The 63,382-nt window shown below is 41.7% G+C and overlaps 4 protein-coding genes and 1 long non-coding RNA gene across 7 annotated transcripts in view; 2 read left to right on the plus strand and 3 right to left on the minus strand.

Moving 5' to 3' along the window:
* LOC309704007 (uncharacterized protein) overlaps positions 1–3,166 on the minus strand; it is a 14,222-nt gene extending 11,056 nt beyond the window's left edge. Inside the window, exons 1-2 of one of the 2 annotated variants that reach the window (XM_082528956.1) lie at positions 2,862–3,166; positions 1–1,813 (exon numbers count right to left, since the gene is read on the minus strand). The exon at positions 1–1,813 is cut by the window's left edge and continues 673 nt beyond it. In XM_082528956.1, the coding sequence (XP_082385082.1) occupies positions 1–1,813; positions 2,862–2,951 (1,903 nt within the window). In that variant the 5' untranslated portion in view covers positions 2,952–3,166. The other variant, XM_082528957.1, reaches the window with a different exon arrangement.
* Positions 3,167–4,528: 1,362 nt separating this feature from the next.
* On the plus strand, positions 4,529–7,600 carry LOC309704008. Of its 2 annotated transcripts, none has more exons than XR_014276112.1 (3): positions 4,529–4,682; positions 5,230–5,362; positions 5,968–7,600. It is a non-coding gene; the product is annotated as an uncharacterized lncRNA (long non-coding RNA). The 2 variants fall into 2 exon arrangements; XR_014276113.1 differs by having other exon boundaries at positions 4,530–4,682; positions 6,002–7,600.
* A 6,342-nt stretch (positions 7,601–13,942) lies between these two features.
* LOC309701997 (atrial natriuretic peptide receptor 1) lies at positions 13,943–25,057 on the minus strand. The gene is made up of 24 exons (XM_082526368.1): positions 25,042–25,057; positions 23,896–24,082; positions 23,597–23,708; positions 23,284–23,416; positions 23,061–23,193; positions 22,424–22,528; positions 21,128–21,230; positions 20,733–20,878; positions 20,579–20,651; positions 20,147–20,291; positions 18,821–18,907; positions 18,591–18,734; positions 18,290–18,411; positions 17,828–17,966; positions 17,604–17,652; positions 17,410–17,511; positions 16,371–16,490; positions 16,109–16,202; positions 15,838–15,925; positions 15,531–15,670; positions 14,994–15,146; positions 14,814–14,912; positions 14,599–14,690; positions 13,943–14,512 (listed from the first exon to the last, which is right to left on the minus strand). The coding sequence occupies exons 2-24, from the start codon at positions 23,929–23,931 to the stop codon at positions 14,321–14,323; spliced, it is 2,607 nt and encodes an 868-aa protein (XP_082382494.1). The 5' UTR covers positions 23,932–24,082; positions 25,042–25,057; the 3' UTR covers positions 13,943–14,320.
* A 1,016-nt stretch (positions 25,058–26,073) lies between these two features.
* LOC309693701 (nephronectin-like) lies at positions 26,074–38,639 on the plus strand. The gene is made up of 13 exons (XM_082513166.1): positions 26,074–26,728; positions 27,622–27,722; positions 28,382–28,474; positions 30,133–30,252; positions 30,492–30,611; positions 30,694–30,828; positions 31,727–31,801; positions 33,801–34,316; positions 37,167–37,250; positions 37,415–37,513; positions 37,682–37,868; positions 37,941–38,025; positions 38,106–38,639. The coding sequence occupies exons 1-13, from the start codon at positions 26,661–26,663 to the stop codon at positions 38,190–38,192; spliced, it is 1,770 nt and encodes a 589-aa protein (XP_082369292.1). The 5' UTR covers positions 26,074–26,660; the 3' UTR covers positions 38,193–38,639.
* Positions 38,640–39,937: 1,298 nt separating this feature from the next.
* LOC309703170 (scavenger receptor cysteine-rich domain-containing protein DMBT1-like) lies at positions 39,938–58,102 on the minus strand (the record flags this gene model as incomplete). The annotated part of the gene is made up of 18 exons (XM_082527879.1): positions 39,938–40,734; positions 41,179–41,265; positions 42,331–42,493; positions 42,576–42,821; positions 42,907–43,058; positions 45,704–45,891; positions 45,985–46,116; positions 46,225–46,424; positions 48,803–48,865; positions 48,975–49,062; positions 49,189–49,345; positions 49,567–49,823; positions 50,883–51,314; positions 51,458–51,844; positions 54,770–55,201; positions 55,345–55,731; positions 57,612–57,987; positions 58,061–58,102. 17 exons carry the CDS (start codon positions 58,100–58,102, stop codon positions 41,179–41,181), a joined length of 3,789 nt encoding a protein of 1,262 aa, XP_082384005.1. The 3' UTR covers positions 39,938–40,734.
* Positions 58,103–63,382: the final 5,280 nt, after the last annotated feature.

A 63,382-nucleotide genomic window follows, 5' to 3' on the forward strand; every position in this document is an offset into this window, starting at 1 on the left:
CCACCTCGCCAATTTTCTGCCCCTTGTCCTGCTCCTCTCTGTAAGTACCTGATGTGGAGGGAGGGATCGCTGGTAGGTAAGAGAGGGGAGGTGTTGCAGAGGGGGGAGGAGGAGCCTCCTCCTCTTTCTTCTTCTCTACCTCCTCTTCTTCTGTGTCAGAGGAGAGCTGCACCAACTCTGGCGTCCGTTCTGCAATCGGCTTCTTGTACCCAACGATGAGACACTCATCCTCTTCTCCCTGCCTTTCTCCTCCATCCTGATTGGCTGCCTCCGGCAGGGCAGGACTGAACGAAGATGAAGGCTCGGCGGTGGAGTAGGAGGGGCCTGGGGTTTCATCGTCCCAACCCGAAAGGCTAAGGACACTCGCTGTTTGGATGGGGTCATCTTGAGCTCCCACCTCCCTCCCCAGCCTCTCCTCGGACCCTCCCCCTGCCCCCCTCTCTTCATCCTCCCCCTCGGAGATGGCAATGACAGAGCTGCCATCGGACGAGCTGCTCATCCCATCCAGTTCCACTGCAGCGTCCGGTGGCTCGTACACCGCCTGCAGGTCATAGTTCTCCAGGCTGAGCGACGAGCGGGCGAAGCTGATGAGCTCATGCAGGAAGTGCTCAGTGCGTGCCAGCAAGAATGGCCGCAACTCTTCTTCTATGTTGGGTGTATTCTCCAGGCCGTGGCGGGCGAGCCTTGCCATGATGATGCGCTGAACGATGTCAACCAACGAGGTGTGCGAGCCATACAGCACCGTGAGCTCCCTCCGCAGCCAGGGGCGGAGCCTGTTCAAGTGGGCAGGGTTCCGACGGAAGCTATCTGCCGTGATGTCACGCTGTCCCTCGTTGCCGTGTACTCCGGCAACCCCACGGACCCGAATGCCACAGCGATAGAGGCCACGGCGAAAAGCCACCGTCTCTCTCTCCCTAAGTCGACGCACGGTTCCACCTTCACGCTGCAAACGCTGCCTTGCCGCTAAGCGAGTCATCAGTCGCCGTGATGCCCGGTCATTGGGGGCAATGGGTGCCACTGCCCCTCCAAGGCCTGTTAGTCCTTCAAATATCACACCGCGCTCCACCAAATCAGCACCTCCTCTTATCCTCTGTTCCTCCCCATCCTCACTGTCCTCAGCAACGACTGGAGGGTGAGGAAGAGGAGGGAGTGGAAGGGGAGGGGAATCGAGGTACCACTCCCAACTCCCTGCCCTCTCCTCCGCCCTTCTGGCCCCTCTCTCCCTCCGCCGCCTCCTTGTTGTTGTCTCGCCAGCCTCTGACACCCGGTGCCGCCTCAGCATTAGCCTCATTTGATGGCTGCTTCTTGCAGCTGACGCCATCGCTGCCACCATTGCCACAGTAGCGGCCACGCTGCTGCTGGGGGGCGCTGAGCGTAGCGTATATTCCTTGAAGTCATCCTCAGCTTGGTTCCGGTAAAAGATTGAAGCAAAGGGCTGCTTGCAAAGCGGACACTCTGGCTTTTTGTGAGACCACTCCTGGATGCACGGGAAGCAGAAGCGGTGCTTGCAGCGGTCCAGGAATGCCAAGTTGTTGAAACGGTCCAGGCAGATGGGGCACTTGGAGTCAGGCGACGCCTCCTCTGCTGCCATCAGATGGGGGCGTGCTGACGTTGAGGCGGAGGACGCGGGTGGAGACAAGGACGAGGAGGATGTGGCCGCAGTAGAAGATCTGCTAGCGTTTTTCCTCCTGCTGCCACTCTCTCGACTCTTCTGCTCTTCATCTTCCTCCAGCGCAGCACCACGTCCTGCAGCACCTGCGGCTGCATTGTCACGGCGGCGAACGCGCAGCTTCATTCGCGTCGGTGCCATCACCTGAAAACAAACAACGCAGGAAGAAATGTGTCCTTATTCAGCTTTCAGGATTCAGAACTGTTGAGTACAGGTGAAATGACACCTGCTGAGAACAAAAACAAAGTCCTGGATTACAAATTAATCAGGTCACATGGCTCCCCAGTGCTTCACTTTGATCTAAAAACACAGGAAAGCTGTGGCACCAACACAGCTAGCAGCTACTGCTTCTTTGTCACTCTTTAAATTTCGCTACCCATTTGACTTTCTGCTTTTATATTTGACTTTTTATTGAAAAATAACTTAACTGTAAATCAAAGCCCCTCTTGTGGTGCTGTTCTTTATAGATTTATACTTCACTGATGCTCCTTGTAGCCACTATGTTAGCGTGCTAACACTGACTAACTGAAGCTCACAGTCAGGATTGAACACTGCGGTAAACACTTTGCACCTGTCAGAGCCTCTGTTTGTTTAAATCATCCGTCTGTTTAACCCTCCGTCTGTGGAAACCCTTCACACAGTTGTGTTAATATTAACACTGATTATTATTCTAATTATTCACCCAATTACCGACACGGAAGGACTCCCCTGAGTTTGTTAGCCTGCTAACACACCAGCTAGCTGTTACCTAAGCCTTCCATTTTGTTTAATTCTATCAATTCTATAAAGACCTTTAATTTTGCAAAGATTATTCGCGAAAAATCTAATTGTTTAAATTAAATATGTTTTTTTGTTTAAAGATTTTCAAGCTAGGGATGCTCATCGTTGCTTAAAAACCCTACATGCTATCTCTGGCTAACAGAAGCTCCCTGCCTGTTAGCATTTAGCCCACATTTGTTATTTTCTACGGTCATTATAAAAATCTGCGTTTAATTACTTGGCTTTACTCTTTAATTCTTTCTCCATAACAACAATGATGTTTTAAAACATTATATTGTTTATTTTATTACTTACAACATATTCTAGCAGGACCGATGCCGAGGTTGCTACCAGACCAACATGCTAACCAAAGCTAGCCGGGTTCAAACAAACGGCTTCCCCCAGCCTGTTAGCATGCCTGTTAGCTTCGTACCTGAGCTGAGGAAGCAGCAGGCTCCGCGGGTTGCTCCTCATCCGGATTCTTTCTCCTCCTCCGGGTCGAGCTCCGCGCTTTCAGCGGCATCCGCCGTCACCGAGCTCAGCGATGGCCCCGGACACACACTGTATCGATCCGTTTAGAAACCGACTGCTGTGAGAAACACACACATCTGCCTGTCACTGTCCTCAGAAGCGACGCTCCTCACAGCTGGAACGAGAAAAACGCCGCGATGGATGATGGGAAATACAATGACAGTCGAGTTTTCTTCGTCTTCTTCTGTGGTCAGCCCCCACAATCAGTTTATCACTGCCACCTAGTTGGGTGGGGTGATGGTACGAGGATTCTGAATGCAATCTGCAGCACAGGGTGTGAGGGACAGCACGGGGGGATCTATGGGCTCAAATATTTTGCACTTGTAAATAAGGATTTGTATGTGTGTAAAAAAAGATTTGTATGTGTAAAAAGAATTTGTGTGTGCTTAAAAAAGATTTGTGTGTGGACTTAGCCAAAAAATACGTGAGATAGTCTGCACTCAAGTTTCAAGTTACAAGTACGAATTGTGACCCTATTTTTCTTCCTTTCATCTGATTGGCCAATGTCATGTCAATCAGAGAACACATGGGTTTGGCTTTTTTACACACACACAAATTCTTTTTACACATACAAATCTTTTTTACACACACACACAAATTCTTTTTTACACATACAAATCCTGATTTACAAGTACAAAATATTTATGACCACAATTTGAGCCCATAGGGGATCGCAAGATCGTTTCCATGATTAGAAAAAATACTTCAGAGCAAGAGAAGAAGACTCTCCGGGGAGTAGGCATATTATCCCACTTGGGTTAGAGAGGATCAAGGCTGAGATTGTGCATGTGTGCAGGAAGGATAGTGGATGTATTGGAAAAAAGAATGTTGATAAGTGCAATCTAGATGACTTGTATACCCCCAGTCTATATTTGAAATCAACTGTAGAACTACTGTAGTGCTGATCTTTAGCCTAAATTTAAGATGTTTAACAACAACTATTCATGAGTTTCAGTCATTTCTTACACAGCCCCTGAATTCTCAGTAAAGTAGTTTGCACACTAACAAGCATTTCCCTGAATCTGATCTCTGTTCATGGGGACAGAGGCCAATATTAGGCTGCAAAAAGAAAGAAAAAGAAGGTCCTTTACATCTCTATCTACCATTGCAGAGTCCACAGGATACCTGGCTCCTCCCTTAAAGACCCTACTCACTACCAACAAACTGTGTTCACACTCCCAGCCTCTTGCTGGAGGTGTAGAAGTGTGTGACTGAAGAACTCTTTCTTCCTGCCATCAGACTCCTAAACACCTGACAGGAGTTTGTAAACTTGTTTTACCTCCATCTATATTCCTCTGTTTGCACACATGCAATTGCACACTCACTGCTGTCTACTGCACGTGCAGCTGAGGTAGCATTCTAGATTGATATTTACATAGTATTTGATTTGATTTGTATATATTTATATAAAAATAGCATATATTTTTTTAAAATGTTATATTCCTATTATTTTATAACCTATTATAACCATCCGTTATTCTATTTATCTAATTTATTTGATTTTCTTTATTTGACATCTCCTGCTGATTGATTGAAGGACCTGAAGGGGCAGCAATACGCCTTTTGTTGAGTCTGCCGGAAATCCAAGAAGAAGAAGCAGCGGCAGTCGAAGAAGAAGAACTGTAAACAAACTAAAGTGAGGCGGCGTTTGTGTTTAGTTTTTAGGTTTTAACAGAAGATGGAGGCACTCAGCAGGCGGGCTCTGGACCGGATTTACTCCGCGGTAAATTTTCTTTATTTATTCTATTGACTTCTCAGTCACCGGGACTAGACGCGGTAACCGTTAGCAACAAGCTACAGCCTGGAAACAGTAAAGCTAGCGAGGAAGACACTAACAAGCTGATATTTAACATCATAAAGACCAAAAATAAATGCATAAAAATTTTCACTCACATCAAAAATAGAACACGTAGAACATTGAAATGCCTGTTTGATTGTGAAAACACAAAATTACCGACATGTAACAAATTGCTTTATCGTGTGCGTTTATTGTGGTTCAGTTTTTGTTTATTACGTACGACAGGAAAACAGTCATAGTCTGAATGTCAGCATCATGTGAGTTTGTCACAGAAAAGTTGTGTGTGATCTTATACACTCATCAGCCTCAACTCATATTAGGTACAACTTGCTGGTTGGACATGAGCTGCTTTAACTCTTCGTGGCACAGATTCAATTGTCCAAAACGTGTTTAAAAATGCTGCTTAGAGCACGTTTAACCATCTTTCCAAGGTTTGAAGTCCTTCTGAATCAAGTCTCTCTCCGGCCTTCAGGTATTGCTGGCAGTTGTGGTTTTGTCCTGGTCTTATGTGATCTACGCCAGCAGGATCGCCTCCGTTTGGCTGCTGGAACAGAGGACGCGTCGTTGAGGCAAGACTGACCGTGCGTCAGAGTGCAAGCGTACAGGTCTGTGTTCTGGTCATGATGACATGTGGTATCATAAATAAAGTCATCTCCACGGACACCTGCACAGTGTAAAGGGTGTAAACTGTGGTATTGTTCAAAGCACAAAGTGAGCGTCATGCATAAAAGACAAAGCATGTTAGGAAGAGCTCTTTTAGCTGCTGGTACAAATGGGAGAAACAGACCCTGTTTCCTTGCTCATATGAACACCTCACTGCTCTTTTCACATCCCTTTAAACCCAGCCAGGTTGAAGTCACTGCAGCACCACCAGGGGTCAGTATATGAACTGTGATCTGCTGCAGATCTCAGGCTTCAGTCAGATTTTTGCTTAACTTTTTAAATTTGCTAATTAAAGTTCCTAACTGAATGACATGACCCTAAATATGAGCCTGGTTGTGGGTTAGATTCTCTAGGTACATAACAAAAGACCCTTTAGTGCTTGCCTCCTTTAGTGGAGTTGAAGCTTGAAGATCAGGCTGGTCATTTATCCCCGCACGATAGGATGTTGTAGGATTTTTTTTCCTAAAGTCTACAGTCGTTTGTTTAGTTGTGGATGTATTAGTGTGTCTGGAAGGACTTTCTTTGAAGTGAAGTTCTTTGGTTTCAGAAGGTTAAACCTGTTCCTCCTGCTCTGGTCTCAGGCTGATGGACCCCTTTGAGCCCTCGTTCCAGAGGTTCAGACCTGAACATATGGTGACTGTTCAGGTAGGAGAGGACAGAAGCGGCTGAAAGCACCAGAGGTTTCCAGGAGGTCAGATCTGAAAGGAGATGACACAACAACCAAAAACTGGTTTAAAAGTGGGAAAAGACGGCGTAATGAGAGAAACAATGAAGACGAGCTCCGAACTTGAGCGGGTTCTATGGGGACTGCGTTTAGCCCACAACACAGTAAAACCCACAACATCCACTCTGATACTTTATGTTGTAATTACTGCTGAGTAACTTAGAGTAATTGAAGTTGGATTAATGACTTCTTGGGCAGTCAGACCAGATCTCTCTCTTTAATTGAGACTTTTATACATTGTCCCACATCTGTCTCACATTTTGACTTCTTCTGCACTTTTTCTAAAGTGTGGCTTTTACCCAGTGCATATCAAGGGAAGGCTTTTTTATATGTGTCAAATAAAGATTAGCCTGTTTAATGTTGCGAATGTTACAAATTACCAGAAAGTCATAAGATTTTCACATTTTAGTGATTATGATTGGAACCACCACAAATGAAATGGAGTGTCAGTATTTTAGAATCAAAATAGTGTTTTTGTTGTAGTTGTTTTGTTTTGCACGGAAGCAAGTCTGGTGTGAGGTGACACAGTATGCTGTGCCACAACTGACTAAAGATAGCTAAACTCTGGTGTACTTTTTATTGACATAATCTATGGATACATCACTACTGACACCCACAGACAGTTTCAGTTGGAACAGCAGGAGTATGTAAAGACTATCACATGAGCGCCCTTTAAATCTTATTATATTTACTTAAAAAAAGAATTGGGAAAATTGCATTCACATATATTGGATTACCTCCCAGCATTTTTAACACTTTGTCCCACACTTACACATATCATTTATTGGGATCTGGTCAGCCAATCAGGAATCTGTACTTTTTTTGTCTTATAATCACAATAAAAATGCTCCAACAACATAAACAGGGTCCAGGGGTCCAATTCAGGAACTCCAATTAGCTGAGGTGAAGCTTAGCCGCCTGTGTCATCATCCACCTGTCAGTCAAAGAGGCCACGCCCCAATAATGCAAATTTTAAACCTTAATATAATTTAAACAGATGACGTATAAAAAATTCACCCTCCCTTAGAGTTGTTAAGAAGAGGGGAGTTAGCTATAGGGTTCAAAACCTTTATTGTAGCAGGGTGTAAATATGTTTGTTTGTCTTGTAAAGTCAGATGTTTTAACACAGTCACTCTAGTGGACATTAGAGGAACTGCAGGCTTCACATTCACAAAGTTATTTATTCAGTACATGTAATTCTATAACTAGACACTACGGCTGAATCACCAAAAAGTTTTCTGCAGTTTTTTTTAATGTTTGTTTTTTAAAATTCAATTTAAACTCCCAAGTGTGAACTTCCCTAAGGTCTAAATGTGTCTTTAACATTGGGAAACCTGATGGTCTGATGCTTTGTTTGTAGTTTAATATTACCTGATCTACCTCTAAATTAATGTAAAAGCAATAAAAAACGAGTATCTGGTCATTTTTCTGTATATTTCAACATTAAAGATTAGTTTCTTCAGCTCATGTGTGTTGAGATGTTTCATTTTCATGCCACCAGGGTTGAACAGATTTATGTTAAACAGAAGCAGGGATAATAATGGAGACGTGTGTCCTCTGATGTATTCAGTAAATAAACCTCAGACACACACACAGGAGGTTGATTTGGAAGGAAGAGGTTTGCTCTTTGATGTGTGCCCTCAGATATGTAAATGCTCTTAACAGAATGGGTGAGTGAGGGCAAGTGAGGTAAGGAGAGAATGAGAAGCAGAGAGAGGGGGTTCTCTTTATGTAAATACTCATTCTGTTATCAAAAACCACTTCAAGCACACACACACCTTCTGTCATCTGTAATTAAAATCCTGCTCATCGTGTCTCCATCTGCTCTCGTGTTTGGGGCCCCGAGACCTTTTCATGGAAAATTAAAAACATTGATGGGAATGTGGGCACGATCCCACCTGCCAGAAAGATCCAGAGCCCTCTGGAAACCACTGGAAATATGTGATAAATGTGAGGGGGGTGCATAAGGGTCTCCTAGGAACTACAAGTGGCGTCTGGAGTCTAAACAGAGTCTTTCTCAGTTAGGTAAAACACTTGTTGACCTACTTATTAATTAACCAAGGTGGTATAGTTCCAAACGTATTTGGACAGAGGCAAATGTTTTGCTTCTTTTTCCTTCTAACATCACCAAAAATCTATTTGAAATCAAGAAAAGAAGTACTGAAGTGTTGGTGTGTTCACATGTGTTTGCAGCCCTTCGTGCTTTTTAGTTTTCGTGTTCAGCAGTGAAATACAGCATGTTGAGATCAGTTGGTGTACTCAGCTGCTTTCCAATAGTCTTCACTTTCAGAGTGCTGATTCAGGGGATTTTTGTCCGTCTAACCCAGCCTGTATGATTTGCATCTCAACTGTCTCTTATGAAGTCTTCATGATACATTACTGACATGTCAAGTCTTCTTTTAGCTGGATGTTATAAAAGGCTTTTATTTTATTACAATGGAAAAGATTCTGTGATCGTCCACCACTTTTGTATTCCCTTCTTCTTGGTGCTCTTGCAGCCTGTTGATTTCATCTTTCACCTGTAATGACGCCTCTTTGAACTCCATACAGCATTACTGTGAATGCAAAACTAGCCACCCATTCGATTATGGATTTAAATCAAAGTGTTGAATTTTTAAATTGAACACATAGAATTAAATCCAGTTTATCTCCTTAACCTGTTTGGAATTAATCAGAAATGAAACGACACCTTGTAAGGACATGTTATGTTTTTGAGGTTTGGTTACTGTTTTGATCTTTTCCTGATTTTTGTAGTCAGTTCATGTGCATCTCCAAAAAATCTTTTTTTGAAATACAGCATTTTTACATTTTATATTTTGATATTGATGGCCATTAACGTGCACTGTTTCTATTTAATTAAAAAAATAAATAAATACATGGTTGCACTGAGTCCATTGGATGATGAATACCTGTTAAATTAGCACGATGTCCTCTGAAGTGAGACGTCACTGCTCTGCATGCTGGAAAGAAAAAGCGAGCTGCCTTCTGCAGCTGTGCTTGTATTCAAACCTCTCATGCAGATGAGCCATAAAACACACAAGCACTCGTGTGAGGCTGCAGGACTCTGTTTATTCACTCGCTATCAGGCACTTTGTATACACACACAGCATGTAGAAGTAAATCATGAAATATATATTCCTTTTTGATAAGACACACGGGAGTAGGATGTCTTCACAAGTTGTAGGTCAAAATTATTTGAAGCATTTCAGTCAGGTTTCAGGACTAATCCCAGTCAAGAAACAGCGTTAGTGAAGGTTACAGAGAGAGAGCATATATCTCCAATATTGGCTTGTCTTTATTGGCTCCCTGTTAAATCCAGAATCAAATTAAAATTCATCTCAGGAGATAGAAGCTAAAAATCTGTAAGTAACACTTTTTAATCAGTTATATCATCAAGTCAGTGAAATATCTGGGATATTGATCTGGTCTGGCAAGTTTCAGCTGCTTTGGTGCACTAGAGGGGCAACAATGAGGCATCCCTCAAAACAGGAATGCTTTTACAGGTGGAGGCAACTGGCAATTTCTCCATCCTCATTTTTTCTGACTGTTTTTTCACTAGTTTTCTATTTGGGTAGGCTCAGTGTCACTATTGATAGCATGAGTTGATACCTGAACCCTGCAGAGTTTGCACTGGTAGTCCAAGTCCTCCAGGGCAGAACATCAATTTGTCCAACTGACAGAAGGTTTGCTGTCTCCCAGCACAGTCTCAAGAGCATGGAGGAGATTCCAGGAGACAGGCTCTTTCCACACTAGGAGAGCTGGACAGAGCCATAGATTGCCCTAAACCCTTTAGCAGGAAGGGTTTCTTCACCTTTCTATACAGTGGCTTGCAAAAGTATTTGGCCCCCTTGAACTTTTCCACATTTTTTCACATTACAGCCACAAACATGAATCAATTTTATTGGAATTCCACGTGAAAGACCAACACAAAGTGGTGTCTAATATTCTCTTAGACAACCTCTGAGGCTGTCACAGAGCAGCTGTATCTGTACTGACATTAGATTACACACAGGTGCACTCTATTTAGTCATTAGCACTCATCAGGCAGTGTCTATGGGCAACTGACTGCACTCAGACCAAAGGGGGCTGAATAATTATGCACACCCCACGTTTCAGTCATTTATTTGTAAAAAATGTTTGGAATCATGTATGATTTTCGTTCCACTTCTCACGTGTACACCACTTTGTGTTGGTCTTTCACGTGGAATTCCAATAAAATTGATTCATGTTTGTGGTTGTAATGTGACAAAATGTGGAAAAGTTCAAGGGGGCCGAATACTTTTGTAAGCCGCTATAAGTAGCAGGATGAACACTGCCAGCAGGCTGCTAGTGTGAATGTCTCTGATCAAACAATCACAAACAGACTTCATGAGTGTTGCCTGAGAGCACAACATCCTCTAGTGGTTCCTGGACTCCCTGCCTGACACCCTGGAACCCGATTGGCATTTTCCACAGAATACCAGAATCGGCACGTCCACCACTGGTGCACTGTGATTTTCACAGAGAGGAGGTTCATCCTGAACACATGTGACAGATGTGAAAGTGTCTGGAGAGGCCGTGGAGAATGTTATGGTGTGCGTGAAATTGATCACCATGACTGTTTTGGTGGTGGGTCAGTGATGGTCTGGTGAGGCATATCCATGGAGGAACGCACTGTCCTCTACAGCAGGGCTGCCCAATCCCAGTCCTCGAGATCTACTATCCTGCAGCTTTTAGATGCATCCCTACTCCAACACAGCTGAATCAAATGGTGTGATTACCTCTTCAGCATGCCATCAAGTTTGGCAAAGGCCTGATAACAAGCCATTCAGTTGATTCAGGTGTGTCAGAAGAAGGGTGCGTCTAAAAGCTGCAGGACGGTAGCTCTCGAGGACTGGGATTGGGCACCCCTGCTCTACAGGCTAGGTGACGAATTTTAATTCCCAGCAAACAATGTGGCATCCTTGTGTTCCTAACATGTTACCCTTATCAGTATGGAGATGCAGAAAGATTTTTTCCCCATTGAGATGTGACATGTTTTCAAAGTGTTCATATATTTTTTTGGAACAGTATAGTTAAGGTTGGATCAGGTGACCCTGAATCCTCCCTTTTTTATGCTGCATAGGCTTAGGCTGCTTTCACTCTGTTTATGCACCTCTCTGCATTAAATCATCAGTAATTATTAATCTGGCTCTCTTACACAGTGTAATTATTGTCCTGTCTTCCTCCCCTCAACCCTAACAAGTTAAGGCAGATGGCCTCCCTGAGCCTGGTTCTGCTGGAGGTTTCTTCCTGTCAAAAAGAGAGTTTTTCCTTCCCAAGTGCTTGATCATTGGAGGTTGTTTTATTGCTGGAGTTTTCTCTCATATTGTAGGGTCCTTACCTTAGAATACAGGATGGTTTGAGATGACTCTTGTTGTGATTTGGTGCTATATAATGAAACAGAGTGTAATTAAGTACAATCATTGACCAGGTTTAATGAAGTAATTAATTTGGTAATCTTGGGAGGGTCAAATGCACTTACTAACAGTGTTGGTCAAGTTACTTGAAAAAAGTAATCAGTAACTAATTTCTGATTACCTCCCCCAAAAAGTAATCCCGTTACTTTACTGATTACTTATTTTCAAAAGTAATTAATTACTTAGTTACTTTTTAAAAACACGATTTACAACCTGAAGAGGTGATAAAGCGATAGATCTTTCAGCCCAATTCTACTGTTTCTGCATAATCCATCATACAAAATGTAATCAAATGGAAAAGTCTCTTTTTAAAACTTGTTTTATTAGTTTTAATCTTTTAACTTTATGCATCAAGCAAAAATTTAATTATATGCAACGTTGAAATTTGTTTAACATTTAAACCTATTTTCTACACATTCCAGCACATAAAATAAAATATTTTTTGTGTTTACACTCAGTCTTTCAAATAGATGCAAGTAAAACACAGCAGACAATAAATAAAGTCAAAGACTCAGCGGTCCTGTTGCTCTATTTTCACCTGTAAAGCAGGAGTAGGGTAGGCGGAGGTTTACCCTGGTGCAGGTGAGCCGCAGGGTAATGTTTCCCATTACATGGTAGCGCACTCGGTGCTTGCTTGGAAGTTTAGGGGTTTTTTTCACTGTAAAAAGAAGTTTTTCTTCCCACGCACAACGGACGCTAATGTTTTTGTCACTTTTTATGGAATCAAACTTAAAGTAATTTCAGTACTTCCACACTTTAAACGCTGCACGCTCATACTCTCTCCGCACTCGATATATTATCCATTGTTGATCTGCACACAGCTGTTGCCATAAACGTCGCACTCGCTTACATCACTGTCATGAGACATTCTCGCAAAAAAATCACGGTTTTAGTAACGCAGTAACGCAGCGTTCCTACGGGAAAGTAACGGTAATCTAATTACCGTTTTTGCAATAGTAATCCCTTACTTTACTCATTACTTGAAAAAAGTAATCGGATTACAGTAACGCATTACTGCCCATCTCTGCTTACTAAATATTAAAAATCTACTTTTCTTAACTCTCCACCTATATTTTTGGCCAAAATAAAAATTATTTCTGAACAAAGCCACAAAACCCAACAGCTGTGAGTAAAATGCAGTTTGTCACTTTATGTCTGTAGACAGGAGAGTCTGGAACTGGGAACTCATCTATTCTCCCTCAGAGCCTCTTCTTCTTCATGTCCGCCAGTTGTCATGTCAGCCATCTTTGACACAAAAAAGTAAACAGACCACATCGCCTCCATCTCTTTAAGTCTTCCATCTGCTCAACAACGTGACATGAATATTCACACAGAACATTCGTGACAAAAGGTGCTGATTAACCAGCCGGTGTGAAGTGTCTGAGTATGAAACTAACTGGGAGGAGAAAGAAATGGATGGAATAATATAATTGGTTTGATTTTATTAATGCCTTTAGAGAAAAACCTCTGTGTTGGTTTATTGTTGAGTATTTCATGGATATCACCATTTTAACTGTTGACCTATTTTATTTTGAAATATTACACAAATGCTATAAAAACTAAAAACTAAACTATAATTATGTTCACTCCAGTATGTTTGTAGGCTGACTTTTGTGTCTCGTTTCTAATAATATTTCTATTATTCCAAGTGTTTTACAGAAAAAAATAGGAGAAAAAAAATCTAAGATTTGATTAAAAACATAAAAATAAAACTGAAACAGGCAAACGGGACAAAACATAAAACCAACATGGCCACATGTTAAATGTTCATGAACCACAGGCGCTAAAGAAAACACTGGCAAGTACCACCAAAAGTCTTTGAAGTCAAAATGTCTGCTTTTCAGGTTTGAAATCACAGAGTCCCTGTTTTTCATGAAGCATATGCAGTGTTTGAGATCATGAATGGAACTTTACAAAAAGGGCTGGTTTTGCAAAACCTTGTGCCATGATTGCGAAAGCCCCAGCGAGTCGATTGCAGATTGTCTTTGATTGTGTTTGAATCTGTGTGACTGTGATTTGAAGCTAAACAGTGACCTAGAAAGGTCCATAAAACGAGTAACTGCAGTCTAGACACAAAAGAGTTCAAGAACTTCCTCCAGCAGTTCTTTAAATTATGACAGGGTTGCTCTAGTCTCACAAGAGGGACTGAATGTATTAAAAGAATATGCAGAAACTTCAGCAAAACTTCCCGTGAACACAGGATGTATTTATTCAGCATTAATGTCAGTTTGAGTTTTTGTGCACAGTCCAACAAACAACACAAACTAATAGCAGTAAAATATACCTGCAGTATTCTGAACTGCAGTATTCTGCCTTTCACTTGTAAACAAATTTAAGACAAAACATCGAAGAAGAAACAAAGTAACTCATTGGTTCAGACCAGGTGCTGTCTTCATCTAAAAGCATCCCTGGTGTCACATTAAAATTCTATACATAAACTTTTCATCCTCATAGTCGACTAATGGGAAAGTGCTTCTTCACAAAAACATAATAACAGCATAGAATATAGTAAAACATAAACTATCAGGCGAAGATTTGACTGGAGTGAAAAACATAGCAAATGGCAAAATTTAGACTAAGATTATTCTGTTTTTCAGTTTCGTTGAACATTCCTCGGTGGATTAATGAGATCCACCGGGTGACCATACATGTGAAATGTAGCACACAACACAGTAATGTATTCTTCTTAGGCTAACAGTGAGGACATCACAACAAAAGATAGATCCACAGTTTGCGGTTCAGGCTGGGTCCAGGAGAAGATCGTCATTCAGATACCCCGGTATTGATGAATACAGCTCTTGCTTCTTCTCTGCTTCCTCTTCTGTCTCCGTGGTGATGAGTTTGGCTGTCTTTGGGTCTGCAATGATGTCCTTGGAGACCAGAGAAGTCTTCTTCCCTTCCAACCAGTAAGTAACCATGTCACCTTTACCCTGAAGAAATTAATCAGGTCCAGAGTGTTAACTGGGCAGCTCCCAGTTTTACCTTAACTGGACTCCAATGGGAGTGTACAGCTCACCTTGACCTGAAGTGTTCCTCTGCACTCCAACACGTAGCCACCAATCTCTTCCAGTAGGTAAAAGACACTGGAGCTGCACTGGATCTTCAGGGCTGCAAAAATGGAACATACCAGCTTGTTTCACCCCAAGAAGAAGAAAGTTAAGTCTGTGTCCAGTAACCAGCATTTGTTCCAGTAATAATTAGTCATACTCTTATTAGGTCCTGCAGTCTTACCAACGCTTGTTGACTCCATCCTCGATGCTGTGTTCACTGTATCTCCAAACAGGCAGTAACGAGGCATCTTTGTCCCAACCACCCCTGCCACCACTGGACCTAAAAGGACTCAGAAGAGTCACGGGTGGAAAAATGATTTAACAAAATTTTTTTATTACAGTGGCTTAGTAGCTTGTATACCGGAGTGTATCCCAGCTCGTATCTGCAGCTGAGTGTTGGGTTTATGGGGGATCCTGAAGGTGCGACAGACGCCCACCAGATCCAGAGCCATGCTGGCGATCTCTGAGGCGTGGAGTATCCCGTTCTCCTGTGGAACACCAGAGACCACCATATCTACACAAAAACAAACAAACAAAAAACAACAATCAAGTAAAAAGATTTCACAGGACACTATAGAGTCTTGTGAAAAACCAAGTACACCTTTATTGCTTCCATTTATGAGCAAGTGGGTAAGACGGAGCCAGATGCTGCTAACATAAGAGAGCAACATCCCAGAAAATTAACCACGAGGTCGGACCAAGGTCAGTTTTGAGAGAAATTAACAAAACCGAAAGAGTTACATCTTTGACTCTACCGGCTTCAGTTAGCATTTTAAATCTTTTAGTTCATGGCAGTACAATTAGAAAAAAGACCAAACAAGTGTGGCTTGTTTGGAAAGGCTGCCCGGAGATGAGCTATATATTTATATAGCTATATATTACCATGTGTGTCACTCACATGCGTCTCCGATGGTTTCTACCTTGTAGACATCGTAATTGTCAATGATGTCATCGAAAGTTGTGTAGAGCTTGTTAAGGAAGTCCACGACCTGGTAAGGAGTGCTGCTGCTGGACAGCTGGGTGAAGCCCACTATATCACTACACAAACACACACATACCATCCTTTATTATGGTGGCTGTAAAAATATAGAAAAGTAGAATAGAATCCATAGAAATTTATTTAGCTCATGTGGTTGCTACAAACCAGCATTATTAGCCTCATCTGACTAAAGACCCCAAGGTTTTCAACTCTAGTCTATCTTTACCTGAAGAAGACGGTAGCACTGACATAGCTCTGAGCTTGGGAAGGTTTTCCCTGACGGAGGTCATCAGCAACCTGTTTGGGAAGCATACCTGAACCACAAACATACAAATGTCAGTAAAAGGCGAGTTTTAACTGGTCAGAGATATAGAGAATTGTATAATCTGCATACAAATAAATGTTTTCTGGATGAAAATGTGTGTAATAAATGTGAAACAGAATCATCCTACTAACCTAGTAACACATTAGTATGTGTGTGTGTTTGTGGGTCATACTGTATAGCAGCCTATCAGTTTTCTGTTTCTCATGCATCAGATCCTGAGTCCGCTCAGCCACCAACACCTCCAGATGTTTGCTGTATTTCTCCATCTGAAACAGAGACAAAAGAAAAAAGCTTTACATATACAGTATATAGCATTGATGTAATTTAACATATGATATTACATGAGAACATGGTACAGTGCACAGTTTGTTACTATAGTAATAACATATAATGATTATTGGACTGTCCACTGTATTGACAGAGTTTGTTTTTACCAGGTTCATCATCATGTCCACTGGGCTGGTTTTGATGGGGTTAATTCGATGCACAAACTTCTTGATCTGTTCAAAGGTAGGTCTGTGGGTAGGGTTATGAGAGCGACATCGCCGAATCAGCTACGGAAACACAGGTGGGTCAAAAGAGCAGAACAGCTGAGATGGAATATTCAGTCATCGAGGATCATTCAAAGAAGAAAACATAATTTAAACAAAACATCAACTAGTTCAAGTATACACGACCACAAATGCAAGGAACACCTGACAGCTGTCAGCTACAGACATCCTTCACCCAGTCAAAACATTACCTTGACTGTTCTTCAGAAGTCCAAATCACTCGTTTCAGGTGAAAGTAAATTTAGTGTTTAACTTGGAAAGCAAGGTTTTAGAGTATAAAGGAGTAGTGTAGAGGCACAGAATCCATGATGTTTTAAGTCTGATGTGACGTTTCTGCATTCTGTGATAATTTGGGGTACTTTATCATCTCCTGGTCTTGGTGGTGGTTCATCCACGTGTTTTATCAAAGTCAGCACAGCCCTCTACCAGGAGATTTTAGAACTCTTCATGCTTCAGTTTGGTGACGATATTTATGTACATGCAGATTCCCTCTTCCGAGAGGACTTAACACTTCCACTACTAAGTAGTTAATAAATTGTTTGGTGGTGCCAGAACTACTACCAAACAGTTTGCTAACCATTTTATGACTATGCTTATTTGGGGAGCTAACTCACCTAACCTCAACCTGACAGATTCTACAGCTCGCTGAGAGAAGGAAGATGAGGAAGTTGAAGCTGAGGTGCCACAAGCTGATCACCTTCATGGTACGAATACTGTAATTATTGATGCAGTAATTTGTGTTAAAAGAACTATAACTAAGTTCTGAGTATATAAATGAACACATTTTTTCCTACAAAAGTATGCTTATAACAACCTAGCATACGAACACTATAAATTTTTATTTATTTTATTAATGATAGCACATTTCATACAGCCTGCTTTCAACCATTTCATAACAGTCAGTTTAAAGGGAATGACATACCTCTACATAGTCAGCGGGACAGGGGCAGGTGTTGTCAGCTTTACTGGAGATCAATTCAGGAAGAGGAGGACACCAGGAACACTCGAGGTTTGACTCCTCTGCCTGTAAACCAAAGCATTTTACGAATTTTACTGAGGGAGACCATGAAAGCAGCACAGTTACAGTGAAGGGAAAGGACACTCAGACTGACTTACAGGGACCGGATCACTGCGAGTTGCAATCTCCAGCAGGATGATGGAATAACTGGGAAATTTACATACAGAGAGTATCAACTGATCTATATTTATTTATCACATTGTGGAGACTGAGCTAAAACTACAGTTTTGCTTTGGTTTAGGGTAAAGGTGAGGGAGGCAGATGGAAGTCTTCGGGGAACTGAGGTGAGTAAGTGAAGGAAATTTAAAGTTAACTCTGTGACCTGAACACATCTCCTGCCAGCGTTGGCTCCGTGTTAGAGTCCTGAAACTCAGGCGGCAAGTACACTTCCAAGAGCCTCTGCTGATAGGTGGAAAGAGGCTCCGCCCCATCGCCCGTGCGGTAGGTTCCCAGACCGTAATCTAATTGGAGATTATATGTAAATAAAAACAATTGTAGATATATAATCAAAAATTTTGCTGCATTCTAGATTATTTTTCAGATCTATTTTAGGATGACAAAAATTTGGTTTAATTAAAATGACAATAAAAAACGGAGATTAGAACAATTCAGAAAGAGATTTCAGTTATAGAAAATGATCTTCACTAAATTAGGAATAAAGCAAACGTTCACTTTCAAAGCTAGTTTATATCTGGTAAGTTTAACAAGTATTTACTGGGTTTTTTTTATTTACACGTATAGTTTTAATACTTTTAGGAACATTCTTTCTGCACGCTCAGATCACCTGTTATTTTGCAGACCCAGCGGTCGTCTAAGACACAGTTTAGAGAATTCAGTCGGCCGTGACAGATCTTATGTTGGTGCAGGTACGACATCCCTCTGGCGATGTCTGTGGCGAAGGAAAACCTGGCAGGCACAAACAGTCATGCATCTAAACAGACCTTATGAGAACCCCAAATGAATTGGAAATGTGTGTGACCAATTAACTTACAAAGACAAACACTTTATGTGTAGTCGCATTATGCCTTAATTACCTCAAGATGTCATTGTACCATAAGCAAGAGTCTGTGTGATTATCTGAGTACCTGAATCCCCAGTTAAGTGGGATCTCCTCGTTAAGAAGGACATCGTTAAGGCTTCCTTTTGGGCAGTACTCTGTCACTATGGCAACATTTGGCACCTCAACACAGCCACCGATAAACTTACACAGGTTGGGGTGATCAAGCTCCCTGGAGACAAACATAAAGACAGAAAGTCAGACTAACATGCTGTGTATTTGCAGTATGAAGGGGATAGGTTTGTATTTGCATCTTACCTGACTTGCTTGACTTCCTGTCTGATGGTTTTGGACAGAGAGAACGTCTTTGTGTGAATCCTTTTGATAGCCACGGTGCGCCCATCACTGGAAAACAAAGTGGCTTTTAACATACATTTCCAAATAATATACCAGGAAGCTGGAGACATTTCTATTGGCGATAGGTATGGATGGTGCTATAACCAGTGTGTGACACAGAAGTGGCAAAGGACAACTTGTGGCTTTGACAAACAAAAATCTTGACCTCTGGGAATCAGGAAAAGATACTTGAAACTGGCCCTGGTGGCCTATCAAAGTATCCGAAATAGCACAGTACAGTTTTATATAAAGACAGACAGGCGGTTATCAGGGGTGCAACAATACTTGTATCGGTATTGAACCGTTCGATACAGTGCTTTCGGTTCGGTACGCATATGTATCGAACAATACAAAAGTTTTAATTTGTTTTATCAAATTTAATCGAGCGCAGATCCACTGAGCGGAGCGCAAGCTAGTGAGACAGAAGCTAACCTCGTTGCAACATAGCAACTGCCTCAACGCTACCCGAAATTGAGCCTCCCCCACCTTCATTCGGATCTGGCGTTTGGAACTATTTTGGTTTTCATGTGAAGCATGACCCTGATGGACAAAAGTAAAACAGTATGTCGGATGTGCCACGCAATGCTCAATTGGTGGGAGCTAGTGTGTTAGCGCACTTAGCTTGTTAACGTGTTGACGCCGTCCAGCCCCACACACGGGGCGATCCGTGGTAACTTGTTAACGGAGATTTGCCGTGTTGTGGCGTTAATGTCATTTTAACGAGTTTAAAGCTGACAGCACTGGTGGGAACACAACGAATATGACTGCACATTTACGCCGACATCATCCTAGTGCAAAGACAAGTGGAAGCAGACAAAAAAAACAACAAGCACGCATGCTACAAACTTTACCCGAGTCATTTAGACAGCCGTTAGCACATGATTCTCCTTATGGGGACCTGATATGTTTAATATGCTGCTGAGAATATAGCCCAGAAGAAGCGTATAGTATAGCTTTTATTTTGGAAAGAGCCATTTCTCTGTAATAAACTCTCTTTTCCAAAGATGAGTGATTTCTTGATCAGACAGATTTATTTATTTTTATTATTTTGTTGTTTCAGCAACATTAAATTTAAAAACGGTACTTTTGAGGTAAAATATATATTTATAATTTTATTAAATGACAAATTAAAAAGGCATGAACATTTTTTTGTATCGAAAAAATATCGAACCGTGACACCAAAGTATCAAACCGAACCGTGAATTTTGTGTATCGTTGTACCCCTAGTGGTTACATAGGTAGGCGTACTATATGCCAGTGCAGGTGAACATTGTTTTTCGGGTTCCCAGTTGTCCTGTACAGGTGCTTAGCGCTGATACACAGCTAGTATGACTGTCATTGTTCCCCACTGGTACACTCATTATGCTGCCCATGGTCATGTGCCCCTCTTGATCTGCAGAGAAAAACAGAGTTAAGTTTTAGATTTCTTTCATGTACATAAAATGTATACAAATTTACAGATGTGGGTCCATTTCAAATCATTCTAAATCAGTGCTGTTAATTAAGTTTTTTTGTGGTGCTTTGTGTCCTGCTCTGCACTGTAATGTTTTAGATCTGGTTCATACTCTTTTTGCAGTAATATCTCTCTTGTGCAGCTTTTAGGCAATTCCAGCATACACTCAGAGCCTTTCAGTACTTACTAAGCTACTCTCAGAGTTTTATGTAGACTGTTAAAAGGACCTTGTTTTATTGTAGAGAAGTCGATGATCCAGCTTTCGTCCCACAACATTTTCTGTTTCTGGTACCTTAGCCACTACAAGAGACAGATTTATTTATTTATTTTTAACTGGCAGACTTTTTTTGAGCATATGTGTGTTGTTGTGTGAGTCCTTACCACAGCAGTCATTATGAAGGAGAGGCAGAGCAGACTGAGTGGCAGACCGATGGCAATCTTCGTGGAAGGGGACATAGGGCATTCACCACAGTCAGCTGGACAGGTGGAACAAAACTCCGCCTCCTCACAGACACCATCACCACAGACTTCAAGGGTGAAATTTAAAGATGAAATTGTGACTTATTTACTTTTTTATGGCAACACTATGTTTGGGGTTGACTGACTGCTGGAACCTTATGACATCTTTGCTGCTGGGTTATCAGTATAATCTCTGTCATCAGTGGCCAGAAAATGTTCACATAACAATGACAATATGATCTAATACAGAAGCTTTTGTGCACTCCTTGTTGCACTTCTTATAGTCAAGTCAGGATTTTGAGAGGGGAAAAACATACCCACAGCAGGCAACACGGTGGTTTTGGCCTCCAGGGCAACCTGCATGGTACCGACCCGAATGTGAGCGATGAGTGAGTTTAAGCCAGGATGAAACAGAACCACCTACAAATCAACATGTTAGATTAACTGGCTGTAGACAAAACATCAGCAAAGAATCAGAATGTGAGTATTTAATAGTAACTGAGTGTAGCATCTGCATGCAATTATATTATTTTGTCATTGGGACAGATTATAATATTGTAGTATTGCCCTACTTTGAATGAAATAGGTTTATCTGTACAGAAGCATATGTTACATCTCTGCTTAATGTTCTGTATTTAAAGAAACTTGGTAACCAGTAACCAGTACAAAAGGCTTCATTTCTGAAGAGACTAGGTCCTAGACTTGAAATAACAGTCAAACCAGAAATTTTGAAAACTGTAAAAGATGCTTTTTGGACAGCTTCCTCTTTTGCAGAAACAATGTAGGGTGTAAATACTAGAATTAAGGAAGAAGAACACTGTCTGTATAAAACAATGGAATAAAAAAGAATAGCAAAATACAGAATTATTCATTCACTTGAAATGACAGCACGAGGGAAAAGGTTAATTTTTCAATGGCTCTGGCTCTAGTGATCCAGTGATTCACTCTTTGTGCTTAAACCAGACAGTTATCATTCCTGCTGAGTTATGCATCAACCTAAATTGCTAAATGCAACCAATGAGATGACCTGTAGGTCCAGTAAGTGTATTAGTATGTTCCTAAAATGTTAGTTTTCCTATTTTAAGTTTTTGTTTCATTGAGAAACTGCTGTACTTTTGAAGACCTCAGTGACCTCATTGCTGGATATGCCCAATCGTGTGTTGTGTATGGATTAATGTAAACTATTTTAAACAATTATTTAGGCTTAATGTTCACTATTACACTTCCATCCAGCCATTTTCTACCGATTATCCAGGTTAGGGTTGTGGGGGCAGCAGTCTGAGCAGAAAAGCCCAGGTTTCCTTCACCACCTCCTCTAGTTTATCCAGAGGGGACACCGAGTTGTTCCCAAGCCATTTGTGAGATATAATCTCTTGAGCAAATCCTGGATCTGCCCTGGTGCCTCCTCCTGATAGGACATAACTGGAATACCTCGCCTACGAGGCATCCAGGGGGCATCAACTGGGTGAACTGGCTCCTTCCAATGTGGCTCTACTCTTATTCTCTGAATTAATTGACCTAAATCCATTTAATCAGTGGTGGAGTTATATTTATTTTTGAAGAGGAACTATGTGAGATATGGACTTATTAAGATAAACTGGCATGTGTGTTACCTTCGCGGTCCAGTTGGTCTGGGTCATCTTCCCAGAGGTCGAGACGGTATGTGTGAAGATTTTTCCATCATCAGGAATCCAGGGGCCACAAATGCTCTCTGTTGTCTGTTAGTGAGGAAAAAACAGAAAACTTTATTTTTATGAGAGAGCTTTTTATCTGTTTACTTATCTGTCAGACATTACATAGATGGACTACATCTAGAAAGTAGATCTGGGAAAAGTAAACAGATCCTAAGGTGTCTTAGACCTGCAGTTTCTCACCACTAAGGGGTGACTACTTTGGGTAGAAAATAAGTGAATATGTCAAGAAGTCTAATAGAAAATGATCCCACTGCTTATGTAATCTGTGACCTCATTAAACACTAGTCTGGTTTATTTATGGCCTCTGTTGCGAGTTTAAAGTTTAACTGAAATCAGCATAATTTAGTAAATTATGGTCCCAATTTTGAGTTAAACTGTGTAAACAGTTTAAGTTTTGGAGCTGACCAACCTTGGGATTAACCTGTATCTCCATAGTACGCTATTGTGTGAGGATTGGTGACAAAATTTGCCAAACTACGTTTTGCAACTGGATTTTGGAGTTCTCTGTGGATTGTGTTACAGAGAGGAGTGATGAAGACAAGAAGAAGCAGTGCACCATGTATCCCAGCGGGCAGGAGTGGATGTTAGCGTGGTGAATGCAGCAGTTCTCGCCATTTGCATCTTTCCAGTTGGCCGGACATTCGTGATGTTCACAGAACCTCCGAGCTGATTCAGCGTCTTCTATGTCACTGAACACACAGACAAAGCAGACCAGTTTATCTAGTTTATTTTGTTCAGTCTAAAATTATTCTGCTTTATACCCAGTTTAACCAGTTTACCTTTGAGTGAAGACGCGGTTTTGGACGGCCCAGTGGTAGAAAGAGTCCTGGGCGGTCACCGAGTATATGACACTGAATACCTCACCACTCTTTATCAACTCTGGAGGACGAAGAACCCAAGCCATCTCCAGACCTGGACAAGAGCCACAGGATAATAGACAGACAGAGATTTTAGACTGCAATCTTTAAAATAAATAATTTCAGACTTCACTGGGGAGCTGTAATACTTGTTATTTAATCTCGAGACCAACCAAAATCTCTCTTCAAGACCTACGGTTAATGATTGTATTGTAACTGCCGTCTGTTTTCTCACCTCCACAGTCGATCATGTTGTACTCGTTGGGCCTGTCCAGAGGCCAACAGTCGTACTCGCTGTTGTCCAAATCGTGCCAGCAAAACACCAGACCAACACCACAGACAGACACCTGGAAACCATATGACACGTGTTCAATGACCAAAATTACACCACAAATAAAAAAGGAAAAAGCATCCAGAGAATCATCCGAGGTGCTCACATGATTAAAAACTATGGACCTGAGCTCGTTCCTTTGAATTTAAATATATTAAACTTTAGGCCTGTAAAAAAAAGGTGTTTCATATAAGATGTCTTACCCAGAACAGAAACCAAAGTCTTTGTTGTTTCTTCATACTGTTGCTGTTGAAAGACAGACAGGAGGACAGGATGGAGACAGGTAGGAAGACTGACTGAGAGTCTCGGACATCTGCAGCTTCTGAGCTGCTCGCTCGCTGTGGAGTCAGAGCTGATGGAGCGGTGGTAGGTAGAGCGAGGCAGGAGACACTAGAGAGAGAGAGAGATTGGATTCCGTATTTCTCCCGTGCGCTGTCAAAGCTGAATTCAATGTTTTACCTAGAGATGGCTACACTTCACTGCCCTCTGGTGGTGGCTGCTGTTACTGCACTGATCTTTAAACATTTACTATTAGCTCAGTTGAGTTTTTCCCTCTCTACATTTTTAATTCTCTACCGATAAAGGCTTTAAAGAATTAAGAAATATTGTATTTTTATTCACTATGCAAACCCAGTTTTCTATGTGTGGTCTTTTGGAGTTTTTTAGATTTTTTTTTTATATTTAAAAGACAAATTCTTCTTCAAACTTCTTGCAGGTTTTTTTAAAGAGTCAACATGCGCTGACTTCACTTGCTTTATTTACTTTGTAATGATGGATTAAAGCAAAAAAACAAAAAACAAAAAAAAAAACTTGTCAGTTACAGTTTAACCCTGTAAGGCAGCGGTGTCAAACATTTAGCCCACAGGAAGTAAACCAGCCCACTGGATGGATCTTTTGAACTGTTAAGATATTGTGACAGACTTTACCCATGATCTGCTGCACCACACTGCAGGGATCTGTGCTGATGGCTCTCCTTGGGTTGTTCCCAGTACTGAATGTGGAAAAAGTCAGACATATTGATGACTTTGCATTTAATTTTAGATTGTAGGAAATATTTAAAGATGCTTTTCACAAACCAACCAAGATGTTTGCATAAAGGTTATCTCAGTTTTTTTTTTACTGGTCTAGCCGAAAGCAGACCAAAACTGGTCTGTATGCAGCTGATGGTCCACCCCCTTGCTTGAAGGTTTATGACTTATAGTGTTCAGGATGTTACTCTAAAAAATGAATGCTACATTCCTTTCCTTATGTAATTACTCAATAGTTTTCCCACTCTTGTCCATTTGAACAATACAAATTAAAGTGTCCTTATGTCTACTCCAAAGAGGTTACAGACCTCTGTGTCCTACCTTGGGGCGATCGTGGCTCAAGAGTTGGGAGTTCGCCTTGTAAGCGGAAGGTTGCCGGTTCGAGCCCCGGCTTGGACAGTCTCGGTTGTTGTGTCCTTGGGCAAGACACGTTGCCCGGTGGTGGTCAGAGGGCCCGGTGGCGCCAGTGTCCGGCAGCCTCGCCTCTGTCAGTGCGCCCCAGGGTGGCTGTGGCTACAATGTAGCTGCCATCACCAGTGTGTGAATGTGTGTGTGAATGGGTGGATGACTGGATATGTAAAGCGCTTTGGGGTCCTTAGGGAATAGTAAGGCGCTATATAAATACAGGCCATTTACCTGTACACAAGCTGAAATCTGCTCATTGTAGCACTAAATAGCTTTTTTTCTTTCTATCTGCTCATCATACAGACAACTGAGGAAACTTTGTAACATACATAACGGCATATTTGTAGCTAATGTAATCACTGATGTTAACACACACACGCGCACACATATAAAGTTTGCTGTAGCTCTGGTATTTTAGGTTCCTATATAACTCACAGATTTTACAAAGACTGTAATCTCCAAAAGAAAACAACAAATCAGCCAGCTCCTGACAGCTGTGCCAGCTACTTGTAAACATGAACCACATCCTTAATTATCACTAATGAGATCATTTAACTTCAAATATAACTGTTATAAAATTGCCATGCTTTCATTGAGTTATCCCTTTGTTTTTATTTATCCATGAACACATATACGAGGGTCATAAACTGCAAACTATATATTCTTATCAGAATTTAAACATCTATGTTAATATCTTAAATATTGATATAGAGTAACACAGTGTCAACCGTATTTTATTTATTCCATATTGCCTAAATTATTTTTACAGCAGTTAAAATGTTGATGACAAAATAACACTGTTATTATTGTTCTTGTTGTTATTACTAGTACTACCGTCAATAATAATAGTGGGAAAAAAGTATCAGTAATTATTTATTAACATTGTAACTTTGGTCGTTCCTGACTGCCTAAGAACATGACGTCACAGGGGAACAGCTTCATGAAGTGAAAGGCTCTGATTGGTGCAAGATGTTCATGAAAACGGACGTGAATGAATAACCCCACGCGCCTACGCTCCATCTGTGTTTATGCATCAACAGAGAGCGCGTGGGGGGTTAAAGAAACAAATCCGTCTTCGTGTTAACGACTATAAACTTCCTGCTCGCGCGCTGTCCGAATGTCTGTCGGGTTATTCCCCGGCACGCGACTCCACACAGTCCAATTCAAGCGCGCGAGGACACTCTCCCGGCTCTCTTTCTCTCGCGCCTGCTCGCGCGCAGGGCAGTGAGAAGCGCAATGATTTAGCGGCTTTTAATTCATTTTTCTCACATTTAGCATCGCAGCTGTGTTATTCTACATGTCGTTTTTGATCTATTTTTATGTTTTACTCACTGGATTCAGCGGCTTTTTGCACTTTTGATGAGCCTTCTTTTTAACCAACTGCATGTTTTAAATGTCTCGGGTTTTTTTTTATTTTACGCACTGTGTAAGTTTTCACGGGTACCGGTTCCCTGCCGAAATCCGAGATATTTGGAGCGAACTGTTTGACTAACCCGGGCCGTGCTAGTGTTAGTGTCCCGGGTTAAAACCGCAGGATGTTGACCATAGTTCTCCTGTCTTGCTTCTGTTTGTGGACACGGGGCCAGCGCTTGGACCACGACAGGTCAGGAATTTCTTTTTCGTTTTAGCTGGTTAAGCTTTTTTAAGGCAATTTCATTGAAAACATGTTTTAAAAATAAATGTAACTAGATAATTCTAAATAATCTTGCTCACAATGATACATTTCAACTGTCTGGTGCTTTTCAGTGACAGTCACAGCAACGCACACCTGTGCAAAACACGAGCGTCTTCTTCCTTCCTGCATGGTCTTGTTTCTAATTAAAGGGTTTGGCTCAGAAGCAGTGCTGAAGAAAAGGCAAACAAGTCAAACACTTTAATGTCTGTGCAATTAAAGAACATTTTAACTAAAAGACAGCAACTAAAACCGTGAATTCATTTCTAAGGGGAGAGACCTGGGAAGAAAGGAAGAAGAAAATCCAGAGTTAAAAAATAACTAGCAATGAATGATGATGGGAACACTGAGGAGGACATGATGAAGAGGGGAAAGTATGTGGAGGGAGTGGAAAAAAAGGCACGCACAGCACCCTCCCCTCCTCTATGGCTGATATATTTCATGTTCAGACAGGCACCAGGAAACAGGAGATGTCAATACACACACACACACACACACACACACACACACACACACACACACACACACACACACACACACACACACACACACACTCTCTCTCTCTCTCTCTCCAGCCGGTCTCAACTAGTACAGGCGACATAAAAAAGTCATGGAGCCACAGAGTAGTTTTTTAAAGCCTCAAGTCATGTTTCTCCCTCAGATTGTTTCTGTGTCTTTTCTTGTTGTCCTAACAGTTCATTGGATTTTTGTTCATCCACAGGGTCACATGACCCCGTGCAGGCAGCAACACCCCCCCACAACGCCCCAATCCTAACAACATGATATGATCCTCAAACATGCTGTGTGTTCATGTGTGTTTGCAGCTGGGCGGACCAGGCCACGTTGTCCCGTGGACTCTGTCGCTATGGAAACAGCGTGGAGTGCTGCTGGGGCTGGAAACAGTTGGACTGGGGGCGATGTGAACGTAAGGACACACATTTATACGTCCTTTCAGTGAAGTCAGTCTAAAATCCTCCCTAACCAACTGATCAGCCAGTGGACTTTCCTTTTAACCTACTTAATGCGACTGCTGATAGCTGTTAAAGACACAGACTGTATATAGAAGAAGGCAGTAGATACAGTGATGTCACTTGTAGTTTTTTTTTAACCTGCATATTTTTAAGCTTCAGTTTTAGCTTTTGTGATCAGGCATTTGTTGGTTTGTGAGGTCAGACATGATGGTATTTCAACCCTAGGGTTCAGTGATCATCTGTCAGCTAATGCTAGCAAGCTAGCATCCCCAGCAAAACCAGCATGTTGGTTAGAGAAAGTTTACATTTGTTTCAATGGGGGACCACAGTCAGACTGGTGATGGAAACCAGTCGACAAATAAACTGGACTGTGTTGACTGATGGTTCTTTGTTAAACCAGCAGCTGCTTGGAAGGAAGGAAATCAGCTTTAACTGTGTTTTTGTGCATCTGTTCAGGGTTTAAACACTGAAGGAGCAGCTGCAGAGACCGGAGTGTGTTATTTTATTTAGGACTGAAAACTGATCTGCAGCCAGTCAGCCTGACATATGTTTGTACATGATTCAGTGTATGTTAACACCCTCTGTGTGTGTGTGTGTGTGTGTGTGTGTGCAGCTCACTGCCAGCAGGGCTGTAAACATGGAGAGTGTGTGAAACCAGACCAGTGCAAATGTCACCCAGGATACACGGGAAAGGCGTGTAACCAAGGTATGTCTTTTTACTCAGCACAGAGTACACCAGGTTCAGACGTACCTATTCAAACTTCTCTATTTTTATGCATTTGTAATTAAATGGAGGTGTTACATTTAGATATGAGTGATGCACAGATGCTGTGTTGCTGTTAATAAGGAATATCACATTTTTTTAAACTGGCCATGCCATACCATGGCAGAGATAGATACTGTGGTGCTTTGGATCATTGCCCGTTTCTATCCTCCATCATTCTGATAAAAATGTCTCATCTCACCTTCATGTTTTTGAATTTAACCAGTGTTTTGCACCTTGTTGTGAAGCCTTTGCCTTTAGTCATTCATTCATGTTTGTTTGGTGGTTGTGAATGTTGGAGGTATAGTGGTTAGCATAGCTGCCTTCCAAGCAGTTGATGTCAGTCAACTGGGTAAAAATGGCTGTGATTCCTGAGCACTTTTGTTAAACCCATTTGAATTAAAGCCGGAAGTCTGTACTTCAGTCACATCTTGCTAGTGTGATTTTTGCTAGTGTGTGTGGGTACAGAGAAGAAAGTACGAAAGCTGTATGTTAATATATATGCATGTTAAAACTTGACTGTGGATCTGCTTCTAAATTAACCTCAGTGCATGAGCAGTGCAGCAGTGAACCTCACAGGTGTGTTTCTAAATTAAGATAGATATAAAACTGCCTTTTAATAACCTGACAGAATAGGAGATTGCTCATAAAGTTAGCTCACAAAGTGAGAACTCTTCAGCACATCTGCAGGGAGCTGGTCCAGATGTGGACTCCTGGTTTCACAGAGATCAGATTGCCCATCATGCATCTGTTTTGCCTCAACAAAACAGATGCATTCCTGTCATGTTTGTTTGACCTGCAAGGGCGTGTTTTACCTGAAGACCCCCAAAACACACAAACACACTCTAACTACTGTTTCTAATCTTAGGCCTACTCCACCCACACACAGTGTTAATGTCCTGATTAGAGGCTTCATTATGACTCATATCCTGACCATAAAACAGCATCTGGAGACCCCCCCAGAAGTCCAAACACACACAGCGTGTGTGTTTGGACTTCTGTCTTTGAGAGGACACGACCGTCCTGCTTATGATGGTTTCAGTCCTGAGTTTATCTAAACTCAGATGTTTCTCCAACACTTCAGAGCACACCGCTCTGTCTTCCTTTCATTTAGATAACTTAACCCTTTAACACACAAAATTGCTAAATTATAAAATAATTCTCTTCTTTCAGGAACCATTTCAGTTTTCTCTCGAGCCCAAAATGTGAAGCGCACATGGCAAAATCTATTTGGAGCTGATTTTCTTCTGTGCTGCCACGATAAATCAACTGTCAGCATAAAACCCGTCTTCTCTCCTTTCCAAAGATGATTCAAGTTTGTCTGTAGCACAAATGGAAATTTAAAGAGCGCTTGTAAAATGGCCCTGCTACTGAGCCTGTGGTAATAAAGGGTTAAACCAGGTGTTTACCTGAGGAGTGGGTGATTTGTTCCACCTGGAATGCACTTTTTGTCTCAGAGCAAGAGGTGTTTTTACAAACACACACTTATTTAAAATGCTCAGGGCTTAAGGTCAAAGGTTAATCCCGCAGGCTGACAAGATGAGTGAAAACAGGGAGGAGTTTTATGTTTAATACCCCCTCTGTGTGTGTGTGAGTTTCAGATCTGAACGAGTGTGGCGTGAAGCCTCGGCCCTGCAAACACCGCTGCATGAACACGCCAGGCAGCTACAAGTGTTACTGCGTGGACGGGTACGTGCTGCAGCCGGACGGCAGCTGCAGGAGTGAGTTACTCATCGAGCGTTCGATTCCCTTTCGCAGAAGTATTTATGCACGTGTTCAGTGTGAGCTATAAGCTAAAACACAGTGCAGTCACCAGCTTTATGAGGCCTACTTGTTTTTCTTGTGCAGAGTGTTTTATGAGTTGTCTCTTAGTAAAGACAAACATTATAATCCTTTTTGTCCTGTTTATTTTTCTCTGTGAGTCATACTTTGATTTTTTTCGGTGTCTGTACGCTCGCAGATGCCCAAACCTGTTACCATGCCAACTGTCAGTATGGCTGTGAGGTGATCAAAGGGGCAGTGCGATGCACCTGTCCATCGCCAGGGTTACGCCTGGGTCCAGACAGACACACCTGCGTCGGTAAGTTAGCTTGCTTTTTTAAATTCCTGGATGAAGAAGTGCAGGATCATCTTTCGTCCTCCACCTTTTTCTTTCTGTTCAGACATCGACGAGTGTTTCTTGGGTGGAGGCGTGTGTCCTCGTCGCAGAAAGTGCGTGAACACTTTCGGGAGCTTCATCTGTAAATGTCACCTGGGCTTCAGACTCGTGTACATCAACGGGCGGTACACCTGCATCGGTGAGGCTAAAACCCTGGAGATTAAAGTAAAATAAAATAAAATGTGATTTTACAGAGCTTTCATTTCTTCTTATACATAAAATGTCTTAACTATTCACAAAACTCCCTGCTAAGTCACTGTGGCTGTACATAGACTCTTTAGCATTTTAGCCACTGCCCTGCTGTTTCAATTAATTAATTAATTAATTAATTTTGGGGGGGAAGTGACCATATTTGGACAAGAAGGTGAAGTTTTAACTTATCAGTTAATGCTAGCGTATTTGGTTTGCAAGCAGCATCACAAGACTGTATGGGTGCATCACACCTATCTAAATATCTAACCCATAGTTAGATAGGTTTACTGCAATTAACTTCACAGCAGCCATATTAGCGGTCAGACAATTACATGTAAAATGTTCCGATAACAGCATAATATGACAAACATGCCACAGGTCCAGTTCAGGGACTCTAGTTACCTGAGGTGGAGCCTAGCAGACAGCTAGCAGCGACATCTGCCTGTTTCGAATGATCTATAAAGACCAAAATGGTTTTCGTTTTTTGTAGCAGGCTGGAAACATGTTTAGTCTGCTGTGAAGGTGGCCAGTTTGACATCTGAGTCTGTGGGGACTGACTGAGTTTGGGGGGCCCTCAAGTGGACATTAGAGGGACTGCAGTCTATCAATTCCATGCTGGCTTTATTTTTAGTTCTGGAGGTTGCTGCTTGTTTTAATGGAATGTTTTATCTGCTGTTTTAGCCATAAAAATATGCTTTGTTAGTCGAATTCATTTTTTTAGACGGATTTCTGGTGTTGTAAATAACTTATTCTTCAGACTTAATCAGAATGAAGTTTAATTTGTTAGAAGTTAAAAGAAAAAAGAAAAGAAGGCGCTTCTTCCTCGTTTCTCTCTTTGTTACCAGATAAGGACACTCGTCCGTTCTGCTCTCTGAATCCATCGTCTCCAAAGTGCAAGTGTAAAGACAGCAGCTGCAAAGGTAAAAACAGCTCTTTATCACAAACACCTGTCCATCTCTTAAAAGGTTAGGTTAGGGTTTATTCTTTAGACTTTTCTTGTCGTTTCAAATAAAAAGAGAAATCTGTCGAGTTCTGAAGTTGTATGCTGCATTTCACACAATCATATAATCAGCACGGTAAAGTAAAATGATGGAAAAAAGTTTAGATCTGTTGATTCGGTAGTGTCCCAGACCTTCCTTCAGTCTCTGTCTTCTGACTCTTTTATTGCTACTCAGGACAGATGAGAGGCAGGTGTTGGTGAACTGCAGGCACCAGTCAGACACATTTCAATGATAAAATCTGCTTCAAAGTCTGAGCTGAACTTCAGCTTTGCTTCTGTAAATTTCCCCACCAAAAACACAAAACTTTAAAAAAGGTGTTGAGCTTATAATTAGCTCCACTTTGGGCTGAAACAACATAATGAACACTGGCTTTGTCATATCTTCACACACTGCTTCTGGTTTAGATTTAAATAAATAACGACACAGTGCAATATGCCATGTGAATTTTTTCCTTTGAGGTTGGATTTCATAATCTTTTATAGTATTATGTTTTAATTAGTGCTGTCAAAACTAACGCGTTAAAGCAAATTAATCCGCCATCACGGTCAACGCGATTAAAATTTTTAATGTAATTAACGCATCTGGAGCACAGAATGACTCAAAATCCCTGAAATATTTCAGCTAACACATTTCGGGCAGTTTGTCCAAGTAGAGTTACCTATGCACATTCGCAAATAGGCAGTTGATCTGGTAGTGACGGGCAGCTGAACCAATCAACTCTATATGGAAGATGATAATGATTTCTCAATGGGAAATTTGAGTATTAAAAAATAACAAGACGGAGCAGTCAACCGACATAAAGCATTATGCACATTGTGCCAGAAGGAATTTTCTTTTCACCGAAGCACTTTGAGCTTAAAATTTCACATTGACCCAAAGCATACATTAGTCTGGGATGGTGCTAGGACTTTGGCTAATGCGTCACCCAGCTTGCGACAAACCACTCACGGAGCAGGGGACTCAGTAAGTCTACCTCGGACATATTGACTGAAACAATGCCATGTGGATTGCAACAAACTGCAGACCTATTAATATCAATGAGAACACGCTCTTTACATAGCTTTGGTTCCTCATTTCAAGGACTTGAAGTGCCTCGCCAAGAGTGACAGAGAGAGAGAGAGGGGATAAATGTTTACAGAGTTTTTTGTTAACGTGAATGTTCAAGCTGTTCAATAAACATGTTAAGTGCGTATATTTTCCCTTTTTCTTGAGTCTGTTTGCTCATGCAAAATTAAATGCGATTAATATAGAATGAAAATGAAGGATATTTAATCGTGACTAATCAATATTAATCCACAGTAACCCAGTGATGAATCTGATTCAATATTTTAATTGTTTGCCAACAGTAATATATATTATATATTAGTGTACACTTACCTATTAATATATAGGTTTTTAAAAAAAGTTGTATTTCACAGGAGAGAACCTGTGTTAAAAGATATAAGTTAAAACTATTTAAATTCTCTCTGAAATGCTGTCATTGGACTAACATCACACAAAGTCTAAATATGATGTCTTAGCAGACAAACAATAGACAGACAAACAGATTATATAATATAAAGTTGGGTCTGAGAACAGCCTGTGTAGATCAACAGCATGGAAACATGAAGGAAACCTGAATCTCTTTCTCTTCTTTACAGCTGATGGGAAGATTAAGTTCACTTCTTTACGTCCCAGCACACTAGTTCTTGTTCCAGTTGTTTTATTGGTCTTATGCCTCTTGTGTATCAGTTAATGGCACACAATTTATCCAGACTGTACAAATATCGCCTAACAACCACTCATTTTTCACCTGCCTGTCCTCCCTGAGGTTTACACTGTTTTTAAGCACGTCAGCAGTTCCCCCGACTGCAAGTTTTGATTTTGGCCTCAAACTCTGAGGCAGCAGTAAAGTTTACTTTCTTTGTTTTACTCATAGCCATCCCCAAAGTGACGGTAGAACCGCAGAGACCAAGAACTACAACTCCCATGACCTCCACCATCATCACTACCGCTACATCTCCTCCAACCACCACAACTGCCCCCATCCCAACAACCTCCCTGTCTACATCCACTGATGTTATGACCACCACTCCAACACCTATAACTGATACCACTGCTACACCAGTTACTGCCACTACTGTGACAACAACAACACTTGCTGCTACTACTACAACTGAAATGGATACGACAACTCCCACAACGCCTCCTCCGTCCACCACTTCTGCTATTACTACTCCTAGTACAACAACAAATGTTACTACCATCACTGCAAGTTCAACTACACCCACCACTCTGCTAACTACAACCCAGACGACACCTTCTTCTCCTCCTCCTCCAACAACAACAACACCAGCAATCACTACAGTGCTGCCGAGTACCTCGCTGCAAACCACCACGGTGAACAACAAGATCAACAAAGACGTGACACAAAAGCAGCGCGGAGACGTGCACAGTAAGGACACACAAACACAGCACACATCCACGGACCTGCCGAGTATGAGCTCGCCCAATCACACTGTTTATTAATTAATTGGGAAGAAGTCGCTCTTGTTGCTGTGTTTCATTATGGCCAGGTACAAAGTTAATGTTATAAAATGTTTGCTGTGAAATGTTAGCTTCATGTATCAAATACTTTTATTTTTAAAGCCAGTTCATCAACTTTCAGGACATTTTTTCAAACACTAAAATCATCAGTTTCTCAAAAACTATTAAGGACTAAAGTCTGAACTTTTCACGGACCCCAACGTAAAAGTGACTCAGTGTCTGTAATATGGGACAGATGCAGATGCAGATCTGAATGTTGACCAGTAAAAATAGAAAAAGAAAAAAGAAAGCCCTCTCCGGGTCGGGGATGAGTTCCTGCCCCAAGTGGAGGAGTTCAAGTATCTCGGGGTCTTGTTCGCGAGTGATGGGAGAAGGGAGCCGGAGATCGACAGACGGATTGGGGCTGCAGCTGCAGTAATGCGGACGCTGCACCGGTCCGTCGTGGTGAAGAGGGAGCTGAGTGTAAAAGCGAAGCTCTCAATTTACCAGTCGATCTACGTCCCTACCCTCACCTATGGCCACGAGCTGTGGGTAGTGACCGAAAGAACGAGATCGCGGATACAAGCGGCAGAAATGAGCTTCCTCCGAAGGGTGGCTGGCCTCTCCCTTAGAGACAGGGTGAGAAGTTCGGCCATCCGGGAGGGGCTCAGAGTAGAGCAGCTGCTGCTCCACATCGAAAGGAGCCAGAGTAGGTGATTCGGGCATCTGACAAGGATGCCCCCTGGGCGCCTCCTGGGTGAGGTGTTCTGGGCATGTCCCACCGGGAGGAGGCCCCGGGGCAGACCCAGGACACGCTGGAGAGATTATATCTCTCGGCTGGCCTGGGAACGCCTTGGTGTTCCCCCGGATAAGCTGGAGGAGGTGGCCGGGGAGAGGGAGGTCTGGGCCTCTTTGCTTAGGCTGCTGCCCCCGCAACCCGGCCCCGGATAAAGCGGAAGAAGATGGATGGATGGAAAAGAAAGTCCAACACTTGTGTAAATTCTAATTGGGGTGGCTATAGCTGAGGTGGCAGAGCAGGTCAGCCACTAATCAGAAGGTCGGTGGTTTGATCCCAGGCTGCATCCTGGCTGCATGCCAAATATCCTTGGGCAAGATACTAACCCCGTGTTTGCCTACTGGTGGTGGTCAGAGGGCCCGGTGGCGCCTGTGTCCTGTGCCTTGCCTCTGTCAGTGCACCCCAGGGCAGCTGTGGCTACAATGTAGCTTGCTATTGCCAGTGTGTGAATGTAGTGTAAAGCGCTTTGGGGTCCTTAAGGACTAAAAAAGCGCTATACAAATGCAGGCCATTTAATATTAACCTCCTAGGACCTGGCTTCCACATATGTGGACATCACATTATTATTGATTTAGTTATTTAGACTAAAATACTCAATTTTGGTGTACAGGGGCCTGATATCCACTTACGAGGACATTATACTGCTACTGTTCTATCAAAATTTTAAACGAATATCCTCATATGTGGCTCTCAATTTTCTTAAAAACAAAAATAAGGTTGAAAAAAAAATCTGGTAATTCTTTGTTTTCTACATTCATCGGGCCCCAATATGCCCAAATATCAAAGAAAAATTAAAAATACATGTCGTGGAAGAGTTCAGGTCTTAGGAGGTTAAAGCAGAAAGAAAAAGAAAACTAATTAAATTAGTTGGTGTGTTGTTGAATTTCACAGTAATGTCAAATGAAACACTTAGAGTACTTTTTTAACATGAAATACTTGATTACAAAAATAAAGAAATTTCTATTTTCGTTGGACTTCAATGCTCGATTAAGAAGATGCAACAAAGTAAAAAATATCAAAAACAGTCAAAAATGAAAGAAGGTCAAGCAGAAGATACAATAGCGTTAAAGCTAACCTTCATGTTTCAGTATGTTTGGTCTACTTAAAGTTTTATAAAGCTTCACACTGCCAGTTAGAGCTTCAGCAGCTCCACCAAGATCATGGTGGATGTGAAGCCTCCTCTCAAAACGCAAAAATTAGCTACTTAATATGAGAAACAAAAAATTAAGACGATCGAGACTATAATCAAGCGAAATAATCTGGCAGTAAGAAGATTTCACTTGGTAAGATTTCTTAAAATAAGATTTTTTTTTAAACATGTGAGAAATATCTTAAAGGAAGTGCTGAAACACTCCTTCCAAAAAAGTTCAAAACAAGCCTGTCAATGCTTCTTTCTCATTTTGAGAGAAAATATCTTGAAAAAAGATGATTCTTCTAAGGCACACAGTGAAGTCACCCAGGATGGTGTTGCTGTGAGGCAGTAGTGCTAATCACTGCTCCAGTATTCTTACCTTTTGTAAATCGTTACTGGGAGGTCTTGAAGTAAGTTTTTGTCTGATTGCGTTGTTACTAAGCCAAAATAATTCAAAGAAGTGACTTAGATTGATGTCTTCCAGTTAAAGATTCATGAAAATAAACAAAGGTAGAAAAATGAAACCAGTTTTTGCATGCTAATCTAGACTTTAAATTTTTTTTAGGATATGTAAGAAAGTAAAAACTGCAAACTTTGGACTTCAGTCTGGTTTTCACATGTGTGTATACAAAGCCTGCGTGTTGGTTGAAGAGGATTAACATTGATTTTTCTCTTTTAAAATTTTCAGTAATTAGTTTATATATGTGCTGGTGTGTTTGCTTTTGTTGGTTTATAGACTGAATGTCTTTGATGGGCGGTTAGAAGCATTTTAAATACTGAATATCAGCATGAACCAAATAATACATTTAGGATAAACTGATCGTTTACTTATTTGTGTGTGTGCTCTGCAGTCCCTCGACATCCCGGTCACAACCACGTGTGGGAGTTTGACATCGAGCTGGGAAACATCGCGGAAGATGCCAGAGACGATCCTGGTAAGCACCGGTTACACTGCGTGATAAAGGAGGTTAATATTCATATTTTTAAAAAAGCAGACACATCTCATTCCCCTGTTTAAAAGAGGAGATTACAGGGTCATATCAAACTTCCCCCAGCTGGTGACTTTAGTAGCATTCCTGTTTCCCTTCTTTGATCGTAGAGGTCGGGGAGCTCCGTTGCAGCTTCAGTCACAGACTCTGTGACTGGATGTCTGACAGTGAGGGAGATCTACACTGGGAGACGGTTCAAAGTCCTGCAGGTAACACACACACACACACACACACACACACACACACACACACACACACACACACACACACACATTTTCATGTCATAGTAAGGATGTCTGATTGACATGATGTGTTCCCAGTGAAAAGTAGAATTAGTTTCAATTCAGTTTCTGCTCTGATGATCGTATGTGTCTCAGGTGGGTGGTACCTATCTGTCCCCGAGCTGAAGGCGGGACAGACAAGCATCCGTGGTGCTCGACTGGCCATCCAGGTAGTCCCTTCCTGGAGCCATGGCGACCTGTGTCTCTCCTTCTCCCATTGGTTGACGGGGCATCACGTGGGCGTGCTGCAGCTGTTCATCAGGAAAAAGGGACGAGACCAAAGGTACTCGAGTCAAAGTGCCACGACTGTTAACTCCTGCTGGAGTCGCCTCTGTAACACTTTTTGCTGCTGCAGGTATGGCCCCGCCCTCTGGAGTAGGACAGGTGGGCACGGTTGGAGACACACGCATGTTACCTTGACAACACACTCTCTGGACAGGGTGAGGCAGACGTACATGACCCAAATTTGTTGCTGAGCTGAGTTTGTGAAGCTGATGATGACGGATGTGTGTGCGTGCAGGTGCTGCTCAAGGCCGAGCGGAGGATTGGACGAAGTGGACAGATCGCTGTTGACGATGTCACTTTGAGACGGGGGCCGTGTCGATGACACCAAATATAGACCTTCAGGTCACATGATTTAAAGGACCAATGTTGCTGCAATCCCAGCATCAGGATTTCTGCCCCCTCAGAGGAAGAGGAAGTTATGTGGGTTTGTGGTGAAGCCACAGCAGCAGTGCTTCAGTTTAAATTTTGTGCTGCGTGACAGTAGAAGTTCCTGTTTATGAGCCGGACTGAAGATTTGGAAACACTCAGAATTCATTTTGGAAAGGTTTCAGATTTACTTTAACTGTTTACTTTATATGTTAATGAGTGCAAAGATTTATTATCATTAATTATCATTTATAATCAATGTAGTAAAAGTAACATATCGTTACAAAGATTTACAATTTCACACTGATTTCACTGATTTGTACAAGGATTTCGATTCATAGAAATACTGCAGTGAGAGTGTAATAAATATTTAGGTCCATATTTTTTTGTTTCACTGTAACGTTGTAATAAACTTTATCGATCATATAAATCATGAGTAAGAAATCATTCTAAATCTTCTGTGTTGGGAGACAGATGCAACTTCACATGCAGGAAGAGAGGATGAGGAGGGCAGAGATTTGCCTGGTGAGCATCTGCTTCAGAGGGCGCACACAAAGAGATGGGTGGAGCAGCCAGAAAGCTGATTGCTACTTTCCTGTTAGATCAGCAGATTTATTGGTTTATAGACACGTGACTGTGGAGAGTGAAACCTGTCGTTAATCTTTAAGCCTGTATGTTTAAAGACGGTAACACCGCAATCACCAAAGTAAACCAACTCCACTCTACAGCCAAGCTACGTCATATTGTCTGTCAGAACAACAACACAAAAGTTATTACACTGAATCTATATATGCATTAAGTTAGTCTCTTTTCACAGATCCATGCATTTAACTCGGCATTTTTCACTGCAAAATGTCCTGTAATCCAGTTTATCAGTACATCTTCTTCACCGTTATCTAACATTGTTGTTTTATGTTGTTAATAAAAAAAAGTATTGTTTAAAATAGTAAATCAAGAAGGCTTAGAGTTAAATCTGATGCCCGATACAATCATTAACTGCAGTGGAGTCATGTGTAGGATGGATGCAATTAGGCAGTGGAGAAAGTTTTATGTGTCAAAATACTGAAATACAAGAAGAGAGATTGTTCTCACTTTGGTACAATCTATATTTAGATTTCATTGGACAAGCACTGTTTGAGTGCTTGCCCTCACAGAACATCACTGAGTTGAAGCTACATGTTTTATCTCATCTCTTTCTCTATTTCTAATATGGATTGTTGCTTATTGTCTTGTAATCTCTCTTCATATATGAAAGAGACTTATTGTGGTTTAATACTTCAACTCTGGTTTAGAGTTATGCTGAGTACAAAGTACTTATTGGTAGCCCACAAAATGTTACTCAACAGAAGAAAAAACAGGTCATTGCCTTCTTCTTTCTGATTTAACAGGTGTTAAATAGATGAAGCCTGCATAAACATGCACTGTTCTCAGTGTATATAGAGCCCCGTGTCATTCAGAAAACCACTGTAGTTAATGGAGTTCGGGCTAAACAGTTTCTTAGTGAGACAGTGGAAATAACAAAAAAATGCTTGAAGCTTCATTTTTACCCTGACCTTTTGTTTTATTTTTGGTCTTTCATGCAAACAGTAAGACAGAATAAGAAAAAAGAACACAGCAATAACTCTTGAATGATCACTTGAAGGCAAAATTCAAAAGTCAACCCATACATAATCAAATTAAAACAAAAGCAGCTAGAAAACAAGGAGTAAGGGAATAAATGATACTGCTCTCCTTTTAATGACTCACCCTGGTAAAGAATCAATTTCCATTTATCTATATGGGACTTTATGGCCCCAAAATATATGTTTCTCAAACTCTCCTCTTGTCATTTCATTTCATTTTCCTCTCAAATGGATACTTTCACATCTTTATGAGTACGGTAAAACATCTTCACCTAAAACAACTTGAGAAGAAGGAATGCTTCTTTATTGCTTGTGAGACCTGTTACCAAAGATGTGTTTATATTCAGAAGGGCACAAGTCCAACAAGTCTTTAGTCTCAATTCTAATCCAACATTTGACACCCTACTGGTCCCCAGAAGTTCTAGAGTGCAACCAGCTTTGCTTGGAGACATTTGAGGAATATATCAATTTGTTCAAATAAAAAAAAAAAAACTGACACACTTCCCTTCACCATGTTAATAATAAAATGTAGTAAATGCTCCGATGGCTGCATCAGAGAGCAACTTCAGGTTAGTGTTTTGACTGGAGCAGCCAGGGTTCAAACAAACAACCTTCTGGTTAGTAGATGACCTCCTCTACCTCCTGAGCTACTTCCACCCATAAGGAACAGAATCATTATCTCTCTGTTTGGTCCTGTCCTTACAATACTTCCAATAAAACTGCTGCCTTTTCCAGCTGTGTAGTGATCACAACACCATAGCAGCCAGAAGACAGCTCAATCTTTCATACAACCAGCATCCGGATCATCATCAAAAGACAGGGATCATCATGGAGGTGGGCAGCCTGTCAATCAGTCCGAGTCACCATGGAAACCACCTGAGAAGATGAACGACACTGAATGCTGGAAAATCTTCCTGTTTCTGGTGTCATACCAAATTGTATCTATCGTTCTCCTCCCACTTCTTCCTCTTATCTGCTCATCATCAGTATTTGAGATGGACCTTCACCCTGATCCTGGACTGTCAGGCTACAGACAACCAACATTTCACTGACTTAGAAGATCGAACTCATCAGATGTCAAGTTTATAGACTTTTAGTGGGAATAATAAAGACATTATATTTGCTTTAACTCAATTCAAGAACCTGAAATCATAGTTCAGCTGGAATCAGTATTATTTCTGTAGTTTTTCTTTCACCCTCCATCAGTGAGGTTTGAGATGTTTCTATTATATTGAGGCTTTTCATTGTGCTAATGAATAGCACTAACTATCAGCACAGGTCTCAGAATGATATCATCTAAAACAGCAGACTGTGTCTTACCTAATGAGTCCAGGCCATGCTGATGAAGGCTTCACCTTCATATTTGGGCCTGGCATATCTGCGTCTGCGAGCAGCTCCAGGACAAGTCTAAAGACAAAGAGAGACAAAGTCCAGACTTAAGAACATCAACGCTGATCCTTTCATTCAGGACTGAATCTGCTGAGAGCAAACATTATAGCTTTTGTGTCAGAATCCCTTAATTGGACCAGTTTAATTCCCAGTGTCCAGTGTTTTGTATAAGTTTTACTTCCCTTGCAGTCTTTTTGCTCTGGCTTTTGGAGGAGGCGGATGCATCTTTCACCCTCTCCTTACCCTTATCTTCCCTGCTGCTGCTTCTATGTCCTTGTCTGGTCTTGTCTCACTCTAACCCTGAGAGAGCCTCTCATTCTTGCTCTTGTCCTCTAAAAAGTAAAGAAGAACTATGGCTTTGATTAACTGGTCCCTTAATGCACTTGACACCCTTTTCTCAACGAGAAGCCTAGGATTGGGAGAGCCTGCGTGCTCTGGAGGGACTTTCCTTCCAGATACACGATTTATGGGTGGCAGAAGTGGTGCATCATGTGCCTAGCGGGACTGTCTATTGAAGACATTGAAGACATCTACCTATTCAGCACCATGATAAAGGGGCTCTTCCTGATCTGAGCTGGCTTGGCCCTGGTTTATTGGAAATTGAAGACAACGGTGAATGCTGTTCAAAAGCCCACAAGGCTGGCTGCTTTGATCGAAAATGTGGGAAGAGTGGTGAGTGCTCAGATTGCAATCATTGTGTCTATGCATGTCTAGTAGTTCCAGTTTTAAATTGTGTGTTAACCTTTCCTTATTTCATTGTTACTGTGGATTCTGTTTATGTTTTCCTGGTTGATCACTTGAACAGCCGTTAATGAAGCGCTTTATGTTATGTATGTTGTCTGCCTACTGAACTGCATTTGGGTCATCATTCGTCACTATGTGATGCAAACATCAAAGCCGTGGAAGAATTTTAGAGATTTAATTTGCCTGTGGGTACAGGTATGCCAGATCAATACATCTTTAAAATTCAGTAATGTAGGAGTAGTTACATGCAAATACCGATAATAAAACTCTGAGATGCAAATTTGGTATGTTTTGATAGAGCTTAACACATGCTGCTAGTGTGTTAGCAGAATGCTGTACCTGGAGGCAGCTGTACTCCTGTTTGGGACACACGTGGAGTTTGCAGTGCAGGAAGACTTCACCAGAACCCCCGGTGAACTCAAACATGTTAAAGGAGAAGTAGTTGGAGGTTCCCAGTCCGTTGTCCTCCACCTGCACCGTCTGGTCAGCAGGGTTGGCACAGCTGCTCACAGACAGGAAAACACACTTTGTTCAGGAGTCCATGAGAGAGATCAAAACCACATGACTCTCTGAGTCTGTCTCACCCGTTTATGATCAGGTCGTATCTCGGAGTGCTGTCGGGTGATGGCTGGTCAGTTGCCCAGCAGGAGTCGGTCACCACGACGACCACGTCTCCGTCCAGCCCGTCAGTCTTCAGCTCCACCCAGATCTTCTGGTTCAGCTGCACTTCAATGCTGGACTCCACAGCTTGTGTGTGGCTGACGTTGGTGAAAGCCTTCATGGTCAGAGTGTAATCCCAAACTCCAGATGTGATGTGCTGGATCACAGAGCTGCAGAACACAAACACACTTCAGCTTTCTCTGACTCACAAACCTCATGAGAAGCTTCACATCTTAAAGTAATTCAACCACACACCTGTCTCTGATCCTGAAGGTGGCAGTCTTGATGTCCGGCTGAGTTTGGACGCAGGAGAAGTCGATGTAGACTTGGTCGTGACGAGTGATGATGTCAGAGGAGCTGCTCTGGGTCATGATGGTGTTTTTGTAGATGAGTTCACTGTTGTTGGTCTGTGGAGTCACACAATCAGATGACGCTGAACAAGTCGGTTCATTTTAAAATTATAGTATATGTATAATTTTTTAATGCTGGACATCAGGAATCAACAGAGATCTGTTATGTTTCTACAACTTACCAGGTACTATGATTTCTTGGTCAACACAAAGAAATAGGAATGCATCAATCCAACTTTTATTTCTGACCTGATACTTATAGCTCCTGATATCATTGTTAAATTAATTAGCTTTTTTCATAACTCTGAGGTGATGAAGAGATTGGGAATTGTTCTCCATGTTCAATGCAACATCTAACTCCAAATGCACAAGCTTCTTGTACATATAGGGTCCCCTTGTGTCTTTGTCCTCTGTGTCCCTCCCTGTGCGTCTGTGTTTATGTTCCTATTGGCTTGTTCCCTCCTTGTGCCATTGTGTTTCCTATTTTATTTTGACAGTCTTAAGTTCCATCTTCAGTGTGTTTAGTTTTGCTGCCTCTGTCTCATTACATTAATTTGTCTCAGCTGTGTTTCCAATGTATTTCCTGTTCACTCGTCATTGTGTTGTGTAGTTAAGCCTTCTGTTTCTCTCTGTCCATTGACACGTTCTGCTTCATGGTTGTATGTTTCTCTGTGTGCTTCAATGCGTGTTTAGATGTTTGCCCTCGGGCAATTGAGAGCTTCGCTTTTACACTCAGCTTTCTTTTCACCACGATGGACTGGTACAGCGTCATCACTGCAGCAGCATCAATTTGTCTGTTGATCTCCAGACCTTTTTCGAACTGTGCTCGGCCGGGCCCCATAGACTAAGGCGCGTTCACCAGACGTTCGACCTCGGGCACCCTCCACGGGCCTGACTCCAGGGCAGGGCTCTGATAACCCTAAGCGCGCAAGGTGAACTGTTCCCTTGATGCTCTATTTATAGGGATCTTTTGAATCGCTCTTTGTCTGGTCCCTCACTAAGGACTAGTTTACCACGGGTGACCCTCCCAGGGGGCAAAAGCCCCCCGACAACATAGCCCCTGGGATCCCTGGGACACACAAACCCCTCCACTACGGTAAGGTAGTGATTCCCTTCTGAGAATTACTATCTTAAGATAATAAATGTTATTATCTTGCACCAAATGTTAATTAATCATAATAAATCTTTTTCATGTGACAGTCATTAGGCTTCTGTAAACAGCTGTTATTTACAGTGTTGCTTTTTGATAAAGGACAACTGGAATCAAATAATATTTAACTGAGTTGCTGTTAAGATGTCACACTACCATAAATATAATAAAAGCGTATAAAACCGGTTTGGCAAACCAACAGCCTAGCATATAATTCGTAAGCAGATGAGTATGCACAAGAGAAAAAATATTACATTGCATCTTTTTAGTCATTTCAACTCACTTTAACCAGCTTCCTCTTTGTTTTGCTTTGTTTTTTTTTTAAAAATATAACAGAGCAGAGCAGCAGATGCTAGAAGATGTTTGGCTGCTTGTAGTAGACTTGTAGTCAAGACCGCCTAATCCGAGACCAAGACAAGACCAAGACCAGAGGGTATCGAGACCAAGACAAGACCAAGACAAAAGTCCATCGAGACCAAGACCACGTAAAAGTGGTCTCGAGACATCCAACTCTAGTCAGCAACCACATAAATATGCCCATTAAAGTCGACAACAAACCACACCATACCAGCCCTTAAAGTGCTCACTGAAATGGTTTCAATATATTTCTGCTCAATGAATTCACCAAAATACCTAAAGTTAATGAAAATTGTTTAAGTAGCTGAACGCCACTGCTAGCGCTAGCTACCTGTACATAGCATGTACTGTAACGTTAAGTTAAAGTTATGTCTGCAGGGACAGTTGCAAAAAAACTGTCCCTACATAATTTATAATGTTTGAAGAACACATTATAGATAACAATATTACATAAACATGACCACGTCATCTGAGGTTGGAAAGGTAGTTAGAAGAGTTTGAAGGTGTTTGTTACCTTTGAGGGTGTTTGCGCTCCAGGTGCCTGGTGAAGGTTGAGGTAGTCCCGGCTGTCTCGGTCAAGGAGACTTTGCAAAAACTGCACTTTGCCGAATGCTTCTTTTTTGCATTTACCAAAAACTATTTGTGTTCTATGAACGCAAACTTTATGACAGACGAAGTCGCTTACATTTCTGTAACTTACTGACCGGGCATACTGCTCAATCTAACGGGTTGCATTTAGTTGTGTTTGAAGGGTGCGAAAGGCGAAATAATAAAATGCCACAATGTGGAGGGATTTGAGCATGGCTGAGCCACTGTGTGTCGCTGTGTGACAGCTGAGCAGGGAAAGGAAATTAATTGAGGAGCCGGCTCTCGCTCAATGGGAGTCGACTATTCTGATTCACTAAAAAGCACTCTCTAAGCACGGCTCTTAGAGCTAAAGCTTTTGCGCATGATACATTATCAAATGTTATGCTGTGTGTCATGGATACTGTTGACTCCAAATCTCCCGACCACTATGTTGATCTGAGACAGCAAGACCGAGACAGCGAGACCAAGACAAGATCAAGACCAGAGTCCGTCGAGATCAAGACAAGACCAAGACAAAAGTCCGTCGAGACCGGTCTCGAGACCAAGACCGGTCTCGAGACATCCAACTCTAGCTTGTAGAAGGTAAAGAGGAGGAGATGAAACCCACCATGACCACCGTCCCACAGCTGTTGCTGCTGTTGAAGCTGAAGGTCACCATGTGGGTGAGCTCGTCCACCCGACCCCTGCAGGTCGGGTCGTTGAGGTGTAAGGCAGAGTAGTCGATGCCTTTGTCCTCCAGGAGACAACCGACCAGAGTGACTGAAGCAGAGTCCTGCATGCAGACTGTTGCATCACCTGAACGTCACAATATCAGTCAGAAAAATCACAGTTAGAAGTTTTCCTCCATTATTCAGCCCTGTTGTCATGGTGATGTCACAGCTGTCATACCCAAAGAGTTGTTTGCTTGGTACTTGGAGGCAAAAATGTCCCGACAGAAGCAGCGAGTGTCACCACCGACCGTCTTCTCACCACAGAACTCGTGATCGCTGCAGGTCCTGTCCTGACAGAAGGCCTCAGAGGCTACAGAGGAACACACTGATGTATTATCCTGAAAACACGTGAGCTCTAAAACTCCAGAGTTCAGGTTTTAACAAAGGAGAGCTTATTAAGGTCTTATTAAGGTCTTACAGCAGCCGGTCTTTGATGTCCAGCCATCCAGAGTGTGGTTGTGTTGACTGCAGGCTCTGGCGTAGGCCTTCAGGAACTGACAGTTGAGTCCGTCCACTGCAGGATATTTACACAAAGTGTCGGTGCAGGCGGTTATGTAGGGCTCTGGGTCAATGTCACTGTTACAGGAGGAGAAGGGCGCCTCCTTCAGGAGATTACAGCTGTACCACAGAGAAAACAAAATTAAAGACAAGAAAATGATCAACTGTAATCATTTGTCTAAATATAGCTTATCAAACACTACTTATCTTGCGTATGTGCTTCTCTAAATCTAATGGTTTTTTATGGTAGATCAAAATTAAATGAAGTCTCTGTTTTTGTAATTTTGCTTCTACACTGTCATAATGGTTGTTAAATAAAATCATGTAAATCAATCAAGATGTGACTGAACTGCAGTTTTTCACTTTTCATTTTCATTTCATCAGTTTCAAGGGACTTGACTGCTTGGTTTGTATCCCCTTGTCAAGTCTGCATCTGTGTTATGTTTCCTGTTTTACTTTGACAGTCCATGTCCTATGTTAATGTTTACCGTTTTGCTTCCTCTTGGTCTTCTCAGGTTTGATTACTCCCAGCTGTGCTCCCTTTGTGTCTCTCGTTCCCTCCTTATCCCTCTGTGTATTTTAGCCCTGTGTTTTCCTTGGTCTGTGTTGCGATCTCCCTCATTCATGGCTGTGTTTCCCTGTGTGCCTCACTCTATGTTTAGTTATTACTTCCACAGTGTAGTTTTTATTGTTTTACCCTTGAGTCAGAAATAAAGCTGCTTTTTGAGTTCACTTTTTCGCTCTGTGAAGTCTGCATTTTAGGTGCTTCTCTGCCTGCACACAGCCTCTTCATGACATTTTTTCAGGGAACTCAAAATGGGTTAACAATTCAAAACTGTTCTGTAGGAGGTTGATCAAGGCTTGAAAGCTGGTGCTACAAATTCCAACAGGTGATCCCAATTTTTTGGATTACTTACAACCCCCTTTGTCTGCGTCACTGCAGTATCATACCCTCTTGAGCATCAGTTGATCAGTATTATACTGCTGAAAGAAGTGTGTTGCTACAAAAATGGTGAGAAAAAAAGCAATTAACAATGGAAGAGACACAAACCATCGTAACACTTAAAAATGTAGGTTTTTCCTACAGAGAAATTGCAAAGAGAGTCAGGGTGTCAGAGAGTACAGTTTCTTTCACTATCAAAAGTTACTCAGAAACTGCAGCAAAGTGACAGGAAGATGTCGAGCAGACCCAATACCACAACTGAATCAGAGGACAGCCTGCATGATAGGCGGCTCAAAGGACAACAGCTTCAAGCACAAGCTTAATAGTAGTCATGGCAACCAAGTCTCACCTTCAACTGTGAAGAGAAGACTTCGAGCTACAGGTTTGACAGGATGAGTTGCAGCAAGAAAGCCACTGCTAAGATGTAAGAATAAGAGGCTCGCCTGGGCCATGAAACAAAACCATTGGACTACTGAACACTGGAAGGGAGTATAATGGAATCAAAAATTGAAATCCTGGTTTCATTATGCTGGATTTTCGTATGCTGTTGAGTAGGTGAAAGATTCCATGGCATCAAGTTTCAAGGAGGAAGTGTGATGGTCTGGGGCTGTTTTGCTGGATCCAGGGTCAGTGACTTATACAGAATGAGGGGGACCCTGAACCACAACAGTTACCACAGCCTTGTCCTGCGCCATGCAACAGCCTCTGGCCTAGTTGATCAGGGGTTGGTCATCCTACAGAAGGATAATGACCCAAAAAACAAGTCCAAGCTATGCCAGAATCAGGAATAAAGGACAAGATGATACGCTTGAAAACATGGAGTGGCCGGGACAGACTCCAGACGTAAACCCCATTGAGCTGTTTTGGGATGAACTGGACAGAAACGTGAAAGCAAGGAAAGTGAGAACATAACTGCACTTAGACTGTGGACGGCCTTTTTTTCTTTTTGGTGAGGCGAGAGATGGAAAGAGGGAAAGCTGAGACCAGCGCTGCCCTGACTGTGGGTTTTTGTATGAATGTCCAATAAAATTGACAACTGTGAGCACAACTGTTGTCGGTGTGAAGTGTATTCCACAGTATCATTGCCAAAATTGGCAATGAAGAGATGCCTTCATGAATGTAAATACAGAGGATTCATAACAAACTAAGGGTTACAATTACAGACAAGAAGGCTGATTTTGACTTTAGTAGCGGAATGATGAAGTTTGGAGGAGAGAAATAGTTCATAGTCTGAAGCACCACATTATGAGTCACACATAATGGAGACAGTGTTATAGCATGGGCATGAATGCCTTCGAGTGGAACCAATTATTTCTGAGCCTGTGAAAACATCAAACTGTGTATATGTCTGTAATTCCTAAACAGTTAATGCAAGGCTTTTGCTGAACACCTTTGCTTAATGCTATAAATCTGGACTACATTCAAGGCTTAAGTGTGGCATTTAATGTGGTGGTCTGCAAAGGCAAACTTCTAAAGAAGTACACAAGGTAACTGCCACCAAAATTCTATATCCAAACAATATAACAGATGTTCCCTACTGTGTGGATCTGCTCACCGTTCAGTCACACTGGTGCAGTCGATCGTGCTGTCAGCAGGCTCACTGTACTGCATCTCACAGCTAGGGGGCGACAAACAACAAAGTTCAGGCTCATTCATACAAACAGAATATCTGCAACATCAGAGGCAGCAGCAGTCAGAGGGACTCTGAGCTTGTGATGAGGTCTTACCTGGTGGAGCTGTACTCAGAGAGCCTCAGGTCACTCAGAGACCTGCTGGAATTTCCACACAGACCCTCCACAGATGAACCAGCAGGTCCTGCACAGGATCAGGACAGAATGAGTCAGATCAGCATCAATATTCAAACTGGATGAACACAGAAGAATAAATAACAGCACAGTTTACAGTTTATGTTACATGAATTAAACTTTTTAACTTCTGTACCTTCTAAGAGGATCTGTGCGGTGTTGCCATCAAAGAAGACAGAGATGTTGAGGTTGGAGAGCGACAGCTTGGCAGTGACTCCAGTTTGGTCCTTAGAGAGCTGCACACCATGAACCAGCTGAGATGAGCTGCTGAGGGTCAGCGTGGAGTCGTCCAGCTGCATCACAGCAGAGACAAAGTGGAGGAAACACTGAGTGAAACATGTCAAACACACAAACAGGCTGATTTCACAGCAACAACCACTGAGTTCAGCAGCTCTGAAATAACTGCTTCTAACAGCCCTGAGAAGAACGATGCGAGGAGACACAGCAGAGGATGAGGGAGGACTTTGGATCAGACTCCACTCTGACACACGAACTGTGGCTGTAGGTCGCTTACCTGAACTCTCCCACCTTGTTCCAGGTGAATGTCATGCCCGTTTACACGCAGCGTCACACTGTCCAAAAAGCTCACATCTTTACGACGCCGGTCCTCAAAGTTCCCCAGAACAAGGAAATCTGGGAGTGACGGAGTCGAGAACAGAGAGTACGCACACCGATCCTGGATGGAGTTCATATGGCCGTGGACGTCGATGACAGTGGGGCCGGTCACAGTGCAGGTGGAGGCCAACAGACTGGGCATCTCAGGTAGAAATTCTTTAAAAAAACAGAGGGGTGTCTTAGTATCAGCTCTACAAGTCTTCTGGATTTTGGAAGTTTTAAGTTATTTAGAACTTCTTGAACAGTTTCACAAGATATCATGATCAGTTCAGGAGATACATGTATGAATATCTAACCATGGTCACACTTTTAGTATGGATGATATAACCTCTGGAAATGACTGGTCTCTTGGATTATCTTTAAGATAACATTTCAAAATATCTCAGCACACAATCTACTTTGTCTTTTGCAGAAATGACCAAAAGTATGGTATGAAGCAGACTTGTTTGGGCATTTTTTGTTGTGTCGTTTACTGTTTACTGGGGTGGAAAGATTGATCCTTACAGCCAGTTGATGGAACTGGGTACTTGGAAAATTTTGAACAACTTTAGTATGATCGATTTTAATTCTCTTCATGCAGCTAATATTAAATTAAATCATTATCTCATTAAAATATCTTAAGATACAATTTATGTTCAAATATAATGCCTGTAAATGTCAAAAAGGCCTTAAAAATGTAATTAAAAATAAACATCTGTATTATTTTGTAAATAATAATCAAAAAACCAGAACAGATACAATGATTGAATTCATGTCCAAAAAAGAAAGAGCTTGTGGGTAAAACATGTAGCATAAATCAAAAAAATCATAGTTGTTGACTGCAAACCTGTCAGCTAATATCAAGAGCTGTGGAAAAGCATTGCAATTTGGTGTTTTATTTTGGTATTGTCCCACTTTAACAAAAACTGAAAAGCCTCCCAATTTACCATCACAAAGAGCTGAAAGAAGAGGTGGTTCAAGTGCAAAGCCTGTAAAGAGTAAAAAATCATCCAAATTTGCATTTTAAATGGAAAATGATGGACTTTTGGTTGGGTTTACAGTAAGGCTCCAAGATATTGTCTGTAAATAAAATATTCAATGTGAAAGAGCTTGTGGGCAAGACAGTGTAGCATAAGTCAAAGCTATCATAATCGTTGACTGCAAACCTGTCAGCTAAACATCCTGGACATATAATCAAGCAGTGGGACTTCAGTGTCTGCAGCTGCACAAATTTACCTTCACAGATGACACCAGCGTCCTCAGAGTGTCCACAGTTGTGAGATCCAAATCCTAAGTGCTGGCACTGAGTGAGATTTGATTCACTGCCTGAGCAACTGACATCATCCAGCCAGATGGGTCCGGTGCCCTGACCAAACTGAGCATTTGCTGGTGCTGAGACGACCCTGCCGCAGCCCAGCTGTCTACACACCACCTGAACATCCACTAGGTCCCATAGATCATCACACACCGTCCCCCACTGCCCACTGTGGAAGATCTCCACCCTGCCAGAACACGAGCTGTTTCCTCCAACCAGGCGGATGTGCCCCTCCACTGCTGCACTGTTGCTCACTGCTGTTGTAGAAGTGAGCCTGACCTGATTGGCTGTAGAGGTCTGTGGTATTGGAGCAGGTGTGGTTGAAGAAAGTGCAGATGTTGTTGTGTTCACCTCTGTTTACAGTCAATACATAAATGAATAAGTGAGAGTACTGCGGTAAAGCTGAGAGCATTTTCCTTCTGAACAGTTGAATTTAGCAGCAGGATGAAAAAGATGAATTTGTTACAGTGTGATCATGCTTAGAGGGCAACAATACCTGCACAGTACGCAAGGTGGCACACAGATGGCCTCTCAAGTTTGTAGACGTAGTAATTTCCATAGCATAGTTTGACTTGGATGGTGTGTGAAGGAAACTGGCAGCAGCTTCCAGACCAGTTGTTGCACACAGTGCGAGTTACAGTTTCACCTGGCTGTGAGGGATGAGGTTGTGTTATCCACAGAGGAGCATGGGTTCCACACCTGTTTGAGTCTATACACCTCTCGGGAATACGAGCATTGGAGCTCCCCAGAAACAGGCGGTACCAGCCTTGCCAGTTAATAGATTGATCACAGTGTAGGTCCTGAGTGTTTGTGTTGTTTGTTGAACGCCATTGATCATTCAGCACAGTGTAGTTGTAACAAGGATCGACACTTTGGGAATATCCTGAAGGATGAAAAGAAGTCATCTTTACTTCAAGGAAATTCCACTGATATTCTTACAACACTTTATTCTATGCTATAACCACTTGTTGGGGGAAAACTCTGTAAAAGACCCAGGAGAAATAAAGACACAATGAGACAAGATCACTTTTTATGCTTTAACGTGCACACGGGTAAGCTGTTCAGAACAACTCACCCCGTGTACAGTGGCTTGGCACTTTTTATAGGAAAGACAGTGAGAACAGGATAAGAAAATACAAAACAGATAAAATAAACAACTCCATATGTGGCGCTAGTCTCGTCAGCAGAGAGCTGGGAGAAAGCTATGAGAGATAAAACAATCTAAAACAATATGTCCCAAAACAGTATGTCTCTGCTGAGAAAGTCTAAAAGGATAATTCTAAACTAATCTAACCATAGACGAAGGGCATCCAAACAATGCTTTGTACATTTAAAAGAAGGTAAAGAAACATAGAATCATTTTTCCTGTAACACCACTTTTTAAACAATCACACACACTGATAGATGCATTGGGGACAAATTGGGTTCAATGTCTTGGCCAAGAAAGCTTCGACATGCAGACTGAAGGAGCAGGGATGAAACAGTGTGTTTGTACTGGTCATAAAGATTTCTGTTGCGCATATCTTTAACTAAATTGTCTCTTTAGTTTCCAAACTTTTTTTGTTCAATACAATCAGTATTTGGTATGAACACTGCAAAGATTTGACATCTAAATATTTGGCATGAAAAAAGTATTTAATTTAAAAAAAAATCCAGACTGTAATCAAGTGACATAATATCTCGACCTTAGACATGTGAGAAATATCTTAAAAGAATAGTTGAAACATTTATTCCACCCACTTTATTGTGTCAAATAAACTCAAAACAAGCCTGTCGGTGCTTCTTTCCGCATCGCCTCTTCCTCAATTTAAGAGAAAAAAAATCTTAAAACAACAGCAAATGTAAAAGATGATTCTTCTGGTCACAAGTCAGTCACAGGGCTTACAACCACACGGACATTTTAGAATCACCAGTTCACCTATCTTCAGGAACAGCAAGTCATCGAACTGTGGGAGGGATCCGAATTACCCAGAGAAAACCCACAAGGAGAGGCCTTGAAACCAGGGTCCACAGCTAAAAATGGCTGTAAAATACAATGTAAATTCCAACAGTGTGGCCATATGAATTAGTCTAAAATGCATGTAAAGTGCTCAATTTACGGATTTATAAACCAAATAAAAAATAAAAGGCATATGTTCTCAAAAGAAGATTAAGGATCTCATTCATCGTGCTCTTGCTTACCCTGTTAGTCTCAAAACAAAATCAAAAAGACTTTTTGCTGGATATAAAATTGTTAGATTTGGTGAGACAGACAATTTATGTCTTGCGTACACGGTGTTGTTTCAGCAGGCATGAACACACATGAGCATGTAGGAACAGAGGATCACCTGAGAAAACTCCTTTTTATTTTTCTCCTTCCCAAGTACCACAACAACAACGATATTCATTAGTGCCCTCCAGTGCTTCTAGTAAATGCATCTACAGAACAAAATGCAATAGTATGTGGACACAACACAGGGCCATAACATTTCAGTGCATGTCACATGTCCAGCAATCAGGGCATTTAATGCAGTCACATGGCTGTTTCAAGTCTTGGATATTATTTTGCTGCTCACAGTCAGAAAGAGGGACTTCCTGTGGACATAAGGTAAGGTTATAGAGGACCCACTAACTATGTTTCATGCAGCTGTATATCGTTTGCGGAACCCACAGTGAAAATGTAGTCTAGAATGGATGAAGTTTAAGCATTTAATCCTGAAGTCCTGTTTCTACCAGGTGCAAGTATGATTGTGACCAAATGTTGTTACTTAGACGTCTCCAGAATATGATTCTCATGGAGCCTGTAAAAGCAGTAGAGGTGGGAATCACCATACGTCCCACGATACGATATTATCACAATACTTAACGCACGATAAGATATTATTGCGATTTTTAAAAAAAATATTTTGCAATATTCAGATTCTGTACATAAAGTTAAACTTTATCAATATTCATTTTATCTAATATCAAAGTCTCGCACTCAGTCTTTCTCTCATTTCAGTCAGTTTTATTGTTGACAAAGTGAACGGTTTGTATTACAGTCTAGTCCAACTTAACTGAATGCAGCCATCTGGTACAATTATAGCTATTCTGAACTAAGCAATTTATGAAAACTATGCAGCCCATTCAGCAACTGAAGAATTTGAAAGTAAATTAAAACAAAATATAAATTTAGATTAAATAAAAAAGTTTTAAACTTAATTAAAATAAAACATGTCTTAAATTAAAATAAGTAAACTGTCATGTTTATTGCTGCCAAAAAAAAGTTAAACACATTTTGACAGTGAAGGAATGTCAGGATTCTTGCTCAGAAAAAGGATCAACATGCTCTGAGCACAAAAACCTTTTTTGTAACAAAATATCGATTTCTGCTGTCCATGTATCGATACATTATTAGCAAACAAAATGTCACGATACTACACAGTATCGATTCTTCCCCCACCCCTAAAAAGCAGGTACATGTTGGATAACATATATTTGAGTGGAGCAATATCAAGTGCTGTGGAAACACATTGAAAACTGAAAAGCCTCCCAATTTACCATCACAAAGAGCTGAAAGAAGAGGTGGTTCAAGTGCAAATCCTGTAAAGAGTAAAAAATCATCCAAATTTGCATTTTAAATGGAAAATGATGGACTTTTGGTTGGGTTTACAGTAAGGCTCCAAGATATTGTCTGTAAATAAAATATTCAATGTGAAAGAGCTTGTGGGCAAGACAGTGTAGCATAAGTCAAAGCTATCATAATCGTTGACTGCAAACCTGTCAGCTAAACATCCTGGACATATAATCAAGCAGTGGGACTTCAGTGTCTGCAGCTGCTCAAATTTACCTTCACAGATGACACCAGCGTCCTCAGAGTGTCCACAGTTGTGAGATCCAAATCCTAAGTGCTGGCACTGAGTGAGATTTGATTCACTGCCTGAGCAACTGACATCATCCAACCAGATGGGTCCGGTGCCCTGACCAAACTGAGCATTTGCTGGTGCTGAGACGACCCTGCCGCAGCCCAGCTGTCTACACACCACCTGAGCATCCACTAGGTCCCATAGATCATCACACACCGTCCCCCACTGCCCACTGTGGAAGATCTCCACCCTGCCAGAACACGAGCTGTTTCCTCCAACCAGGCGGATGTGCCCCTCCACTGCTGCACTGTTGCTCACTGCTGTTGTAGAAGTGAGCCTGACCTGATTGGCTGTAGAGGTCTGTGGTATTGGAGCAGGTGTGGTTGAAGAAAGTGCAGATGTTGTTGTGTTCACCTCTGTTTACAGTCAATACATAAATGAATAAGTGAGAGTACTGCGGTAAAGCTGAGAGCATTTTCCTTCTGAACAGTTGAATTTAGCAGCAGGATGAAAAAGATGAATTTGTTACAGTGTGATCATGCTTAGAGGGCAACAATACCTGCACAGTACGCAAGGTGGCACACAGATGGCCTCTCAAGTTTGTAGACGTAGTAGTTTCCATAGCATAGTTTGACTTGGATGGTGTGTGATGGAAACTGGCAGCAGCTTCCAGACCAGTTGTTGCACACAGTGCGAGTTACAGTTTCACCTGGCTGTGAGGGATGAGGTTGTGTTATCCACAGAGGAGCATGGGTTCCACACCTGTTTGAGTCTATACACCTCTCGGGAATACGAGCATTGGAGCTCCCCAGAAACAGGCGGTACCAGCCTTGCCAGTTAATAGATTGATCACAGTGTAGGTCCTGAGTGTTTGTGTTGTTTGTTGAACGCCATTGATCATTCAGCACAGTGTAGTTGTAACAAGGATCGACACTTTGGGAATATCCTGAAGGATGAAAAGAAGTCATCTTTACTTCAAGGAAATTTCACTGATATTCTTACAACACTTTATTCTATGCTATAACCACTTTATAAACAATCACACACACTGATAGATGCATTGGGGACAAATTGGGTTCAATGTCTTGGCCAAGAAAGCTTCGACATGCAGACTGAAGGAGCAGGGATGAAACAGCGTGTTTGTACCGGTCTTAAAGATTTCTGTTGTGCATATCTTTAACTAAATTGTCTCTTTAGTTTCCAAACATTTTTTGTTCAATACAATCAGTATTTGGTATGAACACTGCAAAGATTTGACATCTAAATATTTGGCATGAAAAAAGTATTTAATTTAAAAAAAAATCCAGACTGTAATCAAGTGACATAATATCTCGACCTTAGACATGTGAGAAATATCTTAAAAGAATAGTTGAAACATTCATTCCACCCACTTTATTGTGTCAAATAAACTCAAAACAAGCCTGTCGGTGCTTCTTTCCGCATCGCCTCTTCCTCAATTTAAGAGAAAAAAAATCTTAAAACAACAGCAAATGTAAAAGATGATTCTTCTGGTCACAAGTCAGTCACAGGGCTTACAACCATTCTCACACACGGACATTTTAGAATCACCAGTTCACCTATCTTCAGGAACAGCAAGTCATCGAACTGTGGGAGGGATCCGAATTACCCAGAGAAAACCCACAAGGAGAGGCCTTGAAACCAGGGTCCACAGCTAAAAATGGCTGTAAAATACAATGTAAATTCCAACAGTGTGGCCATATGAATTAGTCTAAAATGCATGTAAAGTGCTCAATTTACGGATTTATAAACCAAATAAAAAATAAAAGGCATATGTTCTCAAAAGAAGATTAAGGATCTCATTCATCGTGCTCTTGCTTACCCTGTTAGTCTCAAAACAAAATCAAAAAGACTTTTTGCTGGATATAAAATTGTTAGATTTGGTGAGACAGACAATTTATGTCTTGCGTACACGGTGTTGTTTCAGCAGGCATGAACACACATGAGCATGTAGGAACAGAGGATCACCTGAGAAAACTCCTTTTTTATTTTTCTCCTTCCCAAGTACCACAACAACAACGATATTCATTAGCGCCCTCCAGTGCTTCTAGTAAATGCATCTACAGAACAAAATGCAATAGTATGTGGACACAACACAGGGCCATAACATTTCAGTGCATGTCACATGTCCAGCAATCAGGGCATTTAATGCAGTCACATGGCTGTTTCAAGTCTTGGATATTATTTTGCTGCTCACAGTCAGAAAGAGGGACTTCGTGTGGACATAAGGTAAGGTTATAGAGGACCCACTAACTATGTTTCATGCAGCTGTATATCGTTTGCGGAACCCACAGTGAAAATGTAGTCTAGAATGGATGAAGTTTAAGCATTTAATCCTGAAGTCCTGTTTCTACCAGGTGCAAGTATGATTGTGACCAAATATTGTTACTTAGACGTCTCCAGAATATGATTCTCATGGAGCCTGTAAAAGCAGGTACATGTTGGATAACATATATTTGAGTGGAGCAATATCAAGTGCTGTGGAAACACATTGAAAACTGAAAAGCCTCCCAATTTACCATCACAAAGAGCTGAAAGAAGAGGTGGTTCAAGTGCAAATCCTGTAAAGAGTAAAAAATCATCCAAATTTGCATTTTAAATGGAAAATGATGGACTTTTGGTTGGGTTTACTGTAAGGCTCCAAGATATTGTCTGTAAATAAAATATTCAATGTGAAAGAGCTTGTGGGCAAGACAGTGTAGCATAAGTCAAAGCTATCATAATCGTTGACTGCAAACCTGTCAGCTAATAATCCTGGACATATAATCAAGCAGTGGGACTTCAGTGTCTGCAGCTGCACAAATTTACCTTCACAAATGACACCAGCGTCCTCAGAGTGTCCACAGTTGTGAGATCCAAATCCTAAGTGCTGGCACTGAGTGAGATTTGATTCACTGCCTGAGCAACTGACATCATCCAACCAGATGGGTCCGGTGCCCTGACCAAACTGAGCATTTGCTGGTGCTGAGACGACCCTGCCGCAGCCCAGCTGTCTACACACCACCTGAGCATCCACTAGGTCCCATAAATCATCACACACCGTCCCCCACTGCCCACTGTGGAAGATCTCCACCCTGCCAGAACACGAGCTGTTTCCTCCAACCAGGCGGATGCGCCCCTCCACTGCTGCACTGTTGCTCACTGCTGTTGTAGAAGTGAGCCTGACATGATTGGCTGTAGAGGTCTGCGGTATTGGAGCAGGTGTGGTTGAAGAAAGTGCAGATGTTGTTGTGTTCACCTCTGTTTACAGTCAATACATAAATGAATAAGTGAGAGTACTGCGGTAAAGCTGAGAGCATTTTCCTTCTGAACAGTTGAATTTAGCAGCAGGATGAAAAAGATGAATTTGTTACAGTGTGATCATGCTTAGAGGGCAACAATACCTGCACAGTATGCAAGGTGGCACACAGATGGCCTCTCAAGTTTGTAGACGTAGTAGTTTCCATAGCATAGTTTGACTTGGATGGTGTGTGAAGGAAACTGGCAGCAGCTTCCAGACCAGTTGTTGCACACAGTGCGATTTACAGTTTCACCTGGCTGTGAGGGATGAGGTTGTGTTATCCACAGAGGAGCATGGGTTCCACACCTGTTTGAGTCTATACACCTCTCGGGAATACGAGCATTGGAGCTCCCCAGAAACAGGCGGTACCAGCCTTGCCAGTTAATAGATTGATCACAGTGTAGGTCCTGAGTATTTGTGTTGTTTGTTGAACGCCATTGATCATTCAGCACAGTGTAGTTGTAACAAGGATCGACACTTTGGGGAGTTTCTGAAGGATGAAAAGAAGTCATCTTTACTTCAAGCAAATTCCACTGATTTACGTGAAATTTACACAAGTCATACAACCCTTTTTCTTATGCTTTAAGGATAGACCATATTCAGACAGAATGTGATCAGACAGAGTATATTCTGTCCGATCACAATACTTTTTTACCCCGGTAAAATATTATGTAATTTGCTTATATATATTCCCTAGTTAGTGATGGCCAAATTAAGTTTTCTGATGCATTTAAGCTTGTATTGAAAAACAGTTCTTCACTAGAAGCTGTTCAGTACAGTCTTTGGTGACATCTGGTGGTCACAAATATGAAGAGCAGCTTGAACCTACAAATTGGAATGCACTGCTTTATTAGGACTGCCCAAAAAAAAAAAAAAAAGGACTGCCCACTCTATACAGCTGAATTGACAGTGACGTGCCGAATGAAGTTTCGGACATCATTGATCACTTTGACTCTATTTAGACAAACCAAGCTTCAACACAGTGTTTCTGAAACAATGAGTTGATTTTTTTTGACACTTACACCAGAGCTTCAGCTTTAAATTGGCCATCACTACTCCTAGGCCCTAGGTATATAAATACAATATACCCTAGGACCTAGGTATATAAATACAATATACCCTAGGACCTACGTATATAAATACAATATACCCTAGGACCTAGGGTATATTGTATTTATATATCTGTTTAACGTCATTCGGTGTCCAGCATTGTATTTACCAACAGTTTTGGGAAGGTTACTTTTAAAATGTATTCCATTACAGAATACAGAATACATGCCCCAAAATGTATTCTGTAACGTATTCCGTTACGTTACTCAATGACAGTAACGTATTCTGAATACTTTGGATTACTTAATATATTATCATGCTTTTTACAACAACGTGAATGTACTATTGCTGTGTGATTTATTACTATTACTGAAGGTCTGCGACTCCGAACTGTAGTAAAGGGACCTCTGACTAATACGGCGGGGTCCCTGTCGGCTCGTAGCCGAAAAATAGCTTTACTTTGTTGTGTGGGTCAACTTTTCTTGCGAGAGACAGAGAGAGGCGTTGAAAGACTGCTCCAACGGAACTTATTGTTTTCGGAGGAAAACACGAACACGGTGTACAGTCGAGTCTTAATAGCTTACTTACAACTGGGCTCGTCAGGCTCTCTTCTTGGCTGCAGTGGTTATTATTATATTTACATGCTTCCAGCTCCCGTTTTTCCTCGACGACAACTCGTACCTTTCCACTCCCCTTTTTCTCCCTCCTCGCGCTCACAGACCCATAACGTGTATGGCAGTCCATTCTCCCTGCAGCACGGACTACACTGCCCATGATGCTACATTCTTTAGAGCTATGCTTGTAGCATTCTGCCTGTTAGCTTAGCACAACAACAACAACAACGAAAAGGCGCTCTCTCACCCAGGAAACACACAGTCGCAGAGAGAGAGAGAGAGCGTCGCCCTGTAACCATGGAAACCGTAACGCTGTAGCTGTCAAACAAAACCCAAACAGTCCTGACCCGCGACAATATGAAACAGGAAAGTACCGCAGTGTAATCCATTTATTTCAACAAAGTAACTGTATTCTGAATACCACCTTTTTAAACGGTAACTGTAACGGAATACAGTTACTCATATTTTGTATTTTAAATACGTAACATACGGTACAAATACGGTACATGTATTCCGTTACTCCCCAACACTGTTTACCAAGGACTTAAGTTGTTGTTTAAAATTTGCAGGATGGTTGGGGTTAAAGGCTGAATGACCTCACAGGCCTAAGGGTTGCTATTTATGGTCTTTGTAATGTACTTTGTTTGGTTGTTTCATGTAACCTTGACAGGATCCCACCTGCGATACGGAGTGACTGCAACTCAGCCATGAAGTGGTTGACCACACAAAACAGAGCAGTGTCAGTGGATGGTAAATGGTACTGAAAGCAGCTGTACATAATTGTCACAAATACTTTTTCCTTGATTGGTTTTATGTGTGAAGAAATTCATGAAGTCCTTGTTAGTTAATGTTAAAGGAATGGTTTGCTCAACATAAATGACTTTTTGACAGTTTGGTTACCGTGCTGAAGAGAAGACACTAAGATTTTTTTCAGGGTAAATGAAGATCTCCTAAATACATGAATAGGACATGACTTTCAGTATAAATTCAAATGGAGAATGATCAAAGGTAAATGATCGAGGTAACTTCCTTCTGAAGAGGAGTGATTTTGGTCTTTGTGTGAAACCCAGATAATCATAACAGACACACATGCAAAATTTCACACATTATTGTCAGGTCCTGATCAACCTGTTTTTTCCCCAAAGATTAAATATTGTTTTAAGAAAAATTTTTTTTACCCCCAAATGGCTTTTAACCTTTTATTTGGTTGTTTGCTTGATATTATCAGAAATTTATGAGACTGTGCTGGAGTTTACAGCCTTTTCAGCTTTCCTTGTGGTTCTCAGGTTGTTTCCTCTTTAGTTTTTTTCCACTCAAGTACCGTAAGGACACTAATGCTCTGCTGTTATCTCTTATAATAAAACGTCTTCTTAAACTGCTTTATTAGTCACCATTTTCTTTATTGCCACTCACTCTGTATGCATCTCCAACATACACCTCCCACTTCCTTAATTCCACCAACCCGCTGCCATTATGGCAAACCCAAAGGGGCAATAAGTACCAAGTGAATGCAACAACACAACATCTCCCTGTTTTTTTTTTGTGTGTTTGTTTTTGAAACAGGATACAGCATGTCTGCCAGTGGCATAGCTGATATGAATTTCAAAAGTTTTTTTTTTTGGAAACATAAGGATTAGAATCAGTTTTCAACATTGTTACAGATCAAATTTCTGTTACACAAAACAACAACAACAACAATACAACACGGAAACTGCTCTCAATACTTCACATCAAAATTTGACATTTATTTTCTCTTTGAGGGCAGCGACACCCCTGCCTACACCCTTCACCGATTTATTTTGTTATTGTGGTTAAAAATGAAGAATTAAATGTAAAGGTGGAAGATTCTCATCAAGCAAAATTTGGTAAAGACAATAATATACAGGGTGGGCCATTTATATGGATACACTGTAATAACATGGGAATGGTTGGTGATATTAAAGTCCTGTTTGTGGCACATTAGTATATGTGAGGGGGGAAACTTGTCAAGATGGGTGGTGACCATGGTGGCCATTTAGAAGTCGGCCATCTTGGGTACAACTTTTGTTTTTTCAATAGGAAGAGGGCCATGTGACACATCAAACTTATTGGTAATGTCACAAGAAAAACAATGGTGTGCTTGGTTTCAACGTAACTTTATTCTTTCATGAGTTATTTACAAGTTTCTCTTTGTTCACAGCCATTGACATGTCAAAGAGGTTAACATGTGAGGAGCAGATCGAAATTGTGTTGATATCTGGTGAACGCAGTAACCGGGTCATTGCAGCAGATTTCAATGCAAGACACCCTACGAGACCACCCATCTATCATGCTACAGTTAGCAAACTGCTTGCTAAGTTTCGTGAAACTGGTTCAATGTTGGATTTGCCAAAATGCGGACGCAAGAAAACTGTCACTAATGAAGAAACAACAGTGGTTGTCCTAGCTTCATTCAGCAAGAGCCCACAGCGTAGCACTCGCCGCATGTCACTGGAGAGTGGCATTAGTCGAACATCCCTTCGGCGGATATTAGCTACTCATAAATGGCACCCTTACAAACTCCAGCTACTGCAGCATCTCAAAGAGGATGACTCAGATCGGCACACAGAATTTGCAGGACCCTCAGTTCATGCAAAGGATTTTGTTCAGTGATGAGGCAAACTTTTATGTGAATGGTGAAGTCAACAAACAAAACCACCGCTATTGGTCTGACACTAACCCACATTGGACGGATCCCTCCAAGACTGTTGGAACAACAAAAGTGATGGTTTGGTGTGGTCTATGGGGTACAACGATAGTGGGTCCATTCTTCATCAATGGAAACCTCAAGGCCACTGGATATTTGAAATTGCTACATGATGATGTGTTTCCCGCTTTATGCACTGAAGCTGGCACGTTCCCTGAGTTTTTCCAGCAAGATGGTGCACCACCACATTATGGGTGCCAGGTCCGAGCATTCCTAGATGAACAGTTTCCTGGAAAGTGGATTGGTCGTCGTGGGCCAGTTGAATGGCCCCCAAGGTCTCCCGATCTGACCCCCTTAGACTTTTATCTTTGGGGTCATCTGAAGGCAATTGTCTATGGTGTGAAGATACGAGATGTGCAGCACCTGAAACTACGGATACTGGATGCCTGTGCTGGCATTTCTCCTGCGGTGTTGCTATCAGTGTGTGAAGAGTGGGAGAAGAGGGTTGCATTGACAATCCAACACAATGGGCAGCACACTGAACACATTTTATAAGTGGTCAGAAACTTGTAAATAACTCATGAAAGAATAAAGTTACGTTGAAACCAAACACACCATTGTTTTTCTTGTGACATTACCAATAAGTTCTACTGAGTGCGGAAAGATGCAACTGAAGAGTTCTGAAGCATGTCTTTATTAGGTAATAACATGGCACAAAATAAAGGAGGCGGGTATTTCTGGTAGTGAAAAACTTTGGTAACTAGACACTCGTGGAAAAAGTTGATGTCTTTGGTGAAAGAAATCTCTCCTTCCGGGTCATCCGTGGATCGAGTTTCCTTCGAGACGTGGGCAGCGATAAGCAGAGTTTTGTATAAGATTAATTATTCAAAGTAAGCTCAGGTATGCCGTTCAGCGGGTTAGTTACAGCGCCGGGAGGAGACGGGTATTTCTGGTAGTGAAAAACTTTGGT

This window comes from Aulonocara stuartgranti (genome assembly GCF_965226115.1).
Source record: "Aulonocara stuartgranti genome assembly, chromosome: 3".
Lineage (NCBI taxonomy): Eukaryota > Metazoa > Chordata > Actinopteri > Cichliformes > Cichlidae > Aulonocara > Aulonocara stuartgranti.

Coding starts and splice junctions, on each gene's coding strand:
- LOC309693701 (XM_082513166.1), top strand. CDS start 26,661: ATGTTGACCATAGTTCTCCTGTCTTGCTTCTGTTTGTGGACACGGGGC. Junction 30,253..30,491: donor GCCGGACGGCAGCTGCAGGA/GTGAGTTACTCA, acceptor GTACGCTCGCAG/ATGCCCAAACCTGTTACCAT. Junction 31,802..33,800: donor TAAAGACAGCAGCTGCAAAG/GTAAAAACAGCT, acceptor TTTTACTCATAG/CCATCCCCAAAGTGACGGTA.
- LOC309701997 (XM_082526368.1), bottom strand. CDS start 23,931: ATGAAGAAACAACAAAGACTTTGGTTTCTGTTCTGG. Junction 16,491..17,409: donor GTCCCGCTGACTATGTAGAG/GTATGTCATTCC, acceptor GTGTTTCCGTAG/CTGATTCGGCGATGTCGCTC. Junction 14,513..14,598: donor GAGGAACACTTCAGGTCAAG/GTGAGCTGTACA, acceptor TAATTTCTTCAG/GGTAAAGGTGACATGGTTAC.